The 72,089-nt window shown below is 33.8% G+C and overlaps 4 protein-coding genes across 10 annotated transcripts; 3 read left to right on the top strand and 1 right to left on the bottom strand.

The window, feature by feature from the left end:
• Window positions 1-2,667: 2,667 nt before the first annotated feature.
• LOC137828606 (uncharacterized) lies at window positions 2,668-13,950 on the top strand. Its single transcript, XM_068635247.1, has 14 exons — window positions 2,668-3,470; window positions 6,123-6,209; window positions 6,415-6,518; window positions 6,694-6,744; window positions 8,858-9,029; window positions 9,155-9,475; window positions 10,248-10,451; window positions 10,544-11,050; window positions 11,159-11,368; window positions 11,744-11,932; window positions 12,228-12,400; window positions 12,716-12,868; window positions 12,973-13,054; window positions 13,127-13,950. Exons 1-14 carry the CDS (start codon window positions 2,964-2,966, stop codon window positions 13,514-13,516), a joined length of 3,150 nt encoding a protein of 1,049 aa, XP_068491348.1. The 5' UTR covers window positions 2,668-2,963; the 3' UTR covers window positions 13,517-13,950.
• A 960-nt stretch (window positions 13,951-14,910) lies between these two features.
• LOC137828607 (uncharacterized) lies at window positions 14,911-18,658 on the top strand. Of its 2 annotated transcripts, none has more exons than XM_068635248.1 (5): window positions 14,911-15,191; window positions 15,439-15,599; window positions 16,743-17,829; window positions 18,141-18,286; window positions 18,415-18,658. In XM_068635248.1, exons 2-5 carry the CDS (start codon window positions 15,466-15,468, stop codon window positions 18,521-18,523), a joined length of 1,476 nt encoding a protein of 491 aa, XP_068491349.1. In that variant the 5' UTR covers window positions 14,911-15,191; window positions 15,439-15,465; the 3' UTR covers window positions 18,524-18,658. The 2 variants fall into 2 exon arrangements, with proteins under 2 accessions (XP_068491349.1, XP_068491350.1); XM_068635249.1 differs by having other exon boundaries at window positions 14,956-15,191; window positions 18,189-18,286.
• Window positions 18,659-31,427: 12,769 nt separating this feature from the next.
• Window positions 31,428-32,276, bottom strand: LOC137829270 (uncharacterized). The gene has a single exon (XM_068636071.1). It carries the CDS (start codon window positions 32,274-32,276, stop codon window positions 31,428-31,430), a length of 849 nt encoding a protein of 282 aa, XP_068492172.1.
• Window positions 32,277-39,953: 7,677 nt separating this feature from the next.
• On the top strand, window positions 39,954-48,271 carry LOC137828611 (putative F-box protein At3g16210). Of its 6 annotated transcripts, none has more exons than XR_011083918.1 (3): window positions 39,954-40,269; window positions 40,375-41,462; window positions 45,996-46,315. XR_011083918.1 is itself a non-coding variant. In XM_068635257.1 (3 exons), exons 1-2 carry the CDS (start codon window positions 40,154-40,156, stop codon window positions 41,456-41,458), a joined length of 1,110 nt encoding a protein of 369 aa, XP_068491358.1. In that variant the 5' UTR covers window positions 39,991-40,153; the 3' UTR covers window positions 41,459-41,462; window positions 45,996-46,315. The 6 variants fall into 6 exon arrangements, 5 of the variants coding, with proteins under 5 accessions (XP_068491356.1, XP_068491353.1, XP_068491355.1 ...); XM_068635257.1 differs by having other exon boundaries at window positions 39,991-40,179; XM_068635255.1 differs by lacking the exon at window positions 45,996-46,315 and adding an exon at window positions 48,151-48,271 and having other exon boundaries at window positions 39,954-41,462.
• The last annotated feature ends 23,818 nt before the right edge of the window (window positions 48,272-72,089 follow it).

The raw sequence follows: 72,089 nt of genomic DNA on the forward strand, positions 1-72,089 counted from the left end.
TATATTATTAATAGACATGAGTAAGTGATTTGTTTGGGGTGACACTTCAAATGAATAAACATTAATGCATGGGAGCGTGATTTGATTGCGAGTAGCCGTTGAAATATTGAACTATTGTTTTTAAATAAATTCTTAAGAGTTTTTGATAGGTTATATAAAATTAGAAAGAAAAAATTTATATTCTAATAATTTTTTTATTGGGAATTCAAAAAATTTAATTTTTTAAAAATACATTAAACTTAATATTCTTTTAATTACTTTTTTTTTATAAATTCGTTGTTTTAAAAAGATATTTGAATTTATTGATTTTGTTTTTTCTTAAATTATTTCATTTATTTCAAAAATACATATTTTTATTTTAATATATTTAAAAAACATAAGTTGGAGATTTTTTTTAAAATAAGGTTATTTTTTTTGCCAAAATAAAAAATTTCAAATAATTTAAATATGACTTTTTTTTCATGCATATTACTTCTGGTTATTTTTAACTAATGTTGACCATAATTATTTTATTTGACATAGGATATGATTTTTGAAAGTATGTTGACGATCTATGTTTGTTTTCACACTGATTGAGCATAAATGCAAGTATATAAAAGCGGGTAAAGTGTCTAAAGGATTCCTCGCGTATGGAAGGAGAAATATGAAGAAAGCCATGTAAACCGTGAAGTTATGTTCTTACCCTTCAAATTTGTGTTGAATTTGCGTGAGAGCACAATGTATATTCATTTGAGGAAAACTTCATAGTCGCATATGTAGAGGTTTTCCGTTGGTGTATTTAGGTAAGATTTCACGAATCCAAAGTAATGTAATCTTATTTGCATGAGTTGGGAAGTGATTTCATGACCACAAGTACACACATAATCGATTATCAGTGTTTTACGAATGATCCATTATCGATTTTGAACTGTTTTTTCAAAAGTAATCGATGTTGGCTTAAATTTGTATGGATGATTGATGTTGTCTTTATTTTTTATGGATAATCGATGTTGACTTTCCCATAATTGATTATAGTTATTTTTTAGAAGAGAATTGATTATTAGCGTTCCATGTAGGTTTTCTTTGGTATAATCGATGTTGGTTGGAAGAGAATCAATTATGAATCATTGTGCTTCTCTTATTTAATAATTATATATATTTCATTTTTTTATTATTTAAATAAGACCTTAAATAATTTAAGATTTGTATTTATTTAAGATTAAGATTTGTATTTATTTAAGATTTAGAATAATTTATGAATTTATTTATTTAGTATTTTTTTTATTTAAGTAGGAAATTAAATAATTTAGGATTTGTAGTTATTTATGATTCTGAATATTTTATAAATTTTATATATTTCAGATTCTTATTTAAATAAGATATTAAATTATTTAGGATTTATATCAATTTAGAATTTTAAATATTTTAAGAAACTTTATTTATTTTAAATTTTTATTTAAATAGGACATTAAATAGTTTAATATTTCTATTTATTTAATATTTTATAAATTTAATATTTTTTATTTAAATAAGATATTAAATAATTTAGAATTTTTATTTATTTAAAATTTTGAATATTTTAAATTTTTTATATATTTTAGATTTTTATTTAAACAATTCCACTTTCATCTTTCTTTAAATCATTTCAAATTTACTCTTTCAAATTCACTTCCTAATCCAAATAAAATATTAATGTCATTGATTAAATTATTTTTTAAAATTATATCGATTTATGTCCGTTAAAATTAATTTTTATTTGATACTAAAAAAAAATCACAGTCAAAGTTAGTTGAAAACCTTCCTAATCGATTTTATATATTTTTTAATCTAATTTTAGAAAAAATTAACATTGATATATTAATTGAAAAATAATTAATCTATACACTCAACAAAAATAGCATAAATGGATGTAAAAAAAAGTTAACATACAAAAATCAATTTAACTCACATTAACCAAGAAAACTTTAAATAGTAACAAAACTCTTGTTTATATTGATGTAAAAGTAATTTTAATAACATTTACTAAAAAATAATCCCTATAGTTGTAGTAAAAAAACTTGACTTACATCGTCCAATAAATCTTACTAATGTTAATAAAAAATCATGACACGTTAATAACTTTTTCAACTGACATTAATAATTTTTTTTGGTAATTATGTTAATGTTGGTAGAGGGAAATTCTAATTAACATTAGTCAGACAATAACTCTAATCTTTTGTCCTGATTGGTAAAATAATACTAAATAATATAAAGTAAAAAATATATGTCTTCATGTTAATTAAAAAAAGTCTAACATTAAAAAATATTATTCATGTTTACAAAAAATATACTCACATCAATGAAAATTAAAATACAATATCTAACCAATGACATCATTTTAAAATAGAATGTCTAATTAATGATGCATCGATATCAAGATATTCAAACCAAAGCTAGTCTAATAAAAAAAGACAAAAGATAATGTAAATAATTTTAAATAGTATTTTTTAAGTAATGAATAACTCTTTTGTTTTTTCTAAAATTGATTGAAACATTATATTTTATTGTAAAATATTTTAATTTTTTTATAAAAATAAATTATCCTCCAGTTTCTTTTAAGATATTTAAAAAAGAATTATATGCACAAAACTACATTGTCGCACGTACTGCAACGTACATATAGTGAAATTATTAAAAGTAAATGAACATAAGAAATGTAGAGAGAGAGAGAAAGACAAAGGAAAGCACAGGGAAAGGGGGAAGAGAGAGAGTGAATTTCTAAAGTTCTTTCAGTAATAAAAATGATGACATAACAAGGTTGACACAAGATGAGCGAGCGCAAAGCCAAACACAAAATGTGAAAGAAAAAATAGTAACACTTTCAACATTAATAAAACCAATGGCTACACTTCAATTCTCACTCATTCCCCTCTCCAAATCGCAATAAATTCTCGCGGCAAAACCCGAATAGCGTTTTTTTAATTCTTTTCGAGATTCGTTGTTCGATGGGATTGTCGCGCAACGCGGCGTCGCAGCCGGAGATCGACGACGCCGGCGGTGACATTGGATTCCACGCGATCCGCGGTGGATTCCCCTTCAAGCGAAACCCTAGCCACTATCGGCACCGGGGGTCTTTCGATCGGCAATTGCCACGGTCGAGCAACAGCAGCAGCAGCAACAGCAGCAGCCGATCTCACCTGCACAGCCGCCTCACGCGCAAGGGCTTGTTGCTGTGGCTCTTCCCATTCTCCAAGTGCAAGTCCGGCTTCTACGCCCTCATCATCGTCGTCGTGTTCCTCTTCGCGTTCTCCTCCATGGTTATGCAGAACTCCATCACCTCGGTCTTCCGCCAGCGCACCGAGCGCGGCCGCTACCACCGGGAAGGGCTCCGCTTCGGGACCGCGCTCCGCTTCGTGCCCGGGAGGGTTTCGCAGGGGTTCCTCTCCGGCGACGGACTCGATCGGGTTCGCTCCCAGCCCAGGCTTGGCGTTCGCCCGCCCAGGATAGCTCTCGTGAGTTTCCTTTTCTTCGGAATTTGTGTGTGAATGTTTGATGTCGTATGTTGCTTTTGAGTTGAGGATAATTGGCTTGGTTTGAGGTGTTAGTTGTTTTGTTAGGATCTTGTTAACTATTGAGCTTAGATGTTTAGTTAATGCGAGATACAGTGTGTTTTATTTGAAGGATCCGTTGAACTGTGATAGTTGAATCGTGCAATCGAGGGTTGTGGAAGGGTTGTGTTTGTTTGTTTCTTTTCTTTCACGGTTGTTTATGTAATGTGGCGAGGGCTTTATTACTGTTAGTTATGATGAGTTATGGCAATGCCAAAACACTCTTAATTGTTTTAATTGCCCATATCGGTGCTGTTTGATTAGTTGATTGTAAGATATCTATTTTTATTATGGATGCTTTTTTGTTGGGAGAATTTTGAATTACGTTCCAGTTACTTAATTCTTGACTCTTTGTTGGTCCTTGAGCTTAAGAACTTGCTCTTCTGCCCCGGTTTCAAATAAAATTCTCCCTTTTGATTAAGGCTCTCTGGAACAGAATGTCAATAATCTTGAAATATCTATGGCTTAGATATATTCCTGATCTGATTTTTGCTTCAGAAGTTTAACGTCAGGAATAACAGAGTGCACCAGACCAGAGTGATCCCCCTGGACTGCGTGTATTATTAAGTATTTTTTGGTATGTTATACATATACATTGAACAAATTTAGAATGCTATTATTGCATTTGTACCAGGAAAAGGTGAATAGCCAATGCTTGGTGCAAATCATTACTTTTGGCATTCTTTTTACTTTATTCACATATTAACAATAAAGATTGCATGTATCTTGGTACATCAATGCATGTACAAATGAAATTCTTAGAATTTGAGCCTAGGTCCTTAGTCAACCCAACAAAATTTACCTGTGAAGTGAAGATTGCCCAAGCCTTACAAGGATTACATTAGCCACATATTTAGTCGACAGAGGATCTCAACATAAATTGTACAGCTTTACTAATGGCCTTTCTTGCAAATAACTGGCCATAGTTTCCTTAGGAGGAAGCACTTCATACCAGGTTTGGTACCCAAAGAGTGTTAAACTGTCAAAGTACTAGCACATATAGCATCTTATTTTTAGTACCTAGTCTTGATAGAATTTCTCAAAATTGTTTTTGTAGGGGATATAGGTTAGCATATTTTAATTTTGTTGAAGGTTGAAGAGTTCAACATACTTAGTTCACTTGTGTAATGGGCAACAATTCTGCACTTTTTTTTTCATGTATTTTACTATACTATTAGAATTTATCACTTCATGGTTGCTAGCTACTCTTATTCTTTGGAATTTCTTATGTAAATCTAAATGTCTTAGAGAGAAGTGAGGGTTTACTTCACTGAATCCATGGACCTTGGGATATAGCTAGCATGCTGCAAACTTCTAATTCTTAGTTATTAAAATAGGGTGATTACAAAGATAACAAGGGATAATGAAACTCTGTTCTTCTATTGACATTTGATATGTTAGGAATTCAAGTGTGAGTTTGAGTCCCACATTGAGTAGAAAAATGAGAAAGTTGAGCAACATATAAGGAAGAAGACCCACAAACCCATTGTATTAATATTTTGGGTAGGAGGTGGTGTTGTAGCCTCTTATATGGTTGACTCATAGCTCATTGGTACCAAATCTCCCCAATGTACAACCCTCAAAAGACCCAACACTTGTATCAGATCCGATGGTTCGTCTTGGTGACCAACTTAGAAAGTGAGTGAAGTATCCTAGGTTTATGGATTCTTTGTATCGAAAGTCTTCTTGACAGGTATTTTAGGCAAGTGTGTGCCGTTAAGATAAATGAAAATACAAGTAAAGGTCAAAATTGAAGGGGAGTGTACTAATGTGAAAGGACCTAACACTTGAGGAGGAGATTGTTAGGATTCTATGTGTGAACTTGAGTCCTACATTGAGTAGAGCTGAGAAAGTTGAGTAACATATAAGAAAGAAAACCACAAGTCCATTGCATTAAGGTTTTAGGTGGGAGGTGGTATTGTAGTCTTTTATACGGGTTGATTCATAGCTCATTGGTATTGAATTTTCCCGGTATATCTTCTCTCGAAAGACCCAACAAGATAGGTACGTCTACTCTCTACTGCTACATAGTATTCCCAATTGAAGCAGAAGTGCAAAGTCAATTCATTTTTCTTAATCTTATAATGATTGTTATGCAAATCTTATTCCTCTCTGTTATTCAGGCAAATGAGAAATGAAATAATACATGTTAGAACCTGTACTTCGGGTAAGAATCCCCATTTAAGAACTTTGATAATTACCTTTATGATTATGGGTCATTGATTTTTAAGAACGAGCCTTGGCTCAAAGAGATTCTTAGCTTTTCAACAGCATATGGAATAACAATATTTATAGTTTGTGGTCCTGAACTCGACCTTGTATACCTTGGGACAAAAAGGTTGATCCAAGAGGTATTGGTTATTAATTTGGCCCTCTCTTCGTTCAGGGCTGATTACATTAACTTCTGTGCCCTTGATTGGGTTCTCACTCATCAAATATCTCAAAATTCAATTATGTCATCACTCATCAGCATAGTATCCTGCATGTAAAGCATCTTATTAAATTTTATTATAATTACATCTTAATATATTTATCTGTGCTTGTTTTGTCCATCAGATTTTAGGGCACATGACAATCGATCCCCAGTCATTGATGTTGGTTACTGTGATTCGGAATCTACAGAAGTTGGGTTATGTTTTTAAGGTAAGGCACATAATTTTAATTTTTTTGTGAGATCTTATCTGTTTCATGGGTGCTGATAATGATTTATTCAAAACCTAGACAGGAGGCCCTAGTCTGGCAATAATTTTGAATCATGGTCAAAATTGATGATGTTAATTAATATGTTTGGTTTTGTAATTAAGCATAGATTTTAAGAGGCCATACATTTTCCTGTTTCTATTAACAGATATTTGCAGTAGGGAATGGGAAGGCCCACTCAATATGGGAAAACATAGGTGGTGGAATCTCTCATTTGAATACAGAGAGGCAAGGCCTGATTGATTGGTCAATGTATGTGTATTTACTACCTTTACTTTTCTTGTTTGCCGGCATTTAAGTTGGTCTTACCTATGTCAGTTTTAATGCTTCACCATTATTTTTTTCAGTTTGTTTTTGGTGTAATTTCTTGTTGTAACTTGATAGGTGTTAACCTTCGGCTTCCTTTCCCTTTTTTATTTCTCAACAGTTTTGAAGGTATCATTGTTGGCTCCCTAGAAGCAAAAGAAGCCATTTCAAGGTTGATTTTCTTTATCTTAATTGCAAAATGTTTGATTTCTGAACTGTGTGTTGGGCTGTGGGAATGGGGGAGTTCCGATTTGGTGTCCAGGAGTTGAAACAATATTTGTATTCTTTGTGTGTTTTCCAAAAAAAAAAGCTAATCATGTTGCCTACTTTTTTCTGTAAGTACTTGAAAAACTGTCATGAACTGATGTTGAGAGATTGGTTTAATAACTAAATTTATTCCATGGGTTATATAAATATGATTTATGTTGATAGGATGCACTTTTACAATTTGTTTGGCTGATTAATAGAGGAAATACTTTGTTTGGAATGAAGAGAAATCCATAATAAGGAAAAAAATAATATCTAATAGTGAGAAATACTTAGTGAGATATTTCCCTATCAAAACATATCATATCTCCCCACTTAAGGTATTGAAATAGTTTTTCTAGCATAATCAAATCATATCTCTAACACCCCCCTAGAGCATATGTATCTTGAGACGAGCTTGCTACAAATCTTATCAACACAAGACCCCTCGAGAGACTTAGTACACATGTTAGCTAGTTGTTTGTCAAAGTTGACAAAGTAAATAATGACAAAGTTAGTAGATATTTCTCAAACACGACTTTCTCAGTTAAAGTTACAATCAATCTTTAATATGGTTTGTCCTTTCAAATCATATCTTTAACAATATTTTACTTTTATTTCTATTTTGATTTTGATAATTAAAATTTTTGCAGAGACTTGTAGATAGAGTAAGCCTTAAGCAAATGTTGATATTCAGACCCACTATAGGTTTTCCTTTACCTTTTTCTTTATTTAGGTTAATTATTGAAATTTTTGTCTCAAATGTGTATCCTTGTTGGAAAGCCTCCTTAATTGTAGTGTCTTTGGGAATGGCCTTAATTGCAGCTTTGAGGGGGTGTGTTTAGTTTTTGATCGACTAGAGATATGAGTTAAACAGAACTTATAAAGCCCGAGCCAAATTCTTATCAACACAAGACCCCTCGAGAGACTTAGTACGTTAGCTAGTAGATATTTCTCAAACATGACTTTCTCAGTTAAAGTTACAATCAATCTTTAATATGGTTCGTCCTTTCAAATCATATCTTTAACAATATTTAACTTTTATTTCTATTTTGATTTCAATAATTAAAATTTTTGCAGAGACTTGTAGATAGAGTAAGCCTTAACCAAATGTTGATATTCAGACCCACTATAGGTTTTCCTTTACCTTTTTCTTTATTTAGGTTAATTGTTGAAATTTTTGTCTCAAATGTGTATCCTTGTTGGAAAGCCTCATTAATTGTAGTGTCTTTGGGCATGGCCTTAATTGCAGCTTTAAGGGTGTGTGTTTAGTTTTTGATCGACTAGAGATATGAGTTAAACAGAACTTATAAAGCCCGAGCCAAATTCTTCGAATGTTTTTGTCTCCTTGTTTACGAGTACACCTGGGTGAACATGCTTTTCCTAGCAATCAATATGAGGAAATGAATTATGAAGGCAGGATGTTTTGATGGTGGTTTAGGTCTTAAGAAATAAAATGTTATGCTTTATTTAACCTTGAAGGGTGTTGGTATACTGGTGCATTTGCTTCCCTGCCTGCATGTTTTGATGGGGTGTGTTTAGTCTTTGATCGACTAGAGATATGAGTTCAATAGAACTTATAAAGCCCGAGCCAAATTCTTGGAATGTTTTTGTCTATTGATGTTTTTCTCTCCTTGTTTACAAGTACACTTGGGTGAACATGTTTTTCCTAGCAATCAGTCTAAGGAAAGGAATTAGGAAGGCAGGATGTTTTGATGGTGGTTTAGGCCTTAAGAAATAACATGTTATGCTTTATTTAACCTTGAAGGGTATTGGTATACTGATGCATTTGCTTCCCTGCTTGAATGTTTTAATATTGAAAATAGATAAACCATTACTTGAATTCTTTGGACCTGTATTCTATCATTATTATCGTGGAAGGTTAATTGCTGTTTACACAGAATCCAATAATCTGGATTTTAACATTAAGGCTGTGAGCATTCTTTTGGCATCTTTCTATCCTTTCTCTTTTCTTATAGGAGATGTAATCTTATTTGGAGTTTTAGATGCTGTGATTAGTGAGTTTTATATTTGTGCAGCCTTATGCAGGAGCCTTTTTGTTCAATACCATTGATATGGATTATTCAAGAAGATAGCCTTTCAAGTCGCCTTCCAGTCTATGAGCAAATGGGTTGGGAGCATCTTCTTTCTCATTGGAGAAGGGCTTTTGGCAGAGCCAGTGTTGTTGTGTTTCCAGATTTTACATATCCGGTAAAGATGCTGTAACATATGCCCAAAGATACAACAATATTAGAATGATATAATCTATTCTCCATTAGGCTTGCCATAAAAGGTTTGGAAGCTATTGCTCATTTTTTTATGTTTTCCTGCATCAGATGTTATATAGTGAGCTTGATACTGGAAACTTCTTTGTGATTCCTGGATCACCAGTAGATGTGTGGGCTGCAGAAAGGTATCATAAGACCCATGCAAAGGATCAGCTAAGGGAACTTAACGGATTTGATAAATATGATATGGTGGTTCTAGTTGTTGGGAGCACAGTCTTCTATGATGACCTATCTTGGGACTACGCAGTTGCAATGCATTCCATAGGGCCTCTGCTGACAAAATATGCAAGGAGGAATGATGCTACTGAGTCATTTAAATTTGTTTTCTTATGCGGCAATTCTACCGATGGTTCAGACGACGCATTACAGGTAGTTTAAGGCCTACATATATTATGTTGATTGATGCTGACAAAACATAAGACATTTCTAAGAAGTTAATTGACAAATAATTGAGTATATACCTTCTATGGTTTTCACTTTTCAGGAGGAGTATATGTAAATTTTTTTTATGAAAACAATTATTCTTAGGAAGTTACTTTGCTGTCAAATTTGATTTTAATGGTAACTACTTCGCAGTATTTGCACAGGTTGAGGTCAATGTTCTTTCTTTGATGTTTATAATGGAATTTACCTGTCTAATAAAAGAATACATGGAACCGTAATGGAGCACTGTGATTTAAAATTTCATTTGTGGTATTTCCTGGAATATGCCATCTGCTTAAAAATTGCTCTTTTTTATTGTAAAATAGCTTGGATTTAGCCATGTAATTTTTCTGAAGAATGCACCAGTTTTTTATTCTAGTCTTTTATTTTTGTGGTAAAAAAATGATATTATTGGAGGAAGCTCGTCCAAAAGGTTGGAAATTTGTTTAGCGGTCAGGTGGAGGTATGCCAGGATATCAATAAAAGAATGGGCAGGTTAGAAAAGAATATTTTAGTGATGAAGTGTAATTAGTGATACTTGAAGAAAGAGAAACAGAATTCTTCAAGATGAGCCTCTGGAATATATTTGTGGCAATCTCTGCTTTATTATGTTTGGCTTATCCTCAGTGACAATATCTGACACGAACAGATTCATATCGATATCAGCTTGAATATGTTGTTTTTGAATTGCTTACTGATTTATTTGCTGTTGATTTAGGAAGTTGCTTCACGTTTGGGACTTCGTCAAGGTTCAGTAAGGCATTATGGCTTGAATGGTGATGTCAATAGTGTGTTACTAATGGCTGATATCATCCTATATGGTTCTGCTCAGGAGGTGCAAGGTTTTCCTCCATTATTAATCAGAGCAATGACTTTTGAAATTCCAGTTATTGCACCTGATTTTCCAGTGTTAAAAAAATATGTAAGTTTGTTATAGTTCTTCCTTTTCATCGTTCATTGATTTCTGAAACCATAACTAATTTCCTTCATCATTGAGCTTTTCTCAATTTGCAGATTGTGGACGGAGTACATGGGATATTTTTTCCTAAACAAAATACTGAAGTTTTGATGAATGCTTTTTCACTTTTGCTCTCAAATGGAAGACTTTCTAAATTTGCTAAAGCAATTGCATCCTCTGGAAGGAAACTTGCTAAAAATGTATTATCTTTGGATTGCATAACTGGCTATGCAAGGCTTCTGGAGAATGTACTCAGTTTTCCCTCAGATGCTTTACTGCCTGGTCCTGTTTCTCAGATTCAACAGGGGTCATGGGAATGGAATTTATTACAGCATGAAATAAACTTAGGCATTCACTTGTCAAATATGGATGGTGGTTTTTTCAATGGAAAAGTTTCTGTTGTTTATGCTGTTGAGAATGAGTTGGCAGGTCTTAATTATTCAACTAGCATCTTTGAGAATAGAACAGAGGTTTCAGAGGAAGATGAATTAACCCAATTGGATTGGGATGTTTTCAGAGAGATTGAAATATCTGAAGAGAATGAAATGTTTGAAATTGCAGAGGTATGGTGTAATCTTCTGATTTGACTGTCTCTGTTTCATCCGCTTGCAATTGATGATCAGTTTATGTAGGGTTAGCTTGTTTCATAAAGTCATTTCCTTCTGTTGTAGGTTGAAGAGAGAATGGATAAAGAAGTTGGTGTATGGGATAATATATATCGAAATGCTAGAAAATCTGAGAAACTGAGGTTTGAAGTCAATGAGAGGGATGAAGGGGAGCTTGAAAGAACTGGACAACCTGTGTGCATTTATGAGATATACAATGGTGCAGGAGTGTGGCCATTTTTGCACCATGGTTCTCTTTATCGTGGGTTAAGCCTTGTAAGTATCTTTGTCCATAGAAGACATTTTATCTTTTGTTCTCTTTTGGCCTTTTGTTTTCTTGCCCTTTTTTAATTTCTTTCTTTCAAGTTCATATGATATTTTGATCTATTTATCTTTATATTCAAATTGAGATTGCTTCTCTTGAATTTGAACCTCTTTTCCTTCATGAACCGAGAGAAAAAACATCAAGTATGCCATTAAATTGACTGTGTAAGTTATCTGATTTATCTTTTTGATAATTTTTGCTCTATTTCCCTTTGGATGACGACTGGTTTGAATTTTATGAAAAGGTTTAGTTTGGTTAATCTTATGTAAATCTATTGGAAATAAATTAACCCCTTTTCTGATGATAATGAAATATTTTTCTTGCAGTCTAGAAGAGGACAGAGACAAAGTTCTGATGATGTGGATGCAGTTGGTCGTTTGCCTCTTTTGAATGACACATATTATCAGGAGATTCTTTGCGAAATGGGAGGAATGTTTGCTATTGCAAATAAGGTGGATAACATTCACAGGAGGCCTTGGATTGGGTTTCAATCATGGCGTGCTGCTGGTAGGAAGGTATTCCTTTTGTTTTGTTTGCAAAAGTTTACTCGTTTGAAGTGTAATAAACCTTTTTCATGAAGATCCAAGCTAAGTAGCTATCAGAATATATTATTTAGCCTTGAATTTAATTATCAAAATTAATATATCTTCTATTTTTAGGTTATACATCAATTGATGCAAGTATTAAGTTTTCGTTTGAGAAAATTGGGTATTGTTTTCTTTTTTGTTTCATATATATATGTAACTTCCAATGTATGAGAAGGTCCTTTTGAAATTATTGGTTGATTGATACACATTTTTGTCAAAGCAGGTAGCATTGTCACCAACAGCTGAAAAGGTTCTGGAGCAGAGAATGCAAGAGAATTCTAGAGGAGATGTAATATATTTTTGGGGACATTTGGACATGGATCGGACTATCATAGGAAACAACAATGTATTTTCTTTTTGGTATATGTGTGACATCTTAAATGGAGGCAACTGCAGGTATGTAATGGGGAATATAACATTAGAATATTCATTTTGTTCATTGCTGCATTTCAGTTGGTGAGGAATTTCAAGCATCCACCCTCGAGCCCTGATCTTTCCTGAAGTTGCATCTAGTTTTACTTGAACTACTTGCAAAATAAAATGTTTATAATCACGTTGCTTAACTTGGCATGATGCCCATGTGAAAAATACTAGACTTGCTCTCTAAAAGAAATATTTTTGGAGGTTCAAAACCAGAGTTTCTAGAAGTTGGACTTTGGATATTATAATGCGTTTCAAACTCATCTGATATTATGCTTCTAATTGCATCAGAACTGTTTTTCAAGATGGCTTCCGCCAGATGTATGCATTGCCCCCTGATGTTGAAACACTGCCTCCCATGCCTGAAGATGGTGGTTATTGGTCAGCACTGCACAGCTGGGTGATGCCAACCCCTTCTTTCTTAGAGTTCATAATGTTCTCTCGGTAATTAATTAATTGATATTAGCTTTCGTAACAGTAGATTAATTAAAGGTGCTTTCTTGTTTTAAATGGGACTTGAAACCTCGTATGTTGTCTATTGAATGCAGGATGTTTGTTGATTCTATTGATGCTCTGCGCAGAGACTCCAGAAAATATGGCTTGTGCTTGTTAGGGTCTTCAAAGATTGAGGTAATTTGTTTGCATTTGCTTTTAAGGTTTCTTAAATTATTTGGATTTCTTACATTTGTTCTTTCTAAGCAGACGAAGCACTGCTACTGTCGAGTGTTGGAACTTCTCATCAATGTATGGGCTTATCATAGTGCACGAAGGATGGTATACATAAATCCTAGCACTGGTTCTATGGAAGAGCAGCACCCAATTGAACAAAGGAAGGGTTTTATGTGGGCAAAATACTTCAATTTTTCATTGTTGAAGAGTATGGACGAAGATCTAGCCGAGGCTGCAGATGATGGTGATCACCCAAGGGACATGTGGTTGTGGCCAATGACAGGTGAGGTACACTGGCACGGGATTTATGAAAGGGAGAGGGAAGAAAGGTACAGGCTAAAAATGGATAAAAAAAGAAAAACAAAAGAAAAATTATTTGAAAGAATGAAGCATGGTTACAAGCAGAAATCACTTGGAGGATAAGAAATCTTTAGACTTGAAATTTACCCATCCAAACAATTTGTAAACCCGTTTTTGCTTCAGTCGGGAAAATTGTCTTGCTAATCGGAGAGGCTTTGATTCTAACATTGGCACAGATCATATCATAGGGACAGTATTGTTTCTTTCTACATTAACTGAATACGTATACTCAACCCTCAGTCTCATAAAAGGGCGAGACGGAGAACAAAGGAGTGTTCCATCTTCTGCTGTTCATTAATTTCACGGCCTTTTTTCATGGTCAATTATAGGAGCACAGAAGATACAGGTAGTTCCCCTTCGACGTGTACTCATAGTCTATAGAAATGCATTCATTAATTACACTTCATTTAGCTTAAATTTGTATTCTTTCATTATTGTATATTTGGTAAAACATTAGTGGCAATTTTGAGTAGAATAATGGCTGGTTTTTACGTGAATAGTTTGTATTATTATTGATTTTTTTGTTATTCTTATTATTTTTATTATTGAAAACAAAAGGCAGATAATTTTTACTCGGGCATATAAACATGTAATGTGTGTTTATTTCTTCGGACCACTAGTTCAATTGTATTTTCGTATTTTAACCAGATTTGAATAATTTGTGCAATTTTCCACTATGTCGCTCCTTGAGTGTCTCCTTTTCCGCATAATTTCTTTAAAATTAGAATTTAAAAATGTATGGTAATTAAAAATACAAAGCTTTCTAATTTTATAATGACAAGAGTTGGATTACATGTGTAATTAGGAATCAGTATTTGGTATAAAGACAGACTTATAAAAAGAACTTACTTCTAAAATTGAATTTAAGATAAAAAAAAAAAAAACAAATGAAGAATATTTCATACTTGTAAAATAAACACAGAAATGAAGAGATTATAAATTTGTTGAAATGAATATTAGTGTCATCTAATTTAATAGCATAGCTTTGGTAAGTAGTTAAAAATAACAAAACAAATTTCATTGTCAGGTAAAAAACAGTTCAGACAAATATATGAAAATTGAAAGTGCAAAAATTCCTTTTGTACTCGGAGAAAACTTGAGAAGGGTATGAATCAAATTCACGGGAGATTGTTTTAATTTAATCCAACTTACTTACAAGTTAATTTTGTATATGTTAATTCACACATTAATTCTCAATTCTTTAAATTATAAATTTAAACAAACATATTTTTAATTAATAAAATTTTAGTATTAAAACATAGTGATATGAATAAACTATATTTTTAATATATTCTTATATACAGAGAGAGGTTACTTTTTAAATGTATTTACATATACTATTTTTTTCTCAAAAATATATTTGATTTATTCTCGTAGGTATAATGCATGGGATGTTATTCCGGAAAGGAGCACGCAAAACTTACAAATAAAAAAAAAATTCTCCCGCGTCCACACTTGGACCAATCGCTATCGTGATGTACTATTGAATATTGATATGATGCGGCTCGCCTCTTGAATGTTTTGTTGCGATGCGAGTGAGTGAGGGTTTTACTACCTTCACACCTCATTACAAAACCCCCTTCTTCCCCACTACACTGTACCCTTCCTTATCTCTTTCTCAATTTTTTTTCATTTCCCCAATCTCCATTCTTTTCTTTTCTCCTTTTTCTAGTTCTCAATCTTTTCCTCAAATTATCTTCACTACATATTACGACTCTACTCTTAGAAGTTCCCCAAGGTATCGCAAAATCTCTTTGTTTCATTTTCTTGGGTTGCAAACCTAATCTTCACCAATTTCTATGCTATTTTATGCTTACCCATTATCTCTTCACTTTTTCCATGTATTGAAGTTTTTTGTGCTATTCAAAATATTAGAAGCCTCTCTTCTTATGCACCACTGCAATTGAATTTCGCTTGTGATGCTATCTCTAACAAGATTATCAAGTGTTATGTAATGTGTCTGAGTTGACTATTACTACACGCAGGTTGAGATTCTTCAAGTGGTGCCAAACATGATGCATTCTGTAAGGGGTGGCCTGGGGCAAACGTTTGCGCTTGCGAAGCATAATGAGTCGGAAGGGAGGAAGACTCGGATTCGGCGCTCCAAGGAGGAAAGAAAGGCAATGGTGGAATCCTTTATAAAGAAGTAATTGCATTTTAGTTTCACACTTTCACTTGACTCGAGATTTACTATCGTATTCAAATTTGGATTGGGAACTTTTATCTCATCATTGTGCCTGCTTTTGTTTCTCAGATTATTAAGCCCTTCTTGTTTTCATGTTTACCTGCTGTTTAGTTTTCTGATGTTAGCCTTTATTTCGCTTATGCTTCGCATATACGTTAGCTCCTAAGGATCTGTTTGGTTCAGAGGAAGAGAGATATTTTAATGTAAGAAGGTAGGGGATGGGAGTGTTTTTTGATTAAAACATTCTGTATGGTTAAGAGGGGAGGAGTGTTGTTTGGTTCACAAGGGATGAGGACAGGTTTTACAAATTAATTTACTTTTATATCCTAATCATTTTTAGATTTCAAAACATAATTAGATATATTTTTGTCAATGCATTTCAAATGTTATAAATCCGCTTCCCTCTCATCCAAATTCCCCAAGATTGAAGAGGAACACAAATTAGATTATTATCCTCCATTCCCTTCTCTTAAAAATTGAACCAAACAGTGATACTTTATAAAATGTCCCTTGCCTCCTCTCCATTTCATCCCAGTTAAACACTTTGTTGACGATATTATTTTAAGGAATGGACACTTTCTTGGTACAACTTTTGAATCCTGACTGATTATTTGAGTTACTTGTGTAATTATCAACCTATCAACAGTGCAAATGTGACCCAAGAGCAATAGTGTTGCTTATTATATTGGTATTTGATGTTTTATTTATGCCGAGATGATTATTTTGCGACCTCTATTCTTGGGCACCTGTTCAATGTGTGAGTGCAAAATTGATAATTTCCTGTTCGGTTTTACTAGTAAAACTGATGCATAGGTTTTTTTACAACTATTTTTTACCTTTAATAAATGCCTATTTGGTAAACTTTTATTCACAGGCGAGACCTTTTTTGTATTTATGTATTCTTTCTGTTATTTGATATCAACCTAGTTCTGATTTTCTCATCCACTACTGTTATATTACATGCTGAAAAGGTTGAATACTTGAACTGTTTACTATGCCCATTATTCTTTTTACTTGTAATTTAAGTCAAACTATAATGACCCGTTTTTTTAATGATTTGTTAAATGCATCAGTTGTATTTACTATCATTTTCCTTGTCTCCAGGTACCAACATTCAAACAATGGAAACTTTCCATCACTTAATCTTACTCATAAAGAAGTTGGTGGCTCTTTCTACACAGTACGGGAGATTGTACGTGATATAATTCAAGAAAATAGAGTGTTGGGTCCTGCTAAGTTCATTTTAGAAGAGCTGAACACTGATCATTTTTTTGAACAAAATCCGCTGGGTTCAATTGCAAGAGACCCCGAACCTTTTTTGGATGCACCTTCAATTGAAAATCAATGTGAGCCTGACAAGCTTCAGGATACAAATAAAAAAATGATTTCTGTTTCTGATGGGTCTTATACTGAAGTTGTGCACCAGGTGGTTGACAATGGACATGTCATAAGTGTTGGCCACATAGACGTGGCAAACAAGGAGCCTATTGAAGCGGTTGTTGATGGGGGTGATACTAGAGCTGAGCATCTAATAGTTGACCAGGGGCATACCATGAATGTTACGAACAATGAATCTGTTGAAACTGCTGTGGTTTCTGATGAAAGTTGGACTGGAAATGAGTACAAAGTTGCCTTAAATGATAGCCAGGTGAATATAGTAAATAAGAAATCGAATGAAACTGCTATTCCTGAGATGCAGGTAAGTGATCCTTCTGCACTCAAACAGAAAGTTGAACCAGAGTTGGCAGCTGCCAAAACACCAATGACTAAAGTAAATGTTGCGGCAGAAGACTTAATAGTAGAGACATTTCCACTAAGCTCTGCTTCCATGACTGCTGATGGAATAAGAAGTCCTGGAGGGTTGAGGGACTCAAGTAATTCACCAGAAAATGATATGAAAATGTTGGAACTGAGACAAGGTGAATTAAATTGTATAGAGCCTTCAAAGAATTCGAACTTATTGGACGATAAATTTGAGGATGCCCCTGCAAATCAAATATTAAAGAACACCTCTAACACTGGCCTTGAGAAGGAGGATAATGTACGAGATATATCAGAAGAGAGCTCCAATCATTCTATTTCTACCCACAAAGAACATTATGATTTTGAAGACCGCACTGATTCTCAAGTTGGAGTATCTCATAAAAATACCATAACCATCGATCAAAGCAAGAAAGCAGATGGAGTTAAGGTATTTCTAAATTTGTCACACTTATTGCACTTAGTCGCCTTCGGTTATTTGGTGTTTTGTCTGTTTGTGGGAGGGGTGTGTAGTGTATACAATTTTGGTAAAATTGTGTTTTGCAGGCAGAAAATTGGATACTCCTTGGTGTGTCAATTTTGTGTTCTCTTTCATCTCTCAGCAACTAGATTAATTGGTTTTCGTATTCTCTGGAAAGATTAAGACTCGTGGATCCCATAAATAATAAACCATAGCTAGTAACTTTTCTGCTACTTATTTGAGGGGAAATTTCCATGTAACCTTTAAATGTATTCTTACAGACAAGCACTGAAACCAATAACCTCAGCAAGACATGTAAACCATTACAGGAAGATGGTGACCTGCTAAAAGCCGATAAACATAGGGTTGATGGTCAAATTGGTGGCAACTCTCAGAGAAGCGGCACAACTGTGGATAGGATATATCTGTAAGTATTTATATAGATTGATTTTATCTCAAATAATGTGCCCATTTTAACTCCATTTTATTATAGAGTGAAATTGATTTGGTTATTTACGAATATCTAATTGCCCCTTTCTATGGTTTTCACTGCAGAGAGTCCTGGGATGGAGCAGCTAAGAATTCCGCAAAGCGGGAACCCAACCCTCTTTTAGCTGTTTTCAAAGTGTTTGTTGATGCTTTTGTAAAATTTTGGTCGGGATGAATATTTTAACGTTTGTTTCTTTCTCTTCTGTTGCGTTATCTTTAGTGTTGGTGGAGTTGATATTTTTAACTAACCGAACAATTTTGTGTAGTATTCATCATTAATGAGCTCATCATTTTTCTTTTCCTTTTTAAATTACTACTATCTTGTTTTCACATATCACCTGGATGCGTGTTATAATCATGTTCACTTTTGTTTAGAAGAAGTGTGTTTAGATTTTAATTGAGCACTCAAATTAGTTTCTATGGAATATATTGCTATCATATTTGTGATTTTTGTCTGTCAAATTCATTTCAAATTTCACTTCACTTGATAGTATATAGTAGGTTGTTTTGTTTAACTTCAATTGAGTTTAACTTAATCTTTTAACTACAATAAAAATACACATTAAATAATAGAAAAGGTTGGAGACCTAAGTTTCGTTAGGATCCAATTTATTATATCTTGTAAATGGTTAAAACTATCTCTGGAAAATAAAATAAGTGACTTGCATTCATCTTTTAGTAAAAGTTGAAATCATTGTTTTCAATCTCTCGTTCTATTACATTCGTAATATTTGTATGTTAGCAGAAAATAAAGTAATAATTTAATTACACTTATGGGCACAGAATGAAATAAAGGAAAAAAAATGAAAATAGAAGAAAAAAAGTTATATTAATTGAATAATATAATAAATTAAAAAATATTTTTGATTTAATTTTAATGAGGATGAGTATGAATTAAAATTAAAAGATAACTAATTATGAAGTAATTAATTTATAAACTAAAAAATAATATTAAAAAAATATTTAAAATTGAAAAATGAAATATATTTAAATAATTAATTGTAAATCATATCCAAATTTTTTTCATGCAATAATTTAAAAATGCTAAAGTATATAAAAACGATTTAAAAAACTACCCACTACCCACGTCGTCAATTATGATCCTCAGCATATGTAATATGTGAAATAAACTTTGCAGAATTCTTTTTTTAAACAATAAATTAAAGTTAAAATAAAATAAAAATAAAAATCACTATAAAAATGTATATTTATAAATTATAAAAAGTTAATTACAATTTTTATTACCACTACCTTCTATTAAAAAACTCTTAAAAAAATTATTATTAGGAAATAATTTTCGGATACTTGTTTAAAAAGAATAAAAAGACCAGGAAATCATTATAGTTGATTAATTTTCACTTTTATATATAGTAAAAATAAATGAGTGATTATTAAGTATAAAACGTGAGTACAGAATGATTATTGATATGTCATAAATGCAACCTTAAAGCAGGAAGCCTCTCTTTCAATTTTGAATCACATCCATTTAAAAATACGTCATAAATCACAACTTTAAGTGAACTAACTAAGAATTATGGCATAAATGTAACCTTAAAGCAGAGCCATTTAAAAGTACGTCATAAATCACAACTTTCAATTGACTCACTATGAATTATGGGGACGAGCGTAATCTATTATAATCATATAAAAAATAACTTATTTTTATATTAGAGCGTTGATATATACACATTGTGAGGTACACTATTTCTACACTTTTTAAATTAAAAGTTATTTTATTTTATTTTATTTTATTTCAAGTGATCCATTTTTGTATTTTTTTTTCGTTTTTGTCATGTTTTTTTACTGTTATTATTTTGTTGTATGCTCTCTTTATTCTTTTGTTAATTTTTTTTTATATTTTTTTTCATAGTTTTGTTCATCTTCTTGTTTACATTTTTTATCTTTTTTTTTTCATTTTGATGTTCGTTTTCAACTTTATGATATCTTTAAATTAATTGTCCACATTAAATTTGCTCGCATCATAAAGTTTTGTTTTCTTGAAATATCGTATGTTTGAACACCACGCCAAAAATTTTTAAGATCATCGATAAGTGGTTGTAAATAAACATCGATATGAGCCTTGGGATTATGTGGACCGGGAATGAGACAACTAAAAAACATATAGGGTTTAGACATGCACATTTCAAGAGGAAGATTATATGGGGTGACAATTATTGGTCAACAAGAGTAAGGTTTTGTTGATGCTTGAATATATATGGATTAAATCCATTAGAGCATAAACCAAGTCGTATATTATGTGGCTCAACGGCAAATTCAGGATGTAATTGATCAAAATGTTTCCAAGCTTCACCGGAGATGTTGTAGCACACCCGAAGATCTATCATAGTGCCATGTCATTTGTCGTGCAGTTTGCATGGATGCAAACAATCTTTGTAATCTTAGAATTATAGGAAAATCTTTTAAGAGGAATTGGTTTTCTTTTACTTGTTCCAACTTTTGGGTCGTGATATCGTGCATGATGACAAAATTTACATTGTAGTAGTCGTCCATCATTTTTCCCATATTCATTGTCATAAAAAAACATACAACCTTTTACACAACAATCTATCCTCTTAGCCTTCAACCCCAACATTGACACTAACCTCTTATCATCATAATAAATTTTTGGCAAACCCTCTTTTATGGGTGTAGCATCCGACAACATTGTTGTGATAAAATCTGAGCATTGGTTATGAAGATTCCAATTATACTTGCAAGCTAATAGTTTCATACACATTGATAATTTATAATCTACAACCCCTTCAAACAATGGCTTATTAGCCTTGATCCTGCCGGTTGACTTAGCGCAAGAGCGTTGCCTCGTCACAGTCTTCCTCACCAGCTTGTCACCACGTGCCCTCCAAGTCCACACAGCAGATAGCCTCTCTGAGAAAATATGCTCTGTAGGACCGTACTAAAGGCACACAACCTTAGCAGAATGAGCCGTATGAAAAACGTACCTCTCCAAATTCTGTTAAGGTTACCTTTATAGCTAGGTTTCTTCTCTCTCCAGGCCGTTATGCTTTTGGACGCGTGGCTCGCATCCAGCCCTGCACGTGTCGCCATTTGGGCTGGGATAGCAGGTAGCGCCCAGCCCTACACGTGTCGTCATCTGAGCTAGGACAACTTGAGCGTCATTTCTCTATTGCTCCCAACCCTACACGTGTCATCATCTAGGTTGGAGTAACTGGTGACATCCTACCCTACACGTGTCGTCATCTGGATTGGGGCAACTTGAACGTTATTTCTGTGTAGTAACCAGCCGCACAACTAAGTCCTCAACTCAAAGAGTAACCCAGCACGCCATGCGCTGTGAAACACCACCTGACGAGGCGAGTATCGGATGCAACAAAGTGCATCATCTCTGTGATATCGCTCGTCGCAAGTGGCACCCTCCTTATTGCTACGCCATGCATGTTCCAGCTGGGGAAACCTTGCCACCAAAGAATGTCCACTCTGGGAATCTTGTCGCTGATGAGCAAGGTGTTCCCCCCAACCCACTCAACCTTCATGCCCCATGCTGGTGCAACAATCGTCTTACTGAATTTACATGCTTGAAATTACCCTTCTGAGCCTTCAACAGCTTTAACTAAGTTTACTAGGAGATCCGGCGACGTGCTCCTTGTGGCGGTGTGTAAACCACCCGATCTCCTAGCATTCCCCGACGATCTCTGATCATCTGATCTCCTAGCACTCTCATACGACGACTGTGACGTAACTCTGGTGACCGCCAGTTACGCACACTAGAGATCGGAGAACGCCAATTCAGCGATCGACGACTATGCCCACTTCTGAACCATTCATCTTTTCTAGCCTACGTGTTCCACCCGAGCGCGCCCCACCCGAGCGCGTGCAAGACACGTCATCACACCCGATGACCTGGTCGGTACAAGCCTCTACCAATAGACCATAAAATCTCTTAGCTTCTTCATTGGGAGGCTCCTCTCTGTTATTAAAATTAGATGGTTCAAATGTCTCATGTTGTCCAAGAGCATAATACACCATGTCTTGCATTGCTACAAATTGTTTACTTTCATCCACATGTACATCACTACATGAAACATGAACGTGATTGTCATTAACATGTGACACTTGTTCACCATTATCAATCCAAACATAATAATCAGACATGAAACCATTTTTATAGAGGTGAAGCTTGACCATTTCAATTGGAAAAATCTTTGTACGTTGACATTTATTGCATGGACATCTAAGCTTCCTTTCATTCAGATAAAACTGTTGTTGACAAGTTTTAATAACGAACTCTTTAACCCCATTCACAAAACTTTCTTTTAAACTCCCTCTGCCAATATAGCATCTATTGTACATCCAACTACAATTTACATGAAACCATTCCATGTTCTGAAACAACGACAACTAAAGATTGAAGTTGCCACAAAGATGCCTTTAGCCCTTTAATGTATTAAAAAAGAGTATTATAAATTATTTCACGTTTGTATGTAAGCTGAACTAGCAAGTAATGTAACAATAAAGTGTGTTAAATGTTGGCTTGTATCTTGTTCAGGGTTATATCTATGAGCAAAGCATCTCTTAAACCAATATAAAGATATCTCTTAATAACAAAGAGTTTCCTAAATTATTGCATTATATGACAACATCAATTACTTATATAAGTTTTATGCAGGACATCAATCACTTCCTAATCTACTTTTCTCCATTATGATATAAACAAACAATTATCATAAAATACATGTCTATGTAGTATGTAATTTCAGTTGGTACCATTCACAAAACAACAAAAAATAAAGCAAATTTCGGACCCACTTATTCTAGTAAGAGAGGTTCAACATGCCACCAATTAGTGAAAACAATGTAGATCCTAATAAATTGCAAAGGATACGCATATGAGTATACTTATTTAATCTATTTCATAAAGACTTACCTCTTAGAAATCCTTTCAACTGATATGATAAAAATCCTAAACTATTTAAAACCTTCAAAGCAACATCCTGCAATTTTAAAAGTACAGTCAAAATTATAATACAAAAATATTTGTCTGTTTTGAAAATATTTGCTCAAGATAATATCTATTAAGAGAAGTTGAGAAAAAAAAATAGATAAATGATATCCCAACAATCAATAATCAACAACCTAAGAGAATATGTACTTATCTGCATTACACAAAATATAAAAAAGGAAAATCTCTTTATCAATCAATTGTCAAATTGTAATGTATAATAAATTAATTATAAGAACTTTCCTTATTTCCTTTGAATTATGTGTGAATCAATTCTAGAGGACATCTAAAATTGAAAGAAGAAATAGATTTGAATATTTTCTTTAAAGGCCACCTTTGTGGTTTTATTATAGGTTGGCCTAAAAAGGTTATAGATTTAAATTCCAATATTCTGAGAAAGGCTAATCAGGTCAACTACTTAACAATGATAGGTTATTTCACAATTTGTTTTGCATGATTTGTTTTGATGAACCTAATTCTTTAGTTCAGATGAATTTTTTACGATTTGATGTACATTCTTTAGGGGTGACAATGCGGGCTGGCCCGCCCCGCATAGGCCCGCACCGCACTTGGCCTGCAAAAAGCGGGCCGGGTTGGCCCGCCCCGCATAAAATTTGCGGCCTGATTTTTCTAACCCACCCCGCATAAGGGTTGGCCCGCGGGCCTGCGGGCTAACCCACATAAGAAATATTTATTAAAAAAATATTTTTTTAAATATAAATTTTGATTTTTTATTTATTTAGATGCATTAGGTAAATGGTTTCATAATATTATTTTCATGAAACATGCGTAATAACATGTTATTAAAAATTTTGGAATGTAAAATATGAGACTAGATGAAGAAAATATAGGGGTGTAGAAAAAAAATTATACATTTTAAAGTTATGCGAGCCAACCCGCCCCGCCCGCACTTGGCCCGCGCGGGCTGCGGGTTATGCAGGGCGGGCCTAAGTGGGTCAGCGGGTTGAAATAAGCAACCCGCCCCATGTTTTTTTGCAGCGGGCCGCGGCCCGGCCCGCACGGCCTGTCCCACTTTGCCACCCCTAACATTCTTGTGTTGTGGTCTTTAATTGTAAACCACAAGTTATTATTGTTTACAGAAAATGTAAATAAAAAATCATTAAAATGATTCTAAATTGTGATGATACTTGATTGCTACATTTTTTTTTTGGTTTAGAGAATTTTACATTTTAAAATTACATATCCATTGATCTTTTCAATATAATTTACATAATATAACTATAATTCAAAAAAATAATATTTTTTATTAGGTAAAAATATATATGATAAATTTAATTACAACACTTATTAAAGGGGTATGATAAATTTTGTAAATTAAATTAAAAAGGTGTGATGGTGTTATGAGTGATGAAAAGTGATTGTGTCTTCCACTCTTGCTTTTGAATGGAGTGAGTCACATTTGTTTGCCCTACAATTTTTGTTTCCCTTGGTTATAATTACAAACCCCCTTTTTAAAATTATACCAAAATAATAATTTCATTCCTATGTTTCAAAACTCTAAAGAAAATATGGTAATTTGGTTTCACTTGTGTTCTAAATCAAATAATGAATGAAATTAAGCAGCCAAAGGCAAAAGGGTGTGTGACTATTATGTAATCAACATTATTTATTGGTTTAGGGTAGTTAAAATGTGAGCACATGACCAATATTGACTCCAGAGGCTAATATATATATATATATATATATATATATATATATATATATAAATAAAAGAAGTGATCCAATATTATCCTATTCTTCTTGGACTTATTTTAAATTGGTAAAAATATGGCAGAAAAAAAAAACCATGTAAATGCATTTGAAACATGTACTCTAAAATGTTTCAGGTGGTAAAATCAATGCATTAATAACATCAATAATATTATTTTACAAATAACAACAAAACAACCATTAACATCAATAATATTATTTTACTTATTTAAGTAACAATTATCGCAGATCCAACATCTCCAAACTCAATTCAAAATCACATAATTCTCATCCATTTGAATATAAAGAATATATGTTATTTAGCTTAGTTTTTTCTTCTTCAAAACATGTATACGCTTATAATGATTTTATAGCAAATCTGTATAGGAATTTTATACCAAAAAAAATTGTTTGATTTATATCTTTACAAAATTCGTTTTAAGTGATTATTAAAATTTGCTGTATTTAAGAAATTCACTTTTGGATTCTAAATTTTTAAATAGCCATCACAATATTCTAGGAAAAAATAGGGTATATTCAAAATTTACAAAATAAAATTACAAAGATGGAGTTTAGAATTTCCTTATTTTTAGAAGACTTTGGTAAATGGGTTATTGTGCATGAGGTGGCTGAAAATTTGAGAGCAAAACTAGGATTGATCCATTTGGTTTTCTTGTTTTCAAATGTTTACAAACAATAAGACATGGGTCCATGATTGTGCGATGTAAATTTTGTAAATTTCTTCTGTTAGTTAGACCAAAATTAAAGGTAATTAAAGATAATTAATTGAGACTAATATTTTCATTTCTACTCTAACATATCATAAGATTATTTAAATCACATAATGCTAAAACGATTTGGCTGAAAGAGATAATTTTCTTTAACATCATTGTCTTCATTAACATATATCTAGTGTTACAGATATAGTGTTACAGTTTCATTTTCACCCACTTACCTAATGTTCCAGTTTATGAATCTTTACTATATCCAGCCTTGTTTGCTATTAGTTGGTGAAGTTGATCACACAACTACAAACATCAAACATGAAACTCGTGACTTCAGACCCCAAAGAAGGATGACATTCTCTCAGGAACACTTCCTATGTATAGAAAAAAATAAAAGAAATTGTAATGAACTTCTCTAAAAAAATAAACTTAGTTCATAAATAAATTAATTTGTAATCTAACCAACAATACTTAACTCTTAGCCTAATCACTACTATCAACATAAATAAATTGTAATATAAACATACTCACATGTTTTTCTGGGCCCAACTTTCATCTTCACCAAAAGTCCAGTTTCAATATCTTCTTTTCTCAACTACACACAAGTAGATTAACATTAATAATTTATATTAGTTATTAATATGAAACTACTCATACGAAGGAAAAAACAATAATATTGAATAAATCCCTATAATATGTGTTGAAGCAGTCTCTGAGGACTTGGTGTAGGGAAATTTGACAAGATGGAGAATTAAGAAACAAACTACAGTGGCTAATCCAACAATTCGCAGATGACACTCTATTTTTATGTGAGGAGTCTCACAGTAATGTGGTAACTATAAAGGCTATTATAAGAGGCTTTGAGCTAGCCTCAGGCTTAAATTCTAAGGATGAATCATGTCAACACATTTTCCTAGAATGTAATTTTGCTCAAAAATTTTGGCTGTTGTGCTTTAAATGGATTGGTATGTCGTTTGTACAACACAATGATCTTCTGATTCACTTTGAGAACTTCTACCTGCCCTAAGTCAGCAACAAGAAAAATCTTCTGTGGAAAGGAGTATGAGCAACTACAGTGAGGTGTATTTTGGAGCAAAGGAATTCTATTGTATTCAAGCAAGGGGTAGTAAATGTGGAAGAGATTTTCCAGATAATCCAACTCAAGTTATGGCTGTGGTTAAAGCATATGGGTCGCTCTTTCAGGAACCCCTTAATCTGTATTAGAAGTTATAAGTAATTGGCTGTTAGTAGGTGTTTCCAAGACAACCTACAAAAGTGGAAGGTTTTGCTGGAGTATTTGATTTCGGTCACAGAGCCTTATGCTTAACTGCAGTATAAGTTGGGTTTTTTTTTGGTTGTTTGCTGCCAAGGGTGGAAAAGGTGTGGTCAGAGGTTGATGTGCTGCTAGCTAAACCATCTAGGAGGTATGGCAGAACCACATTGTAGGCATGCAGAATAAGCCTTGTATAAGGTGGTATAATTTTCTTGCTCTGTACTGGAATGATGTTATGATTTAGAGTAATCTATGCAGAATCAGGGGCAATAAGCCTACAGTTTTTTAAGAACTGGCAACAAGCTTATGTAAGGCTAAAAGTGTCTTTCTGAGATTGGTTCCTTGTTGAAAGGCAAGTTTTTTCTCTGATGCTCTTTTTGATGGAAACCGTCCAGCCTCACACAACCATATAATAAAGATGATGAAGACTTAGAGGTTGTTTATTGATTTAATTGTAAATATGGGTCTAATTGGGCTTTTGTTTATTTTTGTAGGCCCAATCAAGAGGACAACTCTAGGGTGAAGGAATGTACAAACATATCCAAGAAGACCTCCAAGTCATCAAAACATAAACTAGAGCTTTGGCCAGAAGAACACAAGAAGACTGGGTTTCTGCTGACTGGTCAACATTATTTGTGGGCCAAGCTTTAACTTAAATAAATTGTATAAAGTTGTTTAGGATTTCATGGGCCCGGTATTGGGCCTAGTAGCATAAAATAATTGGACCAAATGTTTGGGACAAGTAGTATAGGTTTTTGGGCTTGTATTTGGCTAAGTAGTATAGATTTCCTCCAAGACTCATAGTCCTAGAAGGACAAAAAAGATCCATGTGCAAAAGTTCAAGGGGTTTTGAAGTTGAAACACAATTTTTCAAATTAAAAGATTTTCTAGTTTGTTTCCCCCTTTGACATGCTTCACACACATGTTCTTTTTCGAATTTGAGTTTGGGTAAGCCATAGACAAGTTCATTTGATACAAGCTTATTTAAATGATTTATAAGAATATGAGCAAACCTTCTATGCCAAAGCCATGATTCCTCATGCTTTGATATAAGATAACTTATTGAAGAATGACTAGATATATCAAGCAGATAAATGTTGTTAGATCTCTTACCAATGAGAAGAACATCCTTTGAATTAGGTAAGCGAATCTCACATGAATTGGTACTAAAGGTTACTTGATAACCTCTATCACATAGCTGACTGATGCTGAGCAAGTTGTGCTTCAAGTCTTCAACATAGAGCACATCATGAATAAGAAAACTACTTTCATTACCTATTGTACCTTTGCCAAGGATTTTTCCCTTGTTGTTGTCACCGTAGGTTACATGTCCATCTTGTTTGAGAGAGATGCTGATGAACCTGGATGCATCACCTGTCATATGTTTTGAACAACTACTATCTAGATACCATAGGTGTTGTTTTCTCTCCAAACAACCCTACAAAAGAAACAAAATCAAGTTGCTAGATTTGGTCCCCTTGTGAATTTGAGTCCATAGGTGTTAATGTGTTTCCAAGAATCATTAGGTTCCTTAGGAACCCATTTCAGAATACCCTTAGGAACATAAAACTTTCTGATTCTGCAAAACCTAACAGAGTGTCCCTTTTTCATGTAATAGAAACAACAAACAACCGGTTGTTTCAATTTTTTAACCGATTTTTTTTAGTGAAAGTTGAAAAAGGTTTTGTTCACCCACTTTGTTTGCTTTGGGGGTTAAAACCCAAGATTTTCCAAATACACATGTTTGGGATGCCAACACATTTAAAAAATTTGATTTTCCTTTCTAAATGATATCAATAGTTTTCACAAGATATAAGACTTTCTCTTGAAGAGACTCACAGTTTTTGCAAAAAATTGAATCACATTTGCAAGAGGATTTTTCATACACTAGTTCAGAATTTTCTAAATCAGTTTTTGATTGATTCAAGTCTTTTTCCAAAACTGTGATTTTCATTTTCAACTTCTTGTTTTCACATTTCAATAGATTATTTGAAAAAGTTAATCTCTTAGCTTCTTCATGAATTTCTTGGAAAGCATCAAGCAATTGAAAATAAATTTCACACTTATTAGAAGAGGCTGCGCTTACTTGACTCGATTCTGATTCCCCCTTGGTCATTAAGCAAACTTCTAACTTGTTTTTAGAAGATATTGAGCCAACAGATGATTCTTCTTCATCCATCAAGCCACTCCTTGGATTCTTGTGCCATTCCTCATGTGTGTCCCACATTCCCTTAGCCGAAGTGCACTATGAAATCTTGAGCAATTCATCAGAGTCTAGAGCAGACACAATAATATGTTGTGCCATACGATCAAGATATTCTTTAGAGGATTCACTAATTCCAGGCATATGCACACATGTATTATTTGAAATAACATTCCAAATATTCTTATCTAAGGATTGAATAAAGAACTTCATTCTTATGCACCAAATAGGATAGTTTTGACCATAGAACAAAGGTGGTTGTTCAAAGAGGCACCTTCCCCAAAAAAACTTTTATTAGTCATCAAAAGATTTTCAAAAAACAGAAATCAAAACTTGAGTAACTTTCAAGAACCTTGCTCTTATACCAATTGTTAGGATCGATGGCTAGAATAAGAGAGCGGGGTGAATTGTTTTTGAAAGCTTTTCACAAATACTTTGCTTAGAATGAAACTTTAACAATCAACTCAGAAAAGAAATTCAGAAAGCTAATCAAAATACCAAACAGAAACAAATATCAGAATTGTAATCGGTTAAAATAACGATTCAACCGGTTGTTTATGATAACGGAAAATATCAAACAATTATGGAGATAAGAGATAGAGAGAATTACACACAAGGTTTATACTGGTTCACTCTATCCAAGAGCTACATCCAGTCCTCAGTCAAACCACTAAGTATTTCACTATACAACCAATCACAAATTACACATATACCACACAAAAAGGTGACTTTGAATCCCACAAAGCCTACTCACCCTCTTTGCACATAGCCAACACCTCAAGTCATAATCACACTGACTTTATAGGATTTTACAACAGTTTTACATAGAGTAATATGAACAATTACAATAACCTAAACAGGATTAGAAAACACCTGAAATCACAGTACACCAAAAACCCTATTGATCAGTTCTTTGAATCAAAGCAAAGCTCAAAAGCAATCTTGCTAAAACTTGGTAAAACACCTTTTCACAAACAGCTCGTAATCTCTCAAATCAATCACAAATCAGAGTATCCAACTTTTCTGTTTCATCAATCTTTTTACGTTTGAAAGAAGACTAGTTTTATAAACCTTGAGAAGTTACCGTTGAAGACATATTTGAACAAACAAATCAGTTAAAACAGGTTTTCAAAAAACTGTTATGAAAACATACATTTAATCGGTTAAAACCACAATTTAACCGGTTGAATGATTTTGAAAGTTATACAACTGATTCAAAAAATAGTTTCAAAACACCTTTCCCAGCTAAGTGACAAACAACCGATTATCTCGAAAGTTTAATCGGTTGTTTTTCCCTTTGCATGGAAAAACACTTTAATCTTTAAAATAGATTGAAACAAGCTTTGTTTCAGAATCAAGACTGATCTTACAAAGATTCTAAACCCCATAATAAAACCTAAACCTAAAACATCACACAACTTCAGGCTTCATGAGGATTTGATACATCAAAGCTTCCCATCTTCAACAGGTTTTGGTATTGGACCAAACCTTTTTAGGTCGGAACCGTGGAGAGTGAAAACCAGTCCATGGTTTTTTGGGTCGAGCCTCTGCTCGACACCATGGTGGGTGAAAACCCTACCATGGTTTTGGTATTGGACCGAACCTTTTAGGTCGGCAACACCATAGAAGGTGAAAACCAGTCCATGGTTTTTTGGGCCGAGCCTCTGCTCGACACCATGGTGGGTGAAAACCCTACCATTGTTTTGCTATTGGACCGAACCTTTTAGGTCGGCACCATGGAGGGTGAAAACCAGTCCAAGGTTTTTTGGGTCGAGCCTCTGCTTGACACCATGGTGGGTGAAAACCCTACCATGGTTTTGGTATTAGACCGAACCTTTTAGGTCGACACCATGGAGGGTGAAAACCAGTCCATGGTTTTTTGGGCTGAGCCTCTGCTTGACACCATGGTGGGTCAAAACCCTATCATGGTTTTGGTATTGGACCGAACCTCTTAGGTCGGCACCATGGAGGGTGAAAACCAGTCCAAGGTTTTTTGGGCCGAGCCTCTGCTCGACACCATGGTGGGTGAAATCTTACCATGGTTTTGGTACGATCGCCCTCCTTAACATAACACATATTAGAATAATACTTCTCCTTTATTTCGTAACAAAAATAACACCATATTTAGTTTCTGAGAAATGTATGCAAAGGAAATTAAAATGAAAAGAAAAAACTTCAGATGAAACACAACTAATTGTAATAAAATCGTAAATTGGCTACATTCCATGTCCTTGGCACCCCTCCTCCATCCAGAGTCTCTAGTCCATACGTTCCTTTCCTTACTACTTCACGAACTCTGTAAGGCCCGATCCAAGTTGATGCTAACTTGTTATCCTTTTCTGTATCTTCTGATTTCCTCAAGACAAGATCTCCTTCCCTGAACTCCCTTGCATGTACCTTACTTAAATGTTTGGTCTCTATGCTTCTCTTCCTCGCGGCCTCCCCCAGCTTGGCTTTGCTCCTCAACTCATCAATGGTGTCTAATTGAAAAAGTCGTCCCTCCTCCGATTCTATTTCAGAAAAGTGATCAGTCCTACTAGATGGTACTTCCAACTCAATGGGTAGCACAACATCTCCACCATAAACCAAACTGAACGGGGTTTCATTCGTTATGGATTGCACCGTCATGTGAAACGACCAAATTACCTCAGACAAAATTTCCACCCACCTGGCTTTCGCTGCTTTTTCAAGCTTTTGATACCTCACCTCTGCCCCTTGGAGAATCCAACTAATAAAATAGATCGATCTCTGCTCCTTCTCTTTTTCCTTTGGGATGAAACGTGATAACGACGTCATCCTTCCTTCCAACTGTTGTACCTCTTTGACAGATGTCAGACTTCTCATGCTAAGAATTGCTTCACATTTCTCCAGGTTCATCTCAATTCCCCATTGAGTCAAAATAAATCCCAAAAACTTTCCCGCCTTCACCCCAAACACACATTTTTCTGGATTCAATTTCAACTTATACTTGCCTAGTGTTCGGAAGAACTCCTTCAAATCTTGCACATGATTGTTGGCCTTAATGGATTTAACTACCATATCATCGACAAAAGCTTCCACATTCCTTCATATCATATCACCCAAAATCCGATCCATTAATCGTCGATAAGTTGCTCTGCATTTTTTAATCCAAAAGGCATTACTGTGTAACAAAAATTCGATGAAGCTCCTCTGAAAGCCGTCTTTTCTATATCCTTAGGATGCATTCGAATCTTATTATATCTCGAATACACATCCATAAAACTAAGCAATTCACAACCAGCAACCCCATCAACCAACCTATCAATGGTAGGTAACAAGTAGGCATCTTTGGGACATGCCTTATTGAAGTTCATGAAATCTGTACACATCCTCCACTTGCCATCACTCTTATGGACCAGAACCACATTAGCTATCCAGGTAGGGTATTATATTTCCCTAATATAACCCACACTTCTTAACTTTTCCACCTCTTGATTCACTATTTGTTGTCTTTCCTCACTGAATTTCCTTTTTTTTTGAACCACCGATTTCACGTTTGGGTTTACCAACAATCGATGACATATGAAATCTTGATCTATTCTTCGCATGTCCTGCACCGACCATGCAAAGGCTCCCACATTTTCTTTCAAACAATATATCAACTTTCTTTCCCTGTTAACATCCATCTGACTACTAATCCTCACCAACCTACCCTCTGCTAACTCAATAGATTTAGTTTCCTCCACCGGCTGCGACCTTTCTCCCTCATAGTCCACCCTTGGATCTAACTCCACCTCCTCACCACTTCGCTCAACCCTTTCTAACTGCCAACATCTCTTTTTATTTTTTAAACTACCCTCGTAACACTTTCTTGCAGATCTCTGATATACTTTAATTACTCTCACTCTTCCTCCTTCAATCGGATATTTTACCTTCATATGTACTGGCGACACTACTGCTCTCCTAACTTATTTATGGTTGGTCTTCCTAACAAAATATTATATGACGAAGGGGTATTGACTACCATGTACCTGATACTGATTATTTTGATCTCACTGTCATCCCCAAAAGTTGTCCGAGCCTCCACATAGCCTCACACTTGCACTGGGTCGCTTGAAAAGCCAACCAACACACCTTCATATGATTCAAGGTCATCCATCGATCCTCCTATTGCCACAAAAGCGTTCCAAAAGAGTACATCTGTCGAGGAACCCTGATCCACCAACACCCTATGAATACACCGACTCCTCATAACTATGGATATCACCACCGGGTCATTATCATGAGGAAAGACATCCTCCATATCTTCCCTTGTAAAACTTAGAGTCGACGAAGGATCCATCTTCACTGCTAATTGCATTACCGATTTTGCATAACGCCTTCTTACTGCACCAGAAACTCCTCCTCCCGAAAATCCTCTAGCAATTGTATTTAAGTCTCCCATCACAGGTTTCTCATGACCAAACCCCCCTTGGATAATCCCCTTCCTCTTCCTCCATCGACTTCTTTGCCTCATCAAACCTTTCTGTCTCCTCCTCGTCTGTCTTGGCTTTAAAAATTTGTATCAGTCCCTTTTTTACTAGCTCTTCTATTTTCCTTGTCAACGTATAACACCGTTTTGTGTCATGTCCCTGTGTCTTATGGAAACAACACCACGCCTTCAAATTTCTTCCATAATTTTATTAGTTCTTTCCGGAAAATGTAATAGTTTGTCCGTATTAACATCTTTAACGATGTCCTTCTGGGATACCACCAGCTTCGGCGGAAACCAATCAAACCTTTCCTCCCTCCTTTCTCCATACCTTTCCTCCCTCCTTTCACCATTTTGTCTCCTCATCGTTTCCATCATCTCCATCAACGTTCGCGTATTCTCGTTTGGGGATCCTCCATTGAAGACCCCATTTGCCTCTTCCCCCGCCATTGCTCTCCTTGTCCCTCTCATTCTAAGCATGTATTTTGATCTTGTGGTGCAGGGATAGATTTGCCTGCCCCATGGTGGCGCCAAAATGTTCTAGACAGGCCAATAGGCGACCTAAACCCAGAACATTCAAGGTAGTTAAGAACAAGTGTGCTCTTAACCTAAATAGAGATTTGTTTATTTGTGAGGTTTTACCTAGTATATATGGAGTCAGTCTTAACCCCGTATCTACCGTTATGATTCTCTATTTACTGCCTAATTAATGCTAATTAATCTAAATCCCCTGTTCCACGCTATTTCCATTGTATTATTCATGTAGATTGGATTCCTGCTGATGATGGATCAACCCAGGCTCATAACCCAACGGAATGTTTGAAAAATATTTTGACATGTAATAAAAGAAATAATAAAGACATTTATTTAATACAAACTATGTTAAAATCGATTAGGCAGTTTGAAACATGAGTTAAAAATCAATAGGTGAGTTAAAAAATAGTGCATAATTTGTTAGTCATTTAAAAACATGTGATTCATAATTTATGGGTAACTTAAAAAATAGACATAATTAATTATCAGTGAAAAACGAAATTTGATAAGAGTAATTGTGTAATGTCTAAGTTGTGTGAACAGGTACATTCCTTCCCTTCTAAATCTTCGCTTAATTAAGGCTTCGTTTGGATCCAGGGGTGCCACTGTTGGCGACGACGGAAGTCACAACAGCACCCCGTTTGGATCCATGCATGCTAGCGGGCGAGTGTGGAAGGAAAGACCAATTTGAGTGAAATGTTGATCTGCGCAAAGATGAAGAGAAAGTTGCACTGTAGAGTGGGAGTGCCAAGTCATCCCAAGCAAGTTACAACGTTGCCCTTGCTTTTGCTGGAATGAAGAGAAATAGTGCCCCTGCGCCCTCTGCATGCATGCCACATGAAGCCATGAGATTCCTGACTTAGCTCAGGAATCGTTTGACTCTCTGTGAATCTGTGAAAGGAGAGTGAATGCAGTGGGTGAGTGGGTGAGGTAGGTGGGCGTGAAGCTGGCTATATAAGAGCATGAATTCCTTCCTCCATTCACAGAAAACCGAAGATACGAGCCATAGAGAGTGCATTGTAGTGTGGTTGGAGAGATTCCTATAAGCCATCTTCGTTTCTGTTAGGATACCTTGTTCATCTCACGTCCTGGGGTTGTTGTTGTGATTCATCTGGATTAATCTAGTTCATCTGGGTTCGTTCTGAGGTTAGAGCTTTTTCTCTGCAATGGTGCATAATCGATTATGCCTCAATTTGAACCAGTAAGATAATCGATTATGAGGCAGATAATCGATTTTTCAAAGAACATAATCGATTATCTGTAAAAATTTACAGGCATAATCGATTATGTGAAGTGTTGAAAAATGGCCATAATCGATTATTGTGTGCCATAATCGATTATGCTTTATTTTTGCCTACGAAGATAATCGATTATGCCTGGATAATCGATTATCCTTTCTGTATAACTGAGAGCATAATCGATTATGTTCTATATTTTTCTGAATTCTATGTTTCTTAATTATTTTTTATGTGATTTTCAGGCACTGTTCTTCATCCAAAGTTATCCTTGTGCTGCTATTGTTGCTTATCTTCAGGTTTTTAATTTTTTTTATGTAAAGTTAATTTTTTTATTTCTGTTTTATATTTATGATTGGATGATTATGGTTTTGTAATATAATTTGTTTCTGAATATAAATGTATTTAAAATGAATATTTTTACAAGTGGAAATAGAAATTTTTAATTTGTAGGGTTTTTAAAAAGTAATTGATATTTTATAAGTGCTATTTTTAATTGATATTTTAATTATAAATGTAGAAAGTAATTATTTATTTCAAAATGAATTGTTTATTAAACAGATTTAAAAAAAATTATTTTGACAGAATGGAATTAAAAATTTTAAAAATATTTTGATAGGGTTTTCATTTTTAGATTAAACATAATTTATTAATGTTATAATAAAAAACATTATAAAAATGTTGTATTAATTAAAAGTAACAGTAAAAGTTTAAAGTAGAAATATCATTTTGAGTTATTTTTTTTAATTTGTATTTCACATAAATTATTGGTGTTAGAATTAAATGTTAAAAAAAATGTTATAGTAATTTAAAAAGTCAGAAAAATTTATTTTAGGATTGATAATAAATTATTACAAAGATAAATAAGTTTACATAATCCAAATAATTGATATTTTAATTATAAATGTAGAAAGTAATTATTTATTTCAAAATGAATTGTTTATTAAACAGATTTAAAAAAATTTATTTTGACAGAATGGAATTAAAAAATTTAAAAATATTTTGATAGGGTTTTTATTTTTGTAGATTAAACATAATTTAGTAATGTTATAGTAAAAAACATTATAAAAATGTTGTATTAATTAAAAATAACAGTAAAAGTTTAAAATAGAAATATCATTTTGAGTTATTTTTTTTTAATTTGTATTTTACATAAATTATTGGTGTTAGAATTAAATGTTAAAAAAAATGTTATAGTAATTTAAAAAGTTAGAAAAAGTTTATTTTAGGATTGATAATAAATTATTACAAAGATAAATAAGTTTACAGAATCCAAATAATTGATATTTTAATTATAAATGTAGAAAGTAATTATTTATTTCAAAATGAATTGTTTATTAAACAGATTTAAAAAAATATATTTTGACAGAATGGAATTATAAATTTTAAAAATATTTTGATAGGTTTTCATTATAGATGGCATCATCATCCCACAAACGTAACAGAACCCGTAAGGGTAAATCTCCAGCAGAAGATGTTGACGTTCCTCCTCCACCAACGAGGATTCCAGAAGTTCTTGATTATTCAAGATACTTCAGTACCAGGCGTCAAATGGTGGTTTTTGAAAAGAATTTTCACGCAAGAACAGTATTACCACCAAAAGTGATGAATACTCCATTTTTTGCTGGTCCAGGATTTGAATTCCAAAATCTTCTCAATTGGCAAGGTTTACAACCTTTCCTTGGAATTAATCTTCCATATTATGAGGATTTGTAAGGGTTTTTTTATACAAATGCAAAATTCACACCTGCTGGTCACCTTGCCATTGAGATTTGCGGAAAAATGATACGCATCAAAGAAGTGGATTGGATGACCATTACTCATCTACAGTATGACGGTCTTAAGTTAACCCCCGGAACGATGAAAATCTGAAAAATGTCGGTAGTCTGAAGATGAATGACCGACTGTTGCATTACACATGGGTGCATATCTTGTGCCCTCGAGGAAGCAACTATGCACAGAAGATATTTTCATGATGTGGTTAATTAAGAATAATGTACGCATTAATTGACCTCATTACATAATGCAACAGATCATCAAATGTCGGGATAACAAGATGCCTCTCCCATATGCAAATTTGATAACGAGGATCTTGCAGGTGTATGGCTTTGACTTGTCCAATGAACAAGCAACAATGCTAGGCTGGAATCATTACTTTGGCAAAAAAAGTATGACAAAATTAAATATATTCCAAGTCAATGGCATATGGCAACTTGGTAGACCACAACATGCAAACGAAGAAGATGATGAAGAGGATGAATTGCCACCACAAGATGATGAAGGTGGTCAATCTGAGGAGGAAAACCCCACTCAAAGGGAATTGTTAAATCAAATTTTGTCCGGCATGGAAAAGATGAATACCCGAATGGACAGAATGGAGGTTACTCTGGCTGACATTCGACGTCATCAAGGCCATTGAGTGTGTTATTATTATGTTATTGTCATTGTTATTTTTATTTCTAAGTTTCATGTTGAACATTGAAGAATTGTGTTTGTTATTTTTGACGTTGACATTGTTATTGTTAAGGTTTTATGCTACTTTTCATGCTACTTATTTACATAATCATATTGTTTTTAATTATATTTGTATATATATAACATAACATAATTTATAAAATCATTTATAATATTAAAATTATGTAAATAAATTAACTTAAATAAAAAATAATTCTTAATTAATAAAATGTTAAATAATATAATTATACTTTAATTTTAAATTATAATTAACTAAAATATGAAATAGGATTAATCATTATTTATTCTTTTTTTATATAAAGGGTAAAATTGTAATCTTACAAATTTTACTATTCAAAATATATTAAAATACTCTCACAACTATCACACCATTCACAATTTCCAATAAACTTTCTTCACACATTCACTCTAACATACCCCAATCCAAACAACCTCAACTTTCTTCACACTTCCACTCCCACTCACCCTCAACTTTCCACTCCCCCACACCCTCTAATCCAAACACACCCTAAGGGCCTGTTTGCTTCCACATGAGTACTATTCACGAAGACGGAAATGAGAAGCATCTTCTTGTTTGTTTCCAGTGATGCATGAAGGAGAGGAGAAGTGGAAATGGAAAGTTGAAGGGTTTTTGGTTCTTCTCACTCATGAAGAGAAAGTTGAAGGGAAGAGGAGAAAGTTAAATAGATTTATCTAAATTACGTTTTTACCCTTAATATATATAATAAAAAATAATTAAAATCATTTAACTTTTCTAATATTTTTAAATAAACTGTACATACCAAATAAATAATAATAATAATGTAAAGTCTTACTAATACTAATAATATAAATATTAAAATAATAATAATATTTAATATTAATTTATAAAATAATAATAATAAATGCAAATCAAATAATTTTAATAAAGAACAATAACAATAATAATATTAATTATTTTTATTTTTATTTTATTTTATTTATATTAAATATTAATAATTTTATTAATAATATATATATATAATTATTTATAAAAATAAATTTATATAATAATAAATAATATTAATCATCTAAAATACTTAATTAATTTTTTATATATTTATATATATATAACATAACATAATTTAAAAATTCACATATAATATTAAAATTATTTAAATAAATTAACTTAAATAAAAAATAAATTTTAATTAATAAAATTATACTTTAATTTTAAATTATAATTAACTAAAATATAAAATAGGATTAATCATTATTTATTCTTTTTTATATACAAGGGTAAAATTGTAATCTTACAAACTTTACTATTCAAAATAATTTATAATACTCTTACAACTATCACATCACTCACAAATTTCAATAAACTTTCCTCACACATCCACTCTAACATACCCCAATCCAAACAACCTCAACTTTCTTCACATTTTCTTCACACTTCCACTCCCACTCACCCTCAACTTTCCACTCCCCCACACCCTCTAATCCAAACACACCCTAAGAGATGCGCTGATATTCCTTCTATGCATTTTTGTGTCTTCATGTGCTCACAAATCACTTAATACAAATACAAATAGATCACGATCTTATATTCTTGCATCCATAGGCGAATGGAAGAATGGATAAAAACATAGAGTTAATATTAAAGATTATATAGATTAAAATACTTGAGTTATTTTTTACTACAGAAATCATAGACAAAGATTTCTAGTTCTTTTTCTTGATCAATAAAATATTATATATTTATTTTAAGTTAAAAAATAGATGTGAAAATGATAATTTTATATACTCTGAAAGGGCGAAATTTTAAAATTTTTATTTTACAGGCATCAAAATATATTTTTATTTTATTTTATATGGATTAAAAGTATTTATAAGTTTTAGTGGATGAAAACAAAATAAAATATCAAAACTTGTTTATTTTAGAGATCAAAACCTTATTTAAGATTATAAAAAATTGAGTTATCTCTAATAGAGATCATTTTACACACTATTCTCTATTTTTTAAAATTAAATTCTATTTTCTTTTTAAAAAAAGTTATAAAAATATATTTGTCTCTCACAGACTTGTTATTGCCTTTTTCTGTTTTGGGGTTGGATTGGAGGAATTGTGATTATGAGATATCTGAATTGGTTGCATTGCAGGGTGGACAATGAAAGGTTCTACATTTATGCTCTCACAACTGGGTTTATGTTGTTGTCTTATACACAAGAACAAAATTACGAAGGTGTTATCTTCTTCTCGTAGCACAAAGTGAAAATGTATGGATGAAACGAACATAGGAAAGGGGTGGGTGTGATTGATTTGTACCCGTTTCTTTGGAATTTGTTTTGTACTTTGTTACCTGCTAAATCTGATTCATTATCATTCCGTCTCATGGTTAGTTAAATTCAGCACCATTTCATAGTTTAATTGTAGATTCAAAATTCAAATGTCTGACACAGTCTTCTTTCCCCATGAAATCCTTTTGGAAATCCTTCGCAGACTTCCGCCACAGACCCTTCTCAGATTCACCACCGTCTGCAAGTCATGGCGCTCTCTCATCACCCACCCATCCTTCATCTCTCTCCACTACCGTCACTCCCCCTCCTTTCTCCTCCTTCAGTTCAGCAACCGCTTCGTTCTCCCCCACCGCCACCCCTCCACCACCCTCTGTCTCCCCTCCTTTCCCCACCTCGATTTCCCCGTCGTTTCCTTCTGCAACGGCCTTGTTTGCGTCGCCTACGGTGACCAATGCCAAACTGTCATCGTCTGCAACCCGTGTATTCGACGATTTGTCACCCTCCCTGCACCCCTCGAGTACCCTTGCTACTACACTTCTAACGTTGTCTTAGGCTTTGATCCCAGTAAATGTGATTACAAGGTGGTCAGAATTTCTTGCATGGTGGATGATGAAAGGTTTGGCCTTTCTGCTCCTGATGTTGAGGTTTGCTCTCTTGCAACTGGGTCTTGGAGGACCCTTGATCATGGCATTGCTCCTATCTGTTACCTTGCTGGAGATTCTCCCCATGGATTTCACGATGGGCTTGTTCACTGGGTTGCCAAACGCTGCGTGGCTGGTGGTTGGTACAATTTTGTTTTGTCCTTTCACTTTGAGGGTGAGATGTTTCGTGAGGTTATGCTGCCAGAGAGCTTGTCTGGCGCCTCTACGGATGCAGTTATGATCAAGGTTGTCGGAGGTGGCAATGGGAAGACTCTTAATGTGTACCACGTGGGTGGGGGTTCTCCATGCTCTTGTGACATTTGGGTGATGAAAGAATATGGTGAGGTGGAGTCTTGGAACAAAGTATTTTCTTTTGTTATGAGCGGATTTTGTTTGGAAGCACCGTCTTTAGGGATGATGCTCAGTGACGTGGAAATTCCACCGATGGAATTGTGTGTTACGTGTAGTGGAGAGGTGTTGCTGCTCGTGGATGTGGCGGGAAGGAGATGCCTGTATTCGCTGGACATAGAGATGAAAAGTTTTACGGACCTTCAAATTGAAGTAGACACCGAGTTTGTGTATTCTGGTTATTATGCTGAGAGCTTACTTTTATTGAACATAGCAAGTGGCGTGGTGTCTTATTGAAGAGGTAATGACATTCCAATCCGATACTTATGTGTTATTTTTTACTTATCATGTCTCTGTGTGTTATCTTCACATTTTGTTGCTTTCTCAATGGGAGTTAAACCATTCCAAGTACAAGGAGTGTAAACCAAGTCTTTATCTTTGTTTCTTGTTTGTAGATTCCAAGTAATCACTGTACCAACGGTTTTCTGCTAATAGAATAGCTATTGGATATGTTCTGCTTGCTTTAAATTCTAAAAGAATTTTGTCTGTAAACTATTAGAGATGTTACCAAATTCATCATCATAGTGTTTGACCAAATTCTGTCAGGTTGTTGTTGAGTAACATGACATTGTGTACCCAAACTCTATTCTAATTGTAGTCTTGAATGGCTTGCAGTTTTGTTATGTTTCTCATTACAATGAAAATCAAAATTGTGAAAGATTAAGGAATAACTAGGGAGTAAAATCTGATGGCAATTATGAAACATTGTTCAGGGGAATTTTGTCAGTTATCTATCCGAAGTCCCTGACCACTAAGTAAAAATCTTGTGCATCTTTTTCAAGTTTGAAATTTCGCTTTCAGGGAATGTGAAACATGTTTTTATGTCTGTATATCTGGTTATTTAAGGACAAGGAGGGTTCTTTAAGTAAATATGGAAGTGTTTTGGTAGTCAAGGGACTGTTCCTAGCTAATCGGGTTGGTGGACGGTGTCTTGGGGCAACATGATGATTTGGTGCTGAATGAGTTTTAGTGCCAAATACTTGATTTTTTTCTTTCTAAAGTGATTGAGGGATGACTGGTAAATTCAGGGTGCTTGTATTTTGCAGTTAGTTAAGACCAGTAAAGACTGGCCTATTATGGTGATACATTGTTGACATTTATCGGCTAATTACTAAAGTATGATAAATTTTTTGTATATTATTTAGCGCATAAATAGTGTTTTTTGAAATAATACATTATATTGGTTGGCTAAAATGGCTAATGGGATGTATGATAGAGTGTAGGAAAATGTGTGGTTGACACCGAATAAGTACGAAGGCGTTTCTAATGTTGTGTTTGGATTGAGGTGAAGATTTGTGAAGTTGTTTGGATTCAGGAATGATAAAGTGGATTAAAGATGATGTATGAGATTTGTGAGGTTGTTTAGATTGAGAAATAATATAGTGAATTTGTGAGGATGATTTATTAAAATTTGTGAGTGATGTAATAGGTAGGAAAAATTTAGAAATTATTTTAAAGTTGTAAAATGTAAGTTTACAAAAATGTTTTAATAATAGGTTTGAGTTAATTATTATTTTTTAATATATAATATTCATAATTACTCTTATTTTATAATAAAAAATAATTTTGTGTTAAATTCAAATAAATTTATTAAATATATTAAAATTTATGAAAATAATATTTATTATTATATATTTATTATTTTATATAACTAATGATCATTATTCAGTCTTTAATTGAACAATTAAGATTAATTGATTAAGATATGATGTGTTATAATATTACATTAGATACCATAAATTACCAATAATCTGGTTAGAGACATCATCTTACACTTAGTATATTTGTTTAGTTAGTGTAATTCATTGATCTGCTAGTACTGAGTAATATTTTCATGCCACATGCTAGTTAAATAATATTTAGGTTGAGAGAAGTGATGGAGGAGTTTACAATGGACATCATTATGGAAATATGACAGATAAAGAAATCTATATTAATGCCTAGGAAGCAGCCACCTCCTTGTAGCCGATGAAAACTTGTATATAAACAAATAAGCAACATAATTACAAGTGAAAATTCACCATGGCATTTGCATATTTGGAGTTAATAGATAAACTAAGAAATTAAACGTAGTAAAAAATGTATAAAAACTTTTATAGTTGTAACAACTACTTTACAAAGTTATAATCTTTTTAATTAGTTAATGACCATGTATAAAAATTAGTATATATATATATATATTGTTGGAGATCCCACATCGACTAGAGATTAGAGTCTTTCATTGTATATAAGTGGGTGCAACCCTCACCCCATTTAGCCGATTTTATGGGGTTGAGTTAGGCTTAAAGTCCACTTCTTAACATGGTATCAAAGTCATTTCGAGCCTATCCTAGCGAGTATTTGTTGGGCTTATCAGGCCACTCGCTATCGGGTCGCTATCAGACCACCCATAATATATTGTCCCACGCACGAGTTGGCAGTCTCGGCGTGAGGGGTGTGTTGGAGATCCCACATCGACTAGAGATTAGAGTCTTTCATTGTATATAAGTGGGTGCAACCCTCACCCCATTAAGCCGGTTTTATGGGGTTGAGTTAGGCTTAAAGTCCACTTCGTAATATATATTAACATACTGATAACTATAAACCAGAAGAAATAGATTAGTGAATCTTATTCTCAGCATGTAACTTTTTTGGTCTCGTGTTAATGACACAAGTTATTGTCTAATTCAAAGCACCATTTTTGTTCTCAGAGAATTCTAAATGCATTGACTTCTCTAAATTCAACTAGTAAGGATCTGAGTGCAGGACTTGCAAGGCCAACTACTTCTAGACTAGAAGTTCTAGTTTTGTCAATGAGATGGGTATCTTAGGATATTATGGATCAGATTTACTTTTCTCATTAGTATAAATTGTAATAATTATCTAAGTTAATTAATATTTTTCTATGTTTATTTAAATGTTTTTAATCAAATTTTCTTTATATATATATTATAAATAATCTAGATAATTAATTTTCTAAGATGTGTTTTGTAAGTTCTTTTTGGGAGGAGAAGCGATTGTGTTGAGTTAAGACTGCCTCAAGCCATGTATCTAAAAAATGTAAAAACTAAAATGTTTTTCTTACATAGGTCATTACTTATTGAGACTAACTACATTCATACTCAGATTAGAGAATTTGACCTTGGTGTCCTCCACTCAATTCACTTTACACGCACCTCGTGCATCACCCCATCTAAGAACATTAAGCTCAAAATTTCAAAAATTAGTGTAGTGTGCAAAAAGTTAGTAGTAAGTCACCACTTATTTCTACACAAATTATCATTGACTAAATGCATTCACACCTTGGTGTCCTCCAGTGAGGTCACTTTACACACACCTCATGCACCACCACACCACAAAACAACAATAAACTCAAAATTTTGAAAATTTGTTGAATGTGCAAAAAGTTCGTAACTTTGTATTAAAGCTTTCATGTTAAGCCTCACTTTGTAACTTGACATCTCAGATAGGCTGACACCTCAAGTAACAACAATCATCTATCATCACATAAAAAACTATTATTGAAAAAAAGAAAAAAAAGGAAGAAAATACAAAAGAAAAACTATGACGGGACTAAACCAAAACTCATACGTTAACAAAAAGGGTACATAGGTACATTATACCTATTCATAAATAATTCTAAGCACAGATTAAATAGAAGCCTATTACACCAATGAAATGATTCTTTATGAATAAATCTTAAATTAGCCAACTTATCCGCACACACATTCCCTTCACGAGAGATATGAGTAATCCTAAACCTGATTTCCCCACAGTAATTAAGACAGGTATTCCATCGATTACGAAGTATCCACGAAACATTAGTCTAACAGTAAACGCAGCACAAACCAAGACATAATCACATTCAAGTCATACATTAGTAAACCTCATCTTTTAAGTTTTCTCCATAGCATATATAACTCCATAAAACTCAACAACCATAGCAGTCTGAACTTCAAGAAACACAGAGAAAACACAAATAAAATCCCCACACTCCCACGGAAAATACCTCCACAAGTAGCAAGACCAGGATATCCTCTAGCAGTCCCATCAATGTTAATTTTAACCCAGCCTGGTGAAGGGAACTCCCATCTAACAGGAGGAGGACGAAGAACTTTACCAGTACGAGTATTAATACTAAAACCTCAACATAAACCTTCTCAAAAAACAACTCCTGATGAACGAGAACAGGGGAAGGTCACGGTTCCTAAACAACGTAAAAAGTATAGGAAGAATGATCCACAGCTGAAGCTCGTGGAAGGCCCTATTGATAATTTGACAACTGATGCTCCTAGCGAGGCTAATGCAGGGTCACTCTTGGGTCACCTTGCTTCTGATATAACAAATGGAGAAGAGGATGATTTTAAAAATATAGCTCCTCTCGAGGATGCATCAAATCATGATAGAAAACCAGGGAGACCACCTAAGGGGACTGGTAAATTCAAAAAAGTTGCTAAGGTAGTTCTCTCTACAACGTCACAATGAATGTCTCTTCATTTTTTTTGAAATGTTAGAGAACTCGGAAACCACAAAACCGTAGAGATGTTGATTAATTTACTTAAACTACATAAATCCCTCCTGGTTTTTCTTGCTAAACCTATGATGTTGTATGCTGATGCTTTCAATGTCCTTTTCAAATCTGTTAATATGCATTTGGTGGCTACGTCTCCTATTGTTAATAAAGCTGCTAAGCTTTGGTGTTTGTCAATTTCTAATTTTGTCCAAAATTTCTTGGTCAATGATCAGTTTATTTCTGTAACTTGCCTTCTGCATGATAAATGTTTTAACTTTGCAGATGTTTATGGTGCTAACACATACTTGGTTAGACGATTTTTGTGGAGGGATCTTAATTTCTTCACAGGGCCTTGGTGTATTATGGGAGATTTTAATGTTGTGCTATCGGCGGATGACTACAAAGGGGGTGACTTCTAATCAGGTTTCTTGTTGGATTAATACTAATGATCTTTTTTGTATTCCTTTTACTGAATCTTGTTATACTTGGTGTAATGGAAGAAGAGGTTTGCATATAATGCATAGAAGTTTGGATAGGGCTTTTTGTAATGGAGTGTTTCTGGATGAATGAGATTCTTGTACTTATCAGGTTCTTGTTAAAAATTGTTTTGATCATTCCTCTATTCTCACTAGTAATTCTTAAAGGAATGTTAGCAATTTTCGTGTTTTTTCTATGTGGCTTCAGGATACTTCATGTATGAAACTTATTCATGATTCTTGGGCTAATAAGATTGTTGGTTGTCCTATGTTTATTTTTCAACATAAGTTCATAATGTAGTTCTTAAGCAGGGTCTCTTCCTTGGTATTCAACAAAACTTAGAGACTGCTAGTTTGTCTTATATTCATGGGTTTCTCTATCAAGAAAAGATTGCTAAGAAGGAGTTTGATCATGCTCTACACTATCAATATTTGTTTTGAGGAGAAAGAGCTAAGATGTTATAGTTTAATAATGGGTGATGCGGTCAAGAAGGGAAATAGTTCTAGTGGGATTCATCGTCTACTGATTGATAATGAGGTTATTGAGGATCCTAAACTCATTGATGATCATAATTTGAACTTTTATAAAAATCTTTATGTTGAGTCTATTTCTAATGTTTTGGATACAAGTAATATGGAAGATTTAATTGGTACTTATATTCTTGAGCTAGTTTCCTCTGAGGAGAATATGATGTTGATAAATGTCCTGATTTTTTGAAAATCAAGAATGTTTTTAATCTTAACGGTAATAGTTGATGTGAGTTGATTAGGAGATGAAACATCATATGACACTTTCAAGAATTGGATCAAGATTCAACAAACAATTCAAGAACACAACAAGAACAAGAAACCAAAATAGAAACCCATTACTAGAACATGAACCAATTATTATCACAAACCAAAGCACATGAACCAATTAGAAACTCCAACAAATCATTCTAATCGATTAAAACCTAAGAAAACAGCAAACTACCGAATGAAACAACAATTAAAGGAATTCTACCGGTTGGAACAACAAGAGACATGTTTATAGATTTTGATATGAAGTGGACATGGAAGAAGAAGATGAAAAGTTGAAGAAAACTTATGTGGTTGAAGACAATAGGAGTGGTCACACCACTTGGATGGTGGAAGGCTCCAAGATGAGTGAGAGTGCCGCCAGTTGAGGATTCCCAAGACCCACAAGATAAGACAAAGAGAAGGAGAGCAAGTCTCACAAAGAACCCACTCAAATTCAAGAGAGTAACTTCACTTTCAATTTCAATATTCAACTTGTGTTTACAAAAGCAAGGCTCCTCTTTATATAGGAATAGAGGACCGGTCATGAAATGTAAGATACATGAAGAGTCATTGTAAATGAAGAGGCAAGGTACATGAAAAGACAATGTAAATGTCGCCCCTTTCCAAGTCACTTCCTTATTCTAGAAAAGTGACTTTTCCTACTATTTCCCTTCTAATGTTCTATTTAGAATTTATTCTAAAGATATTACAAAAAGAGACATTAATTGGGTTTGGATCTCATTTTGAGAAGACTAATAAGAAGAACTTCAAATGCTTTGGGCCTTGTCCATTTCTTCTATTGATGAAGTCTTTATTTGCTTGTTGAGATGACCCTTCAAGTATAGCAACCTTGGTCATCTTCATGTATATTTGGATCACATCAATAGTGCTTCTGGTACTAATGGTTATGGTGGTGTTTTCTATCATTCTTGCTCGGAAGTTATTAGGACAGATGTTTGAAATGTTGTTCAACCGTTTTTTAAACAAAATCGGGTTCTTCCTAGATTCAACAATAATGTGGTATATCTTATTCCTAAGATTAGGGTGTTGACTCCATTAAAGATTACAGACTAATTGTTGTTGCTAATTTCAAATTTAAGATTATTTGCAAGATATTGGCCGATAGGTTTGCAGTTGTGGCTGCTAGAATTATTTCTCCTAATTAATATGGGTTTGTGTAGGGTAGATAGATTCAAGATTGCATTGGTATTGCTTGTGAAGTTATTAACATGCTTTCTAAAAAGCTTAGAGGAGGTAATGTGGCTTACAAAGTTGATATTCATAAAGTCTTTGACACTCTGAGTTACAAGTTCTTATTATTAATTTTGACATGCTTTGATTTTCATCCCTCGTTTGTCGGTTGGATTAGTACAATTTTCCGTTCAGTTATGTTTTCTATCATAATAAATGGCAGTTTGGTGGATTTATGCAATCATTTATGTGACTACTAAACAACATGGTTTCTTATGATGATAATTAAAATCAAATCACTTAATTTCATCATGGAGAGTAAGTAGGGTTTGTGTGTGGATATTTTTAAATCAATTTTTCAAAGATTATCAATAAATGATTATTAATTTGTGTGATTAGTAATGTAAGTTCTTAATTATTAGGTAAGAGAATATGAAAAAGGGTCACATTATAATTGGTAGAGTACTGTACAGCTTATAACATTTAAAATTATGTAGTTATAGTTTGATTAAGTTGTAGCAACATCGTGACTCCGTGAAGATATTGATATCAATATATTTCTTTCATAACATTTCTTTCATAACAGATTCACTATATACCAAACTTGACATATCAATATATTTCTTTTATAACATATTCAATGCTTATCAACCTTGTCATATACTGGTCATAATAATATATATACATTTTGTTTAGTCATTACATCTTATACAACAACAAAAATCTTTATAAAAATAATTTATTTTGATACAACACTTATGTTCTACCAAGGTAAAACTTACAAGTATTTTGTATTTGTTGTCTTTGTCTAGAGGCTCAAAATCTAATTTAACTAAGAGAAAAAAAAATTGTATTTACAATACCATTAGTTACAAAGGTTCAAAGTCATGTATCACCCACATTTTTCCTTCCTACGTCCAAACTCACTTCTATTGTTCTCAATTTAAGCTTCATTATCATTCTTCATGCATCAATACTTCACAATTTCTTTCACTCAGTTTAGTCACCATATCCCACCAAATTTCGCACTCCAAAATACAAAAATAAAAAACTCATAGCAATGCAAGCTAAGATTGCATCAAGTGGTATCAGAGCATTAGGTTTACAGTTCTTCAAGAGATAAGTTCTCAAAAAATTTGTTCTTCATTTTTCCACATTGTTTACATGTTGTTTTTCATGTCTTGATTCTGTTTTTGTTTTAGTTCTACCATTTTTGTTGTTGTTTGTTTGGTTTAATCGGTTCAAATAACTTGTTCTTTCTTGAACCATCTATATTGGTGTTTAGGAGTTATTTTTTAGTTTATCTTGTGTGTTTTTGAATTTTGTTAAGTCTTCTTTCATTTTCTTTAGGTAAAAACAGTTTATGTGGGTTTCATTTTTATTTTATGATCCATTTGTAGTTGTCTAAAGTTATGTTGTTTCCATATATGTCATAAAATCAAGTAATCATTTGTTTGATTTTTTGTTTCTTGTTTTTACATTGGATATCCATGTGGTTTGAGTCATTTTGTGCCTTTTATGTGCTTTTTTTTAATATATTATTTAGTCTCTAATCCTGTTATTAGATCATTAGCAAGTTCATTAGATTTAGGTGTCTATTATGTCTTGAGTTTCAATTCTTTTTTTCAAATCCCTTAGGTTTCTTCTTTTCTAGTTTTTGTGAAATCTTGTCTCTATTGTGAGAATTTATTGTGAGTTTGTATTTTGGTAAAAAAATCTGAAAAACATCACAAAACCCTATTGAGATGTTGTTTGTATCCAGTTAAAACAGAGTGTCCAAAAACAAAATAGAAAAAAAGTTATAAACAGTAAAAGTCAGGATATTTTCAGCCAAGAAAAAACGGTTTCAGTGTGGTGTTGCTCTCAATATAAAATTTATTGCACCTTATTCCTTGAGCTTTTTGACCTGAAATTTTTACCTCACTTTGCTTTCTGTGTTGTGGAGTTGGGATAAAAGTTTGAGATTTAAATTCATTATAATATTTCCCCAGTAAATATTTGAATCATCTCTGCCAGTGCTGAAAAACAGTTTCAATCTCTAATTCTAGTACTGCAGTATTTGATTTATTTCTCTCAGACACACATCCGTTTGACCTAAAATTTGTTTCGTTTGACCAAATATTATGTTGAGATTCTCACATAAAAATTTCATACACAAAATGTTTCTGGATGAAGTTTCAAAAGTTTTGGAAGTTTCAGTGTCTGTTTCATTCTATTATTTTTAAAAAAAAATCTATTCTAGTTCCATTCTTAGGTTTCCTAATCGAGTGCTCACTGTTTTTGTTACCTTTAATTGTTGATTTGTGTCTTAAAATACTCCTTGCATTTGTCAAATTAAATCAATTTGATTTTAGAAATTTTAATTGAGATTTTCTTGATTCATTACTTGTGGGCCTCATAAGGTGAAGTTCATATTGAGTGGAAGTTTGGTTTTGAAGTTATGAAGCTAATTTCTACTTGATGATGCATAGCCAAAGGCCAAAAATAGTGTTTATTTGGAGATGGCAACAATTGAAGACAAGAATGAAGTTCATATAAAGAGAAAGAGGATTTGACAACTTGAAGAAAAGAAATTCATAAAAAAAAATTGTAGTATTTTTAGCTTTGTATCACAAAACCTTTGTGTACAAGTTTAATTTTTTGCTTACTTTTGTTTTGTTTTGGAAAATGATTTCAAAGCAATCTCATTAAGAACATTGTTATAGTAAAACGCTTAGTCTTGTGGAAATGTGTCAAGGGACTCAAAGTGTCACTTGCATTTTCACCTAGGATTTTCGTCTAGATATTCTTGTTTTACTTTACTTTCTTCTTGTTAATTTCTTGCTTTATTTTATTTTTTGTAAGTCTTCGTGACACTTAGGTTTTTTTCTTCATTTGTAGTTTATCTTCTTTTGATCCTTAGAAAGTCTTGCACACACATATATAGAAAATTGTTTTGAAGTTCTATGAGAGAACTTGTTTTGAGAACTATCTGAGGTAAGCTCTAGCTAGGAATGTCTTGGTACTTAAGCAATCCATTGTGACTCACCTCAATTTCCTAGGAGTGAACTTGGAGAAATCTCATACTTGAACTCTTGATTTACTTCACCAAAAAAGTATAAAAGTATTTTCGAAATTTTTTAATCATTCCTTGTTGAATCAAAACTCTTGTTAAATTTTTTTGCATTTTTCAAAATGAGTGATCATTTACATGCATCAAGTGTACAAGAAAGTAATAGGGAACAAGAAGATGCCCATGGGTGGAGAGAGGAGAATAGAATTTCGAGAGAGGATAAAGATGGAAAATATAATGAGGTATATTATTTTTTTTTGGCAAAATGGTTCTCAACCAAAATAAGGACAAAAGGTTTGAAGAAGAAAGACCTATTCATAGAAGAAAGATTTATAACTCCCATTATCTAAAAAAGGAAGGGGTGTAATTTGAGCCTAGAAGTTTATATTATTCTACAAAGCCTAGGTATACATTCCCTATTTTGATGAAAACAAAAATGTTGAATATTTAAAATGGGAGACAAAGCTTGATCAAACTTTTAAGAAGTACAAAGTTGATGAATATATTGGATTTTTCTTGGCTACCCTATGTTTTCAAGAATATGTTAGGTCTTGATGACAACAAAGGCAACTTGATGTTTGAATTGGTACAACATCAAAAGTAGAGTATTGGAGTGATTTAAAGGTGTGTATGAGAAGAAAATTTGTTCCGCCTTCATATGATAGAAAACGAAAGCATAGAGAAGAAATGAAAGAGCTTTTTAAAATAGGAAGAAAATTTGTAAAAGGAGAAAAAGAATATGCTAGAAGAGAAAAAGAGTTTAAATAAAAATTACAAGCTCTTGTCAGAAAGAAAAAAAAGAAAGACAAAAGAGAAAGAGAGGAGAACAAAGGAAAGATAGAGAATGGAAAGAAAAAGAGAGAGAAAGTGATGATAAAAAAGGAAAGTACAAAAAACTCATTTTCTGGAATTGAATCAGATATCGATAACATTAGAAAAACCTTATGAGGATGTGCTTGAATAAAAATCTATGTTTGTAGCTGAACCAAATATAGATATAAATTGTTACATCGCAAAAAATATAGATGAATGTTTGATTGAAAAGGAAGAAAAGTCTTTTATGACACCCCCTGCAAGCATAGCTGAGAAAGAATCCTTAAAGGGGAATTGCAATACTTTTAACTCTTCTTTTTGGTTATATAATTTTCATTCTTCTTCACAAAAATCTCAAAAACAATACTTTGTGATGTTGTTGCCTAGCTTGGGCAGTAAACAACACAAAGTGAAAAACAATATTTTTAAAAAAGGTCCTACGTTTTTCTTTCAAAAAATTTATAAAAATAAAGGACCTTATTTCTATTTTATTTCCATTTGTTTTAATTTTCTTTTAATAAAGAAAATTATCTCATATTTGTTTGATGTCTATTGTAGATTGAAATTTGATCCAGGAGAAAAATAACAAATAAACAGAGGTTGTTGTTATTGAACATCATTCAGTATTTGAGGAGAGATCCTTCTCAAGAGGGAGAGAATGATGAAAACCCATCCAGCCTTAAAACATTCGGCTAAGAAGATTGGAAGTAGGAAAAGGATCTCAGAAGACTTTAATCTCAGAGAGAATTAATTGTTGTCTGCTCTTCCATTTTAATCTAGTTTTATACACATTATACAGAGTAGTATAGGCTTTATTTTGGACTTGTATTTGGGCCATTTTCTTGGGCCAATTTTCATTGTGTAAATAGAAAAATAAAGAGTCTAGCTAGAGTTATAATTGGGCCTCCTTGGACCCAATGCAACTCTAGATCATCTAAGGTGCACAAATAAATTACTAAAGTGCAAATCGAAAACAGGAGTGGCAAGGAAGGCATGAAGGTCCATATGTCATCTCCTTAATGGAAAGGATTCCTACCAATGCCAAAAGGACATTTGTCTTTATGGGAATGGAGAGGATTCTCTCCAATTAGAGGAGGACACTTGTCAACCTCTAATTTGAGAGGATTTGCTCCAATTAGAGAGAGACACTTGTCCTTCTATGAGTGGAGAGTTTTTAGGGTTAAAACTTGCACCTTGGCTGCCCATAACACTATAAATACAAGTGCTAGCCCCCTTATAAATTAGCTTTGAAAAGACTATTGCATTGCTGCCAAAATTTCAACTTCAACTAGTCTCTTAGCTCACTCTTTGCTAGCCTTATTTCTAAGTATTTTAGCAAGGAACCTCTTAGGAGTTGGTCTAACCTCTCTTAAGCTTCATTATCATTCTCCATACATCAATACTTCACAATTTCTTTCACTCATTTTAGCCACCCAATCCCACGAAATTTCGCACCCCAAAATACAAAACAAAAGACTCTTAGAAATGCAAGCTAGAATTGCATCACCTAACTTGTTCTACAAAGGAGAAGATTTCGCCAAGATAGAGAAACCTGGAATACGAAATCAAAATGTGAGTCATACAAAGGTCCTCAAAAAGAAATAAATGTTTGTAGTTATTATTCGAGAAAAAAATGGATAAACAATATATGATAAGTTTAAACTTCTATATAGGTTAGATTACTTATGAATTCCACATAGAATAAACCTTACAAATAAAAGGAACGCTAAGTGTTAAAGAAAATATAACTAAAAATTTAAAATATTATGAAAGAATGTCACCAAATTTATTTCTCCTTCATTATCTTACTAGTAAAAATATAAATATACTTGAAAATCCTATGCTTAAAAACACAAGTAAGCTTACTAGTAAAAATCTTAATATACTTGAAGATACTTAATTCTTTTTAGAAGAAATATGCATACCCCATATTGACTACAATACACATCAAAATGTACTACTCATTCAAAATGTGTTGCACATATGGTACACGCTAATAAATAGTAGAGGGTAGTAGTAATTTACTATTGAATTTATGGGAGTTTAAGTTCAAGAAAGGTGAATTGTAGTTAGGACAATTTTCACAAATGAATTATTTTAGCAATGCTGATAGTAAAAAAAATTGTTTCAAGAAACAACAAATTCAAATTTCTCAATCAGAATGCAACTTCAGAAAAACGACAAATTAGAATTTAAAACAACTGATTGTTATTTTCACATCAACTTTACTTAGACATAATAATTTAAAACTCCAAAAATTTAAAAGAAGATTTTTTAATAGATCACATATAGTTTTCAAAATGCTTACACAGTATAAAAATTGTACACTATTTTTCAAAGATAGATCTTGATCAGTTCTAAGACACAATGTCTTAATAGAAGACTTGATTTTAATTTGACAATCAATATCTAAAGTCCAAAAATAGTTTGCAATTATTTATTTGTTTTATAAACCAGCAAAACACTTATACATAATCTATTGTAAATCCATATTTAATATAGTTAGATTAAAACTATTTTAAGTCTAGATTACTTGTTAACAGCTTGATTTAAAGCATGAAATAGTCATTGATTAAAATCACCTTGTAGTTTTGCGTTTGGTTAATAGCTTTAAGAATCTTAATAACAAATTACAACAAAGGCTAAAACCACAATAATTTATACTAGTTCACTCAAAATTGAGCTACATCTATTCCTATCTCACACTAAGATGAATTTCACTATATCACAAAATCTTTTACAAAGATTGCACAAAAACCAGTTCTTGAACCCTTCAAGAACAAAAGATACAAACTAAAAAACACCATTTCAGCAATCGTATACTTCAAGAAACTCTATCCTAGAAGAATATTGGCACAAGATTACAAAGAAGAGGAATTGAGGAACGATTACACCTTATATGCAGACTTAGAGACTAAACTCGGATCTCCAAACTGAAGAACCTTGATGAAGTTCCTAATCACTAGCCAAAGTGAAAATGACACCACAAAACTTAAAAAAGATTTTTCAGAAAAACCTTCAAAAACTGAACTTCTTAAGAACCTCTCAAAAAAACTCTTTGAAAGAAGTAAGCAAATGAGTTTTCTAAGGATGATTTACAATGAAACCCATCCATCCTTTTATAGGATACAAAACATAACTTATTTGGTAGAACAGTTTCAAATCAGTTAAAAAATAGTTAATTAAAAGTTGAGAAAATAGATTGTATTTCAAAATACACTTGGTAGAAACAAAACTAACTTTTTAAAAGTTGAAAACAGAAGGTGGAAAAAAATTGAATTTTGGAAACAAAACTGTTTCAGTTCATAAAAAGTTTAAAATCAATTATTTCATAAAAAATCAAAGGAAAAACTAGTACATACCAGAAAAACAAGTTGCAAAAGATTTTAACATATTTGAAAACCTGTGACAGTGTTAAAAACAATTTTTAAAATCACTTGTGCTTAGTATCATCATCATAGCTATGAGATATGGAGTTAGATCAAGATACAAAGGACACTTAAACAATTCTATCTTAACTAAGACAAAAAAGACACAATACATGACAACATCCATAAAATAGCTTTTCAAAAATCTTTTCTTCATAAAAAACATCTCCATTTAGCATAATAGTTGAGTAGTGTTCAAGATCTCCAACAAATACTACTCCATATTTGCTTGATTCTTTCATCTTACTACTTCCTAAATGAAAGGAGATTAAGGAATCAAGACCTATTACTATGAACTTAGCATTGAATATCAAAATTTTTGGTAATCTTTCTGTGCCAAGTATCCTGAGGAGGATAACATCAACTCATGATTTGCGCCCTTTAAGCACATGATAGCATTAAAATTGTTACACAAGAAATAAGGGTTCAGTGGCAGAAATTTCGTTGGCTTAAATGGAGAAATTCTACCACCGGGATTGTAAATGTAGATAGGAAGAGTTACAGAGATTTATACTTTTGGACTCTAGAAGGTGGGTTCATGAGTAGGCTTAACAAGGTTTAAATAGTGTTTTTCTAGGAACACTGAAAGTTTAAATGGCATTGTAATATGACCAGGGAAACTAACAAGAATTACAAAGGGTTGGAATGTGCATACTAAACAAAATCCAATGAGAATACGGTTCACTACAAAAAAACCTTCTGTGGTAGCGGTTATAATATGACGGTTATTAAAAATCGTCACAATTAGCTATATAATACGAAAACTTTATAATTGTCATAATTATCCTTCAAAATGTGACATTTAGAACTGTCATAATCATCTTTCGAAATAAACACTCTCTCGCACTTCTTTCCCTCCGTAACCTTCCTCTTTTCTAATGTTTTTTTATATTCCCCTTTCTTACTTCTTGAAAATATTTTCGTATTCCCCCTCACTAAACATTATCGTCTTTCGAATTCCCCTCTTTTCTATTCCCTTCAGTGAACCTTGCCTCCAATGGTGTTCCAACGGATTGTGCACATATTTTCAAACCTTTTTGAGAAAGTAAGCCAAATTGGTACGTGCGATTGTCAGGTATTACAGAGATCCCACAACTAAAAGATAGCAAGAAGAATCTAGAACCGCTATAGTGTCATCGTGAATTAAACGTAACAAAGACACCATAAGTGTTGCTTGTGACTTAAACCCAAGCATGTTGGCTTTTTGAAAAAATTATTTGATGTATTATTTTGGGATAAGTGAATATTGTCATCTTTGTTCCAAGAAGTATCAATTCCAAGGAAATAGTTTAAGGAACCTAAGTCTATAAAGGCAAAGTGTATACGTAAAAATCTAATGAGAGATGCAATGCAATAAGAAGAACTTTAAGTGATGATAATATCATCAACATATATGAGAAGGTGGAAACAAGGTGGGGTGGGTGTGTGAATGACCATCTCATCTTCATCCCCAACGTAAAAATTTATCGAAATTTACACTTTCATGCCCAACAACTATGATTTTTTTTTTCTCATCCCCTTCCCCATCAGAGAACGGGTATACCCATACTCACGCGTTGATGTGAGTTGATTTTAGGATTGCACATTTTATGGGTTGCACTTTGTTTATGATTTTTTTTTAATTAGCAATTATGATGAGAAACCCAAAGAAGATTCTCATTGGACACGTACTTAACCAAGTGGTTAAGTAAATGTGAAGATTCACTTCTAGAGGGCAAAGAGAAAAACAAAATATAGGGTGATGATAATGATGAGGTGCGAGAATTAAAAAGCATAAATGGAAAGGGAAATAATATAGAAACTGAAAAAGGAAAAAGAAGAACACAAACTCATAAGAAGGAATGGAAATGGTGCATGCTGAAGAAATGAAAAGATGAAGAGATAAGAGAAAGCCTATGCATGGTGAGAACTTTTCACGCCACTTAGAAGAGGGGATACTCCAAGATGAGTGATGAAGAGTCGCCACTTGAGATGTTGTGCACTCAAGATAAGACCCAAAGATGATAGGAGACTCAACTCACAAAACACTTTAACAGAGTTTCTTTACTTTCAATATTCAATGTGTGTTTTATAAGAGAAGAGGGACCCTATTTATAGATATGAATGCCTTGGAGAGGAAGAGGGGAAAGGTAGGGGTGTAAATGACTACAAGCTTCTAGAAACTAGGTTAAATGTGAGCACGTGGGGGATTTTTCTAAAATCTAGGTCAAAGATGAGCACATGGGTGAAACATAGGTAAGTTTCTAGAAGCTAGGTTAAGGTGGGCTTTGACACAAGCTCAATTTACTAACTACACCCTCTTTTAGCTTATTTTTCTAATTGAAACCCAAAGTGAGCCCATTTTATTTACTTAACTTGTCTTGTAAGAAGACTAGAAGGAAGAACAATTGATATTCTGGTTCATGTCCGGTTCTCTCTCTATTGAGGCTCTTCTGAGATTTGGTAGGGCCTTGTCTTGTATGTTGAGATGACTGACCTAGCTATGAAGATTTTGTGGTGTTCGTAAACATCTATTTGTCGATTTGGGTTGTATCACGCATGCACCTGCGCCTTTACAGTTCCAAATATCAATTAAATATATTTTTTATAAAAAAAATCACAACACAACAAACATGATATTATCAAGTTTTCAGTGCAAAATGATACAATTTTATTTCCTCCAATATGAAATATGAAGAAAGAAATTATAATTACATAAATTTAAAATGAGAGTATCAAATAACAAATGTTTAATGGTCAAATAGTTATAGAAATGATTAAAAATAACCAAATGTATAACATAAAAATAAGTTATGAAACTAAGGACTAGATAAAGGTTAATCTATGTTTTTTAGGGTACCTAATGAATTAAAAGTGTTTTACTAATTTAAAACAAGGACATGTGTGAAGACGATATTGGGACAAGTATGGAGATGTTGATGTAAGTTGATTTTAGAATTGTATATTTTAGATGCTTTTGCTTAGACTATGATTTTCATTAGCAATGATAGGTGAAACTCAGTGAAGATTGCCACTAGACAGGAACTTAACCAAGTGGTTGGTTAAGTAAGAATGAAGGTTCTCTTCAAAAAAGCAAAAGAAAAACACAATTACTAAGATGATGATGATTGCGAAAATTAAAGCAAGACAAAGGAATGAATAAAACGAAATGAAAAGGAAGATAAAATGGGGGAACAATTAAAGAGATAATGAACAAAAGAAATGAAGAGTAATGGCGGAATTGAAGAGAAAAGAGTAAGGAGTATAGGAAGCTTAGGGAGTGGAAAGAAATTAAGAGGAATCACGCAACTTGGGGGAGGAAGCTCCAAGATGAGTGAGGATGGAGTCGCCACTTGCAGTTATCTCTGCCAAGATAAGACTCAGAGAAAATATAGGAACACTCTAGACTCACTCAAGCAGAGTTTCTTTACTTCAAAATTCAATGTGATTTACAATAGGGGAGTGATTTGAGTTGATTTTAGGATTGTTCATTTAGGGGGCACTTTAGATTTATGATTGAGATTGTTAAACAATTAATAGTGAAAACCTAAGGAAAATCCCCACTGGACATTAACTTAACCAAGTGGTTAAGTATATGTGAAGGTTCATTTCACAAAGGTAAAAGGAAAAAGACAATTATAATGTGAAGATGATGCCAAGATATGGTGCAGAATTAAGCATGGATAGGAATTATAAAGACAATGACCGAATAAACAAAAGGAAACCAAAAGAAGAACATATTTATGAATTGAATGGAATACCAACGGAAGGAAAAGATGAAGGAAAAGGAAGCTTATGAGAAATGGGGTTTGAGATGATGAGCAGACCACTTGGATGATGAAATGACTCCAAGATAAGTGTTGTAAGTCGTTAGTTGAGAGCTCTCAAATTCTCACAAGATAAGACTAAAGACTAAGAGGAACAAGCCTCACTAGCATCTCACACAAAATGTGCAGAGTAACTTCTCTCTATTTCATTCAACTTGTAAAATACACTAGGTAGGCCTCCTATTTATAGGTCAAGGAGCCTTGGAGAACAAGCTAAAGGGATAGGATGGGAAAAGGGAAAAAATGGACAACCTTAGGGTTTGACTAAGTCAATCCCGCATCCTAGGCTTGTCCTTCTAGAAAATAGGTCAAAATGCCTTCAAATGGGCTAGGAACAAGCTAAAATGCTACCCACACCCCCTATTATGCTAAAGGTACCTTATTCTAGCCTATATTTGGTATTTGGACGCCTAAAGTGAGTCCAATTTATTTACATAACTTTTCTCTTGTGGAAAAGACCAGAAGGAAGAACTTCTAATATTCTGGTTTATAGCTTCTTCTTCCGCTGATGCTTTCTCAAGGTTTGGTGGGGCCCGACGTTGTATATTGAGATGACTGACCTTTTTGTGAGGTGATTGATTTGTCCTTTATCATTCATTGGTTGCTTTGGTTTATATCAGGGAGGCACCCTATTATATATATGAGTGCCTTAAAGAAAAAGAGAAGAAGTGTAGGGGCATAAATAACTACAAGCTTCTAGAAATTAGGTCAAATGTGAGCACACGAGGGAGTCTTTTAGAATCTAGGTCAAAGGTGAGCACATGGTTGGCACATGGGTGATCTTCTCAAAAATAGGGTTTTAGAAACATAAACTAGCTTATTCTTCTTCTAATTGGGCCAATGTAAACCCAATTGATTACAAATTAAACTTGTCTTAAAAAGACTAGAACAAAAAATAATTGATACTTTGGCCCATGCCCGATTGTTCTTCTCCTGAGGATCTTCTGATAGATGGTGGGGCCTTGTGTCTCCGCCTGAGATGTTTGACCTAGCCTTGAATAGTCCTTTGGGTTTATGGTCAGCTTCCTGTAAACTTGGGTCATATCAAATGAGGACGAGACGAATATCTAAATACTCATCCTCACTCTCATTCTCAATTTGAAAAAATTAGTTATTATCCATACCCCTCAAAATCGGGACGACTTCAAACAATACCCACAAAGACAGGTTCATTTGTCATCTCTAATGAGAATAAACATAGTAAAACTATTAGAAAACATAGTAAACTAAGAGGGAACACTTTTAGTAAGAGTAAAGCCAAAAACGAGAAAAGTTTGACTTAGCCTTTGAAACCAAGAACACGGTGCTTGTTTGAGCCCATATGCAACCTTTGTCATCTTGCACACAAGAGTAGAATCCTTGGATACATAGCATAAAGGTTGTTGAATATACATAGTTTCATCCAAATCACCATAAAGAAAGGCATTGTTGATGTATATTTGATGTATTGACCATTGAGATGATAAAGCTTTGGTTAGTATAACACATATGGTTGTAGGCTTAACAAAAGGACTAAAAGCATCATTGTAATCCAATCATGTTGTTTGATGAAAGCCTTTGGCAACAAACCTAGCTTTGTGTGTCTAGAATCTCCCATTTGCATTAAATTTGTTCTTAAAAAATCATTTGCAACCAACCTTAGTTGCACCAATAGGGACTGTGATGAGGGTCCAGGTATTATTGGCAAATTGTACTCATGTTACATGTCATGGTACCAATTTGGATTATTGAGAGCATCATGTAAAGTAATTTGTTCAACATATAAAGAAGTAGTGGTACTAAGAAATTAATCTATGATAAATTCCATTTGTAGAAATATATGGTTTTAAACCTAAGAACCCTTTGGCATTATCAATTTGAATGCTCATGATAGTATAAGTAGTTTGATTTTCAAAATAAATTTTAAAGGATTGAAAAATAACTTATATTTGTGACTTAGAGTGCAACAAATAACACCAAGTGAATTTTGAAGAAAAAAAAAACATCAAGAAAAGCAACATAGTAACGTGCACCAGAAGGTCCCCAAATATCAATGAAAAGAAGTTCTAAAGGCTTTGTTCAAACAATGGAAGAAACAAAGAAAGGTAACTGACAAGATTTCCCAAGAACACAAGATTCACAAAATTATATGGCTGTGTTCCAAGGTATATTACAATTATTCATAACTTGGTGAACAATTTTGGCTAAATCGTGTCCTAACCAAGATTGCCACAATTGATAAGAAGATAACATAGGTGAAATAGTGGTACTATGAGCAAAAAAAAAGCACACAATAATGAAAAGAAGGGCAAATATAAAGGTCATCCTTATGTTTTCCATGAAAGAGTATCTCCTTGGTGTCGTGGGGTTTAACATAACATTGGTTAGGATACAACTCAAAGGACACATTGTTGTCTTTTGCAAACTTTGAAACATTTATTAAATTCCTGGTAATTTAAGTAACATGTAAGAGTTGATTAAGAAAGACTTGTATTGAAGTGTGTGACAAGATGCATATATCATTGCCAATTGATGAATGGAAAAACTTATACCATTACCTATCTTCACCATTCCAAAACCAGTATATGCATTTTTTTGGTGTTGAAATTGGTGTTATCATGAATGATGTGATGAGAAACACACTAGTGCAAAAATGACTATTTTCGACACTACATTCACAGCGCTTTTCCGGCTAGACGTTGTCCTTCAAAATGTGGTGGCATTTTTAAAAATTAAATTACTCTAAAAAGGCGGCTATGAGTTATAGCCGCCTTACAACAAAGTTCTTTGTGTAAGAAGGCGGCTATGAGGTAAAGTCACTTTCTTACAACAAAGTGTTTCTTCTAAGACGGCGATTTTACCTCATAGTCGCCTTCTTACACGAATTGCTTTGTAGTAAGAAGGTGGCTTTACCTTATAGTCTCCTTTTTAGATTCTTTTTATTACCCTAAATCATAACGCGCCAGTTACGCTTTCATATTTCCTTGTCTTCTAGCACTTCGTTTTACTTTTTCTTTGTGCTTCTTCTTCATCTCGAATCATTGTCATCTTCGAGCCATTGTGTGAATTTATTTTGAGCTCTCTGTTTCTTCTTCACCATTACCTTTTTGTTTTTTTTGTTTCTCTTATTTCTTTCTTTTCTCCCAATTTTGTGAATGTTCTTCACCATTCCTATTGTTTCATTATCTTGCACGTTGTTCTTTGGGTTTTTCTTATTCCTCCATTTGGTTCTTCGCCACTGTCGTTCGATGTCGTTCTCGTCGCTCTTCACCACCATTGTTACCTTCACGCACAAGGTTGGTGGTGTTGGTGGTGTCTTAAATTTTTTTAAATATTTCTTTAGTGTTATTAATTTGTTTATTTTTTATTTATTATAATTTATATTTTTTAAAATTTAAATTTATATTATGTTAGTGTTTAGGTTAGAATAGAATTATTAAATTATTATATTGTAGATAGATTTATATTATTTTGTATTTATAACTAATTTAATAATTTTTATTTGTATATTTAGTATTTATTATAATTTGTATTTATTATTAATTTATATTATGTTAGTTGTTGGGTTAGCATAGAATTATCGTTTTGGTATTGGATCTGAGGGTGTTCACCCTCGGCAATTGATATGTGTTGGTAATGACTATGGGGTGTTCGACCCTCGAAAAACGCAAGATTTCACACTCATTAGTAAACATCTGAATGACTATTACAGAATATAATTGATCGAAATTTGACTAATTTTGTTCGCATAAGTGATGAGTAATTTTGTTTCAACTGAAGGAGACTGGATGTTAGGAAAATCAAGGAGCACCTTCTATGTGATGGGTTTCTTCGATCTTATGCAACTTGGACTTGGCATGGTGAATTATTAAATTTACCACTTGTTTCCGTAATTGAAGAATATATGGGGTCCACCATGGATGATATAGTACATGGTGAAGTACATGATGATCGATTGGACGACATGATTCGTGAGGTGGGAGTTGAGTCTTTTGCAGAAGCGCATGGATATGGAAGTACATCAAGCGATGCAGAGACTCAATTGTATCCTCTACCTAATCGTAATTATGAGGCCAAAAAGATTCTTTGTCTGATGGGTATGGAGTATAAAAAAATATATGCATGTCCTAGTGATTGTATATTATACAGGAAAGATTTTGAATTGTTGAAAAGTTGTCCGACGTGTGGGTTATCACGTTATAAGTTGAAACAAAAAGATGATGATATTATTGAAGAGATAGAAAAGCATGGACCCTCAATGAAGGTTGATAAGAGCCCAATTTAAGTAATATTTCATATTAAAATATAGGAACTTATGAGTATTAATTGCTAAAATTCATATAAAATTATCCCTAATTTATGAATTTATACATTTTTACATTTTTTATGATATTTATTTGAATAAGAGCATTTCATTCTCATATTTGGTGTTAATTGCAGGTTTTTAGGGAAGAATGGAGATTTGGACTAAAGAAGAATGATATAAGCGAAAAAGAGAAAGTTGGAAGGCCTAGAATGCAAATAATAGAGGAAAAAAAGTCCAACTCAGTTGTGGAGTTCTCGCTCAAGCGAGGTCCAACAACGTTCTCAAAAATCGAAGCCTTTCTTGCTGAAGCGAGATATTCAAGCGAGAATGCGTTAGATTAATTGGGCTAATTTTATGTTTTATGAACTAGCCCATCAGTGCGACGTAGAAAGTCACTTAAGCCTAGTAAATTAGGTTAAAAAGGGGGCTAGAGGCTATTCCCTAGTGTGCCAGATTGAGAGGAAAACACCATTGAGTGATTTGTGACCAATTGGGAGAATGGAAGGTGCTAGAAGTATGTGTGGCTAATTCTACCTTTTGGGATTGGTAGTAATATGTTCAAACTCTTATGTATTGTGGTGATAGTTAAATAAGATATAATATTTTGTTCTTGATTGATTATTGGTATTGTTGTTTTGCTTCTAAATAGTCGTGACATGTTTAAGAATCTTAAATTTGTCTTAGAGGTATTTTTAGGGTTCTGACCTAAACAACAATACTTAACATATTTGAGTGTTAGAGATAGACTTAAAATGTTAATTGTTATTAACATTTGAGCGAGATTCTAAGTTGTTTTTATAAGTATACGAGAGATCGATATTTAGGAAACATTCTTAATAATTGTATATGCGATCGATATAAATAAATTTTGTACGGGCATCAATTTCAAATAAAGAACTTAATGTTAACATGCTAATCAAAATACATAAGAGTGAGAAAAGATGAAACCTAATGCCTATTTTTCCAACTTGAAGCAACCAAATCTTTGTTTGTTTTCTTATTGATCATCGTCAACACAACCACTTTCAACACACTTTTTATTGTTCTGTTTTATATTTAGCGAATATTGTACTTGATAATTTAATTGTTCCTTGTGGGATCAATATTCGTCCTTAGGGACAAATTATTACTTCTGACAATGCGGTGCACTTGCCGTAGAAAATCATCAAAGGTTATGTGGTATCTTTCCATCATTCCAAGGATGAAGCTTTTGTTTACAAACCCAAATGATGCTAAGAATCTTATATGGGATGCAGATGAGAAGAAATGTCATGACATGTACCGACATCCAGTTGATTCTATTTGATGATGGGTTTCCAAAGTTTGTTAAAGACTCAAGAAATATCTGACTTGGTTTAGCTACAAACAGAATGAATCTGTTTGGAAAATATGAGTACGAATCATAGTTCATGGCCTGTTTTACTAGTTATTTAAAACTTACCTCATGGATTGTGCATGAAGCGAAAATACATTATGTTGTCTATGATGATATTCGATCCAAGACAGTCACGAAATGACATAGATATTTATCTAAGTCCTCTAATTGAAGATTTGAAGCTAATGTGGGATCAGGGTTTTGAAGTATTTGACGGATTTGCTAATGAAACTTTCAAGATGCATGTCATGTTATTTTTCACAATCGATGAATTTCTAGCATATGGTAACTTATCATGGTATAGTGTTAAGGGTCATAAAGCATGTCCAATATGCGAAGAAGACACCGCTTCTCAACAATTGAAACATGGAAGAAAGACAGTATATCTTTGGCATCGAAGGTTTCTTAGAAGTCATCATCCTTACCAGAGGTTTAAAAAAGCCTTTAATGGACATCAAGACACTGGTAGTCCACCAACTCCATTAACTGGTCTTAAGGTTTACGAAAAGGTAAATAACATAGACCGAACCTTCGATAAGTTGAAAAATAAGTCATCTGTGAAAAGCATATGAAAAAAAAATCTTCTTTGATCCTCCATACTGGTCAAGGTTTGATGTCAGACATTGTATAGATATAATGCATGTTAAGAAAAATATGTGTGATATCCTAATTGGTACAGTTCTTAACATTAACGAGAAGACGAAGGATGGTCTAAATGCTCATTTAGATTTGATTGAGATGAACATATGAGGTGAGTTGGCACAGATAGAAATGGGTAAGCGTACATATTTGCCCCCAGCCTGTTACACCATGTCAAAAGATGAAAAAATAAGTTATTTTCAATGTTTAAAGGGTGTGAAAGGGCCACAAGGACATTCCTCAAATGTGAAAAGCCTAGTCTCAATACAAGATTTGAAGTCAATTGGGTTGAAGTCTCATGGTTGTCATATCTTGATGCAACAATTGTTGTCAGTAGTTATTTGTGGGATCTTACCAAAAAATGCTAGATATACCATAACCTGTTTGTGCTCATTCTTCTCTTCCATCTGTTCTAAAGTCATTTATCCATTAAAATTAGATGAACTTGAAGATGAAATTGTTGTTATCTTGTGTGAATTGGAGATGTTTTTTCCTCCATCTTTTTTTGACATCTTAGTTCCTCTAGTTATGTACCTGGTAAGAGAGGTTAAATTGGGTGGACCAATGTACTTAAGATGGATGTATCATGTTGAGCGGTATATGAAAAATTTGAAAGGGTATGTCAAAAATCATTATCGTTCAGAAGCTTCAATGATTTAAAGGTGTACCGATCAGGTCATCAGGTGTGATGACGTGGACAAGAGAAAGGCGGGTGGTCGAGAAGTCAAAATAGTCGCCGTTTGTAGAAGTGGCACTCTGCAGTATACATAATCGGTTGTCGCCGAGTTGGTGTCATCGCCGTGTTAGATAACGGAAGGTCAGGTGGTCTGGTATCGCCGCAAGAAGAACATCGCCGGATTTCCCAGTAAAGTCAGTTGAAGTTGTTGGGGGTTTAGGCGAGGAAGTTCAAGCGTGTGAGTTCAGTAAAGACAAGAATGCCACGTGGGTAATGGGCGAGGCCTTAGTCTTTTCGCTGAAACAAGTGTCAGCTCAAGACTGGGGGGCTTATGTACCGTCCCGTACCCTGGCGTTGACCAGAAGTCAAAGTCAACACATGGTGGGACCCCTCAAGGGACCCAAGGAAGAAAAGTCAACAGGTCGACCGCTCGTGACGTCGCCAAAGTAAGACGTCGCCAAGTAAGACATCGCCTAAGAAAGACATCGCCTAAGGAAAGATATCGTGATATGAGTTGGATTGAACATAGACACTTTTAAACTCTTGAACACAATATTATATGAGAATGAAAACAACAATTCAAGGATCAAAGAGTGCTTAAACAAAGAAAACGAAATTGCATCAACAAAACACAAGCTGAAAACAAAAATGGAGTCAAGGAAGCTTAAGGAGTCATCAATGGAGACATAGCCTTCCAAAATGATGATCCAAACTCAACAAAAGAGTGTTATTTCCTTGTAAACATCCATGGAACAAGATATTAAACACAATTGAATTAAAAACAGAAAGGTACCGAACAAAAAATCAAGAACAACACAAGGAATGCAAAACCAATCGGTTGAAAAGATGAAGAACACTAAAGAGAAGCTAACTACCGAATGAAATTGCAAAAGAAGATGAAAGGAATGACACTTATGGAATGAAGCTCGGCTGGAATGAGAATTTGGAACTGCATCACACCACTTGGAGTCCTTGTTCCAAGATAAGTGAAAAGAAGTCGCCACTTGAAGCTCTCCAATGGCACACAAGATAAGGCTATGGAAGAAGGAGAAACCAAAACTCACAATTCTCTCTCAATTTGAGTAGAGTTTCTCTATATCCAATTTCCAATTCTGAAATTTACAAAGGCAAGCACCTTATTTATAGCCTAAGAGGTGCTGAAATGAGAAGCTAAATCAAATTCAAATTCCCCCCTAAATGACACTAAAATGGCGCCAACTAGAGCATGAGGAAGGTGTGACTTCCTTCCTAGTTTTGGCACCTCCTATATGACACCTACACCCCCTACTAAGTCACATGGACAATGTGACTCTCTCTAATACATTCACACCTATTTATTTAATATCCACACCCCTACTCTATACAATAGAAATAAGAAGAGTCATCTTTTGATACTCTTGTCCTAGAGCTCTTGCCATGCTCCTAGTGATTCTTTGGGCTTGGGCCCCTTCTTGGGCTTGGGCGCCATGGGCTTGGGCGTCCTCTACTTGGTTTCCATCATATCGCCTAAAGTAAGACATCGCCTAAGGAAAGACATCGTCGAAGTAAGACATCGCCTAAGCAAAGACATCGCCCAAGAGAGACATTGGGACTCGACAGTTCAGAACAGTAGCAAGGAGAAGAGAAAGGTGGCTTCAAGGCCATAAGTTCTAGTACCAGTAGGGGGCAAACCTGACTCGTAAAGTATCCACGCCACTGCTGGGAGACCCTGGGACAGATATGACCCATGAGAGGGCCATGACCAGGGGAGAACCACGTGCATGATACGAGAGAAAGGTAGATACACCCCCAGGGCGAGTGACTAGTGATTGGGGCGCATGAGTTGGCATCCAAAAAGTCAACCCACGTGATAGAAGCACTTTGCAGAAAAGAGGGCTCACACGATGGAAAAACCCTAAGTTGGGTGGCGGCGCTGTGGGACCCTCTGCACAGAATAACGATCAAGTCAGAGGGGCACGTGGCAATGTCCACGTGCTCATTAAAGGTTTCAGGGAAAGTTTTCCAAGGTACGCGTTAAGTAAGTTAAGATTCGTATATTCCAAGGGATGTTTTTATACGCTTTCAATGCGCTTTAATGATCATAGATGTATAAAAAGGGACCTTGGGAGCATTTGAAAAGGAGAAGAGTTTTAACCTAATTCTCATAGTCACACAGAGCACAAACCCTAATTGTCCTTGACGGCGCACCCAGTTGTGAGCACAAGGCAATTAGGGCAACACAATTTTAGCCCTTCAGTACAGTTTTCGACCACCCTCAGAGCATTCGTTCAAGTGTTCCGATATGGGGGTGTGTCACATTTTAATGTTTTTCGCTAGCTGACTTCATCGTCGGAGTGCAAACGGCCGCGAGGGCGCCCCTTTGTTCACTTCTTTCAGGTACTCACAGACGGAGCAAAACGAAGGTGCCTAGCTCACTTGGACAAGCCACGCGCGAAGACGATCCTGGTCAACCGGCGGGAACAAAAGGTACACAGCTAAAGAAAGTATTAAATTTTGTTCAGAGTACATGTCAAAAGCAAATCCAATAGGTCTTCCAGTTAACTTATGACACCACACGCGTTCTACATATGGTAAGCAAATGTCGATCAGAAATCTTGCAAGCACATTTGTATATATTGAATGACACATATGAAGTTATACCTTACATAGATGCTCATAAAGCCATGTGAAGGCAAATAACCCAAAACAACCGAAGAAATGGGTCTTGATGAAACATAATAGAACTTTCATGCCTTAGTTTAAAGATAAGGTGATAAAGGATTCAACAGCATCAGACACATTGACTTGGTTGGCTGTTGGATTGAAATTTGATGTCATTTCTTGTACAGGTTACAAAATGAAAAATTGTATATTTTACACGAGGTCTATAGATGAAAAAAGTATATTTCAAAATTCTGGTGTTACTCTTGAAGTCGAGTTAATGCAGTTTCCACTTTGAAAGATACAAATCCTGTACTTGGATCAATGGCATTATACTATGGGTTAATAGAAGAGATATGGAAAGTTGACTATACTAAATTTTTCGTTCCAGTTTTCAAGTGTAAATGGGTTGACAATAAAAGAGGAGTTAAAATTCAAGAATCAGGATTCACACTAGTGGACTTTCGAAAGATAGGGTATTCAGATGAGCCATTTCTAATGTTTTAACATGCATCTCAGGTTTTCTATGTCAAAGATCCTACGTCAGAACATTGTTCTGTCGTTTTACACGAGGAAAACAAGGGGATGCCATTGATGATATTGAATAAATTTGACGATGTAGTTGATAATGTACATGCAACTCGTAAAGACCACAGTGAAGGAATATACATATGAACATTCAACCCACTATGGTAATAAATTTAGAAATATTTTTTATAAAACGAATTTAGAATTTTGTGTATTTGTTTTATATGACTTTTTTTCAATGCAATTTAACTAATGTTTGTTACCTAATTTTTTAACACATATGGCAGACGATCAGACCCTCTTTTGGACGAGCCAGCAGAGGACCTACTAGATTGAAGCGTCTCTCGTTGAGACGTGTTGTTGGTGAGAAGACACCTGTTGACATTGACGTCAACACTGAAGTGGCTTATGGTCCTAATTTTGAGACTTTTAGCAACTATCTTGGAGTTGTTTCTCATGAGAGGCTCTCCATTATGATTAATTCACGGGATGATGTGTTATAGGTTGATCGGAACATGCACTAGGAGGATTTTCTAGTAAGCTTTACATTATTATCATTATCATATAATGCTTTTTTAATATTAATTGACCAATTTTAATTTGATGATATTATTTTGCAGACAAATTTTGAAAGCTCAGAGATCATATCCAATATTGGAATTAAATTCCATCAGTTTAAGTCAACACTAACAACGAACTATGTTTCTGGCAAGTATAAAGGTCAAAATTCTTGTTTAAAGTACGCTAATATTGATGAAGAGACATAGTGTCTTTTTGTTCAAAGCCGAGAATTTGAAGCGTGGATGGCAAGTGAAGTTACTTCACTATTTTATTTATATAACATTAATAACTCAATATTATTTAATTCACTTTATGTATTTCATTTATTACAGGATCGTCGGAAGAAAGCTCAGGTCACAACATTAAAGAATGTTACCCCGCACATACTATCTCGTTCGAGGTATTGAAAGCTTGAGCAATCACTGAAGATAGAAAATGAGCAATCCATATAGGGGACTAGGTATGAGATTGATACAGGGTTCACTTCTCATCCATCACCACCACTCAAAATGGAAGATGGCCTGAATTAAAAAGTCGAGTGCATTTAGTTTTGAGCAATCACGGGTGGTTTAAAAAAATTGTAAGTTATTTTTATCTTATTTTTCATTTATTTAAAAGCATTAATTATTTTAACACGTTAATTGTAACTTATATGATTTTGGTCTCTTGTAGGTTCCTTGGTTGAGCAAATCTCCTAAGGTAATTTTATACCTGAAGGTCTTCGCGATATCCTGATTGAAGCAATTAGACGACCTGAGCATTGTGGTCATGTTCATGCACCTGGAAAAGGGGTTGTAATTAAACATAATTTGGGAGCTGCACCACAAAACTCATCCTCCTACCCCGCCTCAGAGACCAAAGAAAAACTGACGAGTAAGATACGTCAAGAATTAATGGAGGAGATGAGAAAGGAGACTGAACAGGTGCAACATGAGTTTCTATCACAACAAGTTTATGCTCAGCCGTTGGAGCTGCATGTTAGTCCCGCTCCCAAGAGCACAAAGGGGAGTTGTGCAACTCCTACAACATCAGGGGAGGATATCATTGGCCAGATGAGCCAATGTGAGCTACTGGTAGAGGGCGGCATCTTTCCTCAGGTGCTGGCCATTGGAAAAGTCTGTGAAGAGGCCACCACCTTACATAACGTTCCTCTCTCCCTTGATGAGGTGAATGTAACGGTGGAAAGAGTACGAGTAGCTGATACTCGTGTTCCACTACCTTCAGATGAGGTAACAACTATGGTCGATGCATTTCAGACATTTGTAGCCTGGCCCAAACACCTAATTCGAATTATACCAGAACCTCTAGTAATGAATTCATTTCATTATATTAATTTATATATATATATATATTACATCTAATTTAATACAAATGTTCTTTATTTTGTAAAAACCTCGTCGGAAACCAAGTACAAAAAAGAAACATGAGGTTCCGATTGACGATCCTATAGCTTCCTTAGCTACAACTGCTACAGAGATTAGTCAAGACCCTATGGACATTTCGTGGGATGATACGTTTTTTGAAATAAACATTGACATGCCACTGTACATATACATGTCAGATTTGTTAGAATTTGTAGTTGGGATTAGGAAGTCAATATAAATATAATTCAATTTTTTATGATGTAAGTATTTTTACCTATATTTCAATTTACTTTATTTTAAATTATTATTGATTATGATTTAATTAATAACTTGTAGGTATTTGCATGGAGTTTCTATCAATGATGGGAATGAAAATGTCTAAGGATTCTTAGATCCCTCGTATACTAATCCCATTGGAACAGAGAAATCCGAAACCCAGTCATGCATCACTAACACCCTAGAAAAATAAGGAAAACAAATTTATCTATTGATGTGAGTTGATTTTAGATTAGCACACTTTTATAGGTTTCGCTTTTGATTAGCTCTTTGGGATTAACAAAATATGGTGAGAAACTCAAAGAAGATTGCCACTTGACACAAACTTAACCAAGTGGTTAACTAAATGTGAAGATTCACTTCTAGAGGACAAAGAGAAAAACACAATTATATGGTGTGGATGATGCAATGGTGCAAAATTAAGAACAAGGAACAAATGAAGAACAATACCAAAGCAAAGACTAATAAATGAGTAGAGAAAGACTG

Source organism: Phaseolus vulgaris, chromosome 7 (assembly GCF_000499845.2).
Source record: "Phaseolus vulgaris cultivar G19833 chromosome 7, P. vulgaris v2.0, whole genome shotgun sequence".
In the NCBI taxonomy this organism is placed as follows: Eukaryota; Viridiplantae; Streptophyta; class Magnoliopsida; order Fabales; family Fabaceae; genus Phaseolus; species Phaseolus vulgaris.

Coding starts and splice junctions, on each gene's coding strand:
- LOC137829270 (XM_068636071.1), bottom strand. CDS start 32,276: ATGGTAGTTAAATCCATTAAGGCCAACAATCATGTGCAAGATTTGAAG.
- LOC137828606 (XM_068635247.1), top strand. CDS start 2,964: ATGGGATTGTCGCGCAACGCGGCGTCGCAGCCGGAGATCGACGACGCC. Junction 3,471..6,122: donor GCCCGCCCAGGATAGCTCTC/GTGAGTTTCCTT, acceptor TTTGTCCATCAG/ATTTTAGGGCACATGACAAT. Junction 11,051..11,158: donor AAATGTTTGAAATTGCAGAG/GTATGGTGTAAT, acceptor CTTCTGTTGTAG/GTTGAAGAGAGAATGGATAA.
- LOC137828611 (XM_068635255.1), top strand. CDS start 40,322: ATGTCTGACACAGTCTTCTTTCCCCATGAAATCCTTTTGGAAATCCTT.
- LOC137828607 (XM_068635248.1), top strand. CDS start 15,466: ATGATGCATTCTGTAAGGGGTGGCCTGGGGCAAACGTTTGCGCTTGCG. Junction 15,600..16,742: donor GTGGAATCCTTTATAAAGAA/GTAATTGCATTT, acceptor CCTTGTCTCCAG/GTACCAACATTCAAACAATG. Junction 17,830..18,140: donor AGAAAGCAGATGGAGTTAAG/GTATTTCTAAAT, acceptor GTATTCTTACAG/ACAAGCACTGAAACCAATAA.